The sequence below is a fragment of the Carya illinoinensis genome, chromosome 3 (assembly GCF_018687715.1).
Source record: "Carya illinoinensis cultivar Pawnee chromosome 3, C.illinoinensisPawnee_v1, whole genome shotgun sequence".
Taxonomy (NCBI): Eukaryota; Viridiplantae; Streptophyta; class Magnoliopsida; order Fagales; family Juglandaceae; genus Carya; species Carya illinoinensis.
In genome coordinates, this window is record NC_056754.1 from 52,404,756 (window position 1) to 52,476,560 (window position 71,805).

Here is a 71,805-nt window from a genome sequence, read left to right on the forward strand (position 1 = left end):
GCCTTCACAAGTTGGGTTATTTCCTAACATTTATTCGATGTGTTCCCTGAAATATAGTGATAAAGCCGTCCTGAGCCCTTTGAAACCAGACTATAAGAAATGGAAAAATATAATTGTAAGTATAATTATATATTAATTTAGATATTAATATAATGTGATTGGTTAAAAAGTAAATTTTATTAAAAATAATGTTAATTTAAATTTTAAGTATGAATAAATCAATATTGGTATGCAGATTAGTACGCGACTTTATTTGTATATAGCAAAACTCTTTTTTCTAATCTGTGTACCAATATTAAAAATTAAATTAGCACTATTTTTAATAAAATTTACTTTTTAATCAATCATAATAAATTAATACATATATTAGTGCACAAGTATACTTATAATTTTTTTTTCAAAAAGTGGATTCCTAGCATTTGAATTCTTGAAAAGTTTCTGCACGACCTTTTTTCTGTTTGGTTACTGGTATATATTAATTCTCGTTTTGATAATGAAGTGCATGAACGTACGTATAACGTGCACGTGGAGCATGCTCGATGTAATTGATGTTAATCTTACGCGCGAATCCCAACAACAATTCATCATTCAATATCTCTCATTATCTTATGAATACTTTTCTCACTGCTCACGTTATAGTACTCCATCTTGTCCGCTGGACCAACCCATGCATGCAGGAAAATTGTGATCTTTCGACCATACCAGGATTTTGTTGGGTTTCAAATAATTAAGCTAGCTAATCAGGTTGCGATTTTTTCAAAGGGTATCATTAGACTATAGAAAATTCTATACAAAATTTACCATCTGTTAGTGATAGATACGACATATCTTATACAGTAATAGAATCAACAATTTTTTTTAAGAGGGGTCGATTTTTCTACCGTATGACATATTTATATAAAAGAAAGAGAAAATAAAAATCATAAAAATATAATTATATATAAAATTATCTCAGTATTTGTTATATATACATAGAAATAAAATAATAAAAAACACAACTTAATATATATTTTAAATTTTTGACGATAATATTTTATAAAATAATATTCATCCATTATTATTTTTGTAAGGAAATATTTAGCATTTATTTTCGTAAAAATTATCAAGTGATTTTTTACAATATTATCTTTCATTCTAGTATATAAGTTAGTTTATCAAGTGTCATATAAAATTTAAATATTTTCATGTTACATTAAGCATATAATGTTATAATTGAAATCTTAAATAAATTTCTTCTTATTTAACGAAGCCTATATGATAAAACTTCTCAACTATTTTCATGAAAATTATCAATTTTAAATGATTTTTCTTGTATTTTCATATTAAAAAGTCTAATATTATTTAATAAAAAATTTTGAGATCTATATTAATAAGTTTATTATTTTTTATAAACTTAGTTTTAATTTAATTTTAATGAGAATACATCTCTTAAAATAGATATTATATAGAAATTATATAAAATTTTGAGACTATAAAAAAAAAAAAAAAAAAAAGTAGAGGAGCATTTATAAGTATATTGAAATTTTAAGGATTATAAAATTACAGCTACAGAAACAAGCTATTGTAGCAATAAATACTAAAACCGACAGAAACAAATTACTGCAGCGAGAGTTACCAAATAAAGTGATTTATCGCTAATTCCCACAGGCATTTTCAATCCATGGATCCAAAAGTCCTGCCTTTATTTCTTTTTGGTCGGTTCAAATAACTCGGAATAAGTTTGAATATTCTTCACGTCCACCGGAAACTCATCGATCTCATCCTTCCACGGGTTCCTCTCGTCACCACCAACAGTCCTCAAAGCTCGCCAAACGGCACTGCTGCACTTGAATCCAGACCCGAATGCAATCTGCCACAAGCGGTCTCCCTTCTTTATCCTCCCCTTAGCCTCGCCATAAGACAGCGCATACCAAACAGAGCAGCTGCAAGTGTTCCCAAACCTGAACAAGTTCATCCTCGAAGCTTCGATGTCGGCCTCCTTGAACCCTAGGTTTTTCTCAAACTCGTCCAGAACAGGTTTTGTGCCGACATGTGGGAACACGTGCTCTATTGCTTTCTTGAAGTTTGGGATGTAGGGTTTAACATCGGCGATGTTGAAGTATCTGATAAAATAGTTTGTGAGGTATCTGATTTTCTCAGATAAGGGAAGGACGAGGGAACCAAGTGCACGGATGTTGGCTTCGACAACCTCAATGGCCACCGCTAAGAGATCTCTGCTTATGGTGACACCCCATATTCCTTCGGAGTCTTCTTCGTCGAAAATGCTCTTGTAGGAACGGTCGGAACTAGCAGTTTGGGTGTGGACAGAGTGGATAAGCTCGTACTTTGCTTTGTCATGATCGGACGACCGGTTAGAAAGAAGAATGGCGGCCCCACCGACACGGAATGGGAAATTTATGAAGAGTTTGGACTTCTCGTTGCCTTTGTAGATTGTTTGCTTAGCGTTCTCTGGACTAACCAAAAGGGCATACGTATTAGGGTGCACCTGTGAGACAAGAACACATGCATCCAATAATTACGTATACACAGCTTAATTTAGCAAGTTGAAAACTACTCAATCCAATCAATATTATTTGTACAAAAATGTTATATGCAGTGAATTTTGTATATTTTTTTACGCACATTATTGGTTGTGTATTAAAAAAAGCTTGATCTAACTAATTGGAGTGTATAGAGAATATACAAAAATGTCTTTATGCATTACTCTTCCTTGTAATTCTTGAGGCCACTATATATACTTTTTGAAATTAGTTTTCTGTTTTCTTGAATCTTAGCACAGCTTGTCATATATATTGGAGCAATTGACAGTGTATAATATATATACATACAAATTATATTTTAGATTTCTGATTATCGTTTATTTGTAAAATCACTACCATTAATGCTTGATTCTAAAAACAACAAAAACACGATCAACCTAAGTTTTTCAAAAAATATTTGTCTGTCTATGAAATTACTAACAAAACAGTAGTACTAGAGGAAAAGCAACATGCAAAAATGTGCCAAAAGAAAAACGGGAGGGAGGTGGAAGATCGGGACAGTACTACTGAGAGATTTAACCAAAGTAGTTACTAAACCTGGAGTAGCTTTTGGGCGAGGCCTACTGCTCTAAGTCCAGAACTGCATCCCATGGTCGTAAAATTGTAGACCAGAACATTCTGTCCAAGCTTATACCTATGAACTACCATGTCAGCAAGCGACGGTACAACGTTAAGATTACTAGTTGTGGCTATTACTATCCCTATTTCCTTAACATTCACTCCCGTCTTTTCCAGTAACAAATCCACTGCGCCAAACATCACTGTCTCAACCTCTCTCATCGTCTCTTCTCTGGACAGATCCGGAGGATCCCTCAGCAGATTCGATGGCATGTATGTCTTCTCACCCAATCCTGATCTCCCCAGCAGTTTCCTCATGAACTCTATACTGGCCTCGTGTGAGTTCCCATATATCTTAAACCTTTCTATGAACTTTTCTTTGCTGCACATCTGAGTGGGTGGAGGCTTGTAACAAGCAAAATCTAGTAAGAAAACTTTGGGTGAACGTTTGGTGATGAAAAATATAATATTTGACAAGATATAAATCAGGGAGGCTAAGAACAGAAGTGGTGCAAGCTGGAAACTTCCCAGATTATGATCTAAATTAATCATAGTGAAACCAAACATGGTGTACGTGTGTGCCCTGGCAAAAGGTTTAATTTCTTTGCAGAAACAAAAAACTTGGAGATTCTATATATGGAGATCTATAAACATGGAAGTTCAAGAGCACAAGCTCAAAATGAACTACCAGAGACTTGGAGTGACTGCCATTGGAGTATATAGTACTGCAGTAATGCTACTAGCTATGCCCATTTTAAAGGCCATTTTGCATTCCTACGCCAGCCACCTTGGAATACTATGTGGGATCGATCGGTTGGTCGATCCGGATCGATCTAAGCTTGAAATTTCCCACTTCGTGACTCGGACTAATCCTCATTTGCATGCTTAATTTGACAAAATCGTTTTTTACTAAAGAAAAACAGATATTTATGATCAATATCTTAATTATTTTTTACCAAAATGAGTTCGTTTTAGTTAAAAATAGTCTTTTTAATTGTAAAATATTGATCATAAAAATTTATTTTTTTTGAAGTGCGGACACAAGACATCACGATCCTTAAACGATAATTAATGGTGTATATATCGATCGTTTTATCGTTGAAATATATCAGTCGGTAGGTTCACTTTGAATCAATGTGCGGTAGCTAGCTAGGTGCATGCTTGCTAGCCTTTTGAAATAAGGTGCTTCTTGGGAATTAATTAAGAGTAATGTTACATACAGTCATTTTTATATACTTCCTGCGCACTCCACTGATATGATTGGTTGAATTAATTTTTTTTAATACACAACTAATCATATCACTGGAGTACACAAAGAAGTCCGTAAAAATAACTGCACATAAAATTTTCCATTAATTAATGCTCAGCTTGCACCTCTCATTCCTCGTGGGTAATTAAATAATTATAAAAATAAATAAATAATATTATATATAATTGTAGAGGATAACATTTGTCTTGAAAAAAAATATTATTTATTATTAAAAAATTATTATTTTTTTGATATAAATATCATATTTTTTTCAAAAGAGTTTAAGAGCGTTACGTAATTGCAAATGTCACAACTTGGAAAATCAAACATGAGTACGTATAGTAATCGTACTTCGAATGAATTGACCTTCCACCTACTTCCAATCAAATAATTTCCATCCAACAGTTCCGTTATTGGATATATACGAGAATGGTCAGCATGTGCGCATTTCGGTGTTTCACCCACTGTGGAAGATTAGAAAAACAGAGTTTTGTTCAACCAATTAAGCATGATCGAGACAGCCCGGCATATACCTTACTATTCCATTACCATTTGTTTATTACTATTTGAAATTTTTATTTTTTTATATTTTTCTTTTAAGTATTTTTTCAACATCTTTAATTATTAAGAAAGAATTTAAAAAATATATAATTTTACTAATAATTATTTTTTTAATTATTAAATAAATTAAATATTTTTAAAAAATTAAAAAATAATAAAAGAGTTGTAGAAGGGTGATAATGTTATCATTATTCCGGCATGTATAGCAGTCAAATCAAAAGGCGGCAGGTTTTGTGGCCCCTTAGGCCCTTTTTACCAAAGTTTTGGGTCAGGCCCGAGTTGGACTTGCACCCCCAATGGGCCTAATAGATGTGGCTCATGAAAGAATGGGCTGGAGTGGCCTTTCCAATCTTACTATGTAATGCTTGAGCACTCTTTTAGGTTATTATATACAAATTTGATGGGCTCAAATGTGAGAGAAATAGATATATAAAACAGATCCTATAATATTTATTACATATTTAATACTGTCCAAAATATTTATACAAGCAATATTAAAAGTTGTAGTATTCATCACTTTATGTGTCTATATCTACCGCCAGTTGAAACCTTCAGATTCATGCAAACGACTCGGGGTCCCGTCCAACTATTAACCAAAGGCTAAAGGCAATAAAGGTTAAAAATAAAAAATAAACTAAGTACGAAATCACTACTTGTTTCAAAAGATAAAATTAATTAAAAAATATAAAATAATACTTCCCATCACGTGTGACTAAGACTCGCTTTTAATGGGTGGCCCAATACGTAGAATATTTAATTAAATAGAAAAGAGTGTGCAGTTAAGATTCAAATTCAAGATATCTGTTCTGATATTATGTGAAATCATCACTTGTCCTAAAAGTTTAAATTAATGAAAAAATACAAATTTTATTATTTTATTTTATATTTTAAAACCGAGTATTATTTGTACCTGTGAATAATATTATGGCCAGTGAACATGACCTAAACAAATCAATGAAAATGAGATAAGGCCTAATCTTCAAAATCCAAAACAAGACAATATTCCAACAATTATTTAAAAAAAAAAAAAAAAGCAAAAAAAAGGAAAGAAAAAGAATTAGCTGTTCAAATGAGTTAACGTTTTGCACAAGTTGCGTCTTTATTAGAAGAGAAATACTAAAGCTGCCCAATGTGTGTCCCGAATGTGTGTGTCTAGATTGTTTTTTTTTTCTTTTTTTTTTTACTTAGTCATTAAACAAGTGTTTTTAAAAATTGTTGTAATTTTTTAAAAAATATTTATGATGATCAGAAAAATGCATAAATTAAAAAAAAAAAAAAAAAAAACTGAAATGCACCATTCGGGATACATTTTCAAGAGGCTGCTTCGGTGGCTGTAGACTTAGGTTGAGTTTAGATATTGAAAAGTGTTGAGATATATTGTGAATAGTAATAAAAAAAATAGATAAAAAATAATAATAAAATATTAAATAATAATAAATAATAATAAAAAGTATATAAAAAAGTAATAATAAAATAATAAATAATAATAGAAGATGTTAAGAAATATTGAAAGTATTTCAACAACGAGTTTTGCTACATACAAGTAAAGTCGCGTACTAATTTACGTATCAATATTTATTACTTTATACTTAAAATTTTAATTAGTATTGTTCTTAAAAAAATTTACTTTTTAATTAATTATAATATATTGATACATATATTAATATATATTTATTCTTACAATTAGATTTTTTCATCAACAACAAAACACACCTTTACTCTTTTCCTTGTCTAATGATATATATTTCCAGGTTCAAGTACTTTGTGGGTGAAAGAGAAAAAGTGAAAGAAAAACCGTCGTCAACGTCGACGAATTAGAAAAAGAAAAAAAGCAAGACAACGAGAGCAATAAAACGCAAATATATATAGAATCCCAACCCCACCTTCTCGATTGTGTGCTTTTTTGTACTGTGGATGTAGGAGGCCGCTCTATCACCACTTGTAACGATTGTGATATCCCCTCTCATTTCTTTTTGGTGGGTTCAAATAACTCGGAATAAGTCTGAATATGCCGCACGTCAACCGGAAAATCCTTGATCTCATCCTTCCATGGGTTCCTCTTGTCATCACCATTAACAGTCTTCAATGCTCGCCAAACTGCACTGCTACACTTGAATCCAGATCCAAATGCAATCTGCCACAAATTATCACCTTTCTTGATCCTTCCCTTTGCCTCCCCATAAGATAATGCATACCAAACTGAGGCACTGCAAGTGTTCCCAAACCTGTACAAGTTCATCCTAGAAGCTTCAACATCTGACTCGTTGAATCCTAGGTTTTTCTCAAACTCGTCCAGAACAGGTTTTGTACCGACATGAGGGAAAACATGCTCTATAGCTTTCTTGAAGTTTGGCACGTAGGGTTTGACATCGGCCAAGTGGAAGTGTCTTATGAAATAGTTTGCGAGGTATCGGGTTATTTCAGATATGGGAAGAACTAAGGGACCAAGTGCGTGGATGTTGGTTTCAACGGCCTCGACGGCGACGGCTAAGAGGTCTTTGGTGATGGTTACGCCTCCGATTCCGACAGGGTCTTCTTCTTCGTAAATGCTCTGGTATGAACGGTCAAGACTGGCGGTGTGGGTATGGACGGTGTGGATGAGCTGATATTTGGCCTTGTCATGATCGGAAGGCCGGTTTGAGAGGAGGACGGCGGCCCCACCAACACGAAGTGGGAAATTCATGAAGAGCTTTGAGCGTTCGTTGCCTTTGTAGATCATTTGCATGGTGTTTTCTGGGCTTACCAAAAGGGCATAGGTATTAGGATGCACCTGTAGAGAATCCATAAAAAACATAGTTTTAGCAAGTGCTAATAATCAGACTGGTTTGATTAGGAGAATAAAGATCAATAACAAGTTGTGATCTAATTAAAAATTTAAATAATTCAATGCGACAACAATATTAGTCACTGGATATAATAATATTTTTCATGTTTTGTATCTTTGTGAGTAAACTTGCAATTATTCCAAGCAGAATGATAATAATAATAATAATATATGCCAATAATTAATTAGCTTGAAGACTACTTATAATTAGACCTTTTACACGCAAGCAAATTCAATCCAAGAAGAAAGTTAAAGAGCTAGCTAGCTTGCTTGAAAGAGACGAATTTTCTTCTAAATTCTACTGTACGTTGGATATACTATTCATGCAGAAGATCCAATAATTAAGACATGAGAGATTTTAACGAACCTGGAGTAGCTTTTGGGTAAAGCCAATAGCTCTAAGTCCAGCACTGCAACCCATACTCGTAAGATTGTAGATCAGAACATTTTCTCTCAGCTTATACCTGTTCACAATCATGTCAGCTAGAGATGGCACCACGTTAAGAATGGTACAAGTCACTATTACTATCCCGATATCCTGAGTATTCACTCCCGTCTTTTCCAGTAACGAATCCACTGCTCCAAACATCACGGATTCAACCTCGTTCCTTTTTTCTACAAGGCTCACATCTGGAGGATCTCTCATCAAATATGACGGCATGTATGTCTTCTCACCCAATCCAGACCTCCCCAGAAGCTTTCTCATGAACTCAATGCTGGTCTCGTTGGAATTTCCATAGATCTTGAAACGATCTATGAACTTTTCTTTGCTGCACATTTGGGTGTCTGGTGGCTTGTAACATGCAAAATCTACCAGGAAAACTTTGCGCGAACGCTTGGTGATGAAAATGTATGAGAATATGCATATTAAGAACAGAAATAGTAGTGGTGCAGGAGAATTGAGATTGAGTAGTTTGTTGATGTGCTCATGAGGATTCTCTAACATCATGGTACTTCTGGAACCAAGCATGTTTTTTGTTTGTTGGACAAGTTGGACGTGAATGAGGGTTAAGGGTTTTCTGCAAAACCTAAATCTCTGAGACTAATTTTATATGGAAGAGATATTAGCAGATGCTCGCTCATGAAAGTTGATGATCAAGAACATGAGCAGCTTGCCGAGCTCTATATATCTCATAAAGGATAAGTAATAGCTAAAAGAATTTCTGTGCGTTGTTTATATAGTACTGCATGTAGCTTGCATTAACGTGTTCTATTTTTAAAGGCTCTTTATCCGGCCGGCTTCTCCAACTCCGCCAACCAATGAAGACCAGGCAGATGCCACCTCATTTAGTTAGATAGGACTCCTTACTTACCGCCTTAATAGGTTTGCGGACCCACCACTCCACGCCACGCCATGCCAAACCTCCAAATTCAGCCAGGTAGTCATTCGTTGTAAGTGTACAAATATCTTTTTAAAAAAATATAATTTAAAATTAAAAAATTAATTTTTTTATATAAATTTTAATTAATTAATTTATTTTTAAATAAATTATATAGTATTTACATAATCATAATTATAAATATTATTTCTTATCTAGCAAATCAAATAATTAAGGATATTGTTACAGTAATTAAGTGCATTCTTTTCTTTGACTTCGGGTAATATATTATAAAAAAAATTGTTTATTTATAGTCAATTATTTTATATAAAAATAATTATTTTTTATTAAAATGAATATTTTTAATTATAAATAGCTATTTTCATTTTAAATAATCTGCTACAAATGCTCGTTTATTTTTATAATATATACATAACATTTCACATTCAGTAAATCTAAAGAATCTTTCCACATAAAAAAGCGGGAAAATATATTAATCAGAGTGTAATTGAGACATTGTCATTTTTGTGAATGTTTGAGCAAATATTGAATTTGGTCTTCCGAATAGCTGTAATGCTGTAAAGCGCATATGTAACGTGGTTTGGTCCGAATGGAGCCATTGGAGCTCGTTAATCAAATTGCATGACGTCAGTGGCTTTTAGTGCTTGACGACGATATTGATGTGGGCCTCGATGGCTGGTGAATTAATTCATAAAAGAATCTCCACCAACCTCAACCGGCCCGGTTTCAGTCATTTCTCCCTTAGAAAGAAGTCAACATATTATATTTAATTAACATTAAGATAAATATTATTATAAAATCTTCACACCACACTATATACATGCATGATATAGATTATTTTAAATTTTAAATTTTAAAATTTAAATCTTATAAATCTAAAATGTGTAAGGTAGCTATATATAGGCTTTTTATAAAAGAATGGACGGTGCAATATTTTTATTATTTGAGACTTGTATAAATTATTATTATTTAATTAATTAATAGTTTTGAAAAAAAAAAACCTAGATATATATATATATATATTCAAAATTGGCATGCAAATTGTTTTGTCTTGATCATGGGAACCTCTCCCAGAAGTTCATGTCGTCTAGTATAATATATATATTGGTGTTTTTGTTAGTTTTCTTTTTTTTTTCCAAAGAGAATATTAGTTAAATCAAGTCATGTTAATTAATTTACTGTCTCTAAATTGGTTTAATAAAGAGAATATTGTGGTAGTACAAGAGCAATATATATGTGATTAATTTGTTATCATTTGGCCAGGAAAAATGGTTATCATTTAATACTAATTATTTACAAGTATGAAATCACCATCTTTATTAAATGTACTCTTCCTCACATGTGAGTCAAACTTTTTCTCAATGAGTGAGTCTAAAATGTTGAATATTCAATATTTAAATAGATAAAGTGTAGAGTCAAGATTCAAATTCAAGATTTCTATTCTGATACCATATAAAACTATTACAATTTATCACAACAACTTAAACCGATAAAAATAGATAGATTTAATTAGTACTTGTATTATATTATTAACGTAAACCAATAATATATATGATTTTTAATTAAGATCACATGAAACTCATTTATTCGTATTTATTTATTTTGATATTGGAGGATTTGAGATGGATCGAACCCAACCCAAGACTTCTCTTTGAGGCTGGGTTTCATGTCATTTAAGTAATAGGTTTTGGCCGTTTATTCATATTTATATTCTCGGGATACGAATGATTAATTTCACGTGCATACGTTATAAGTTGAATACAACTTATAATATATATGTCAAAAACAGGGGATGCCTAGAAGGAAAATTCTTCATTTTTAGCGGTTGCTACAAAGCTTCGCAGAACTATATATACTACTTTCCGTCAGGCCTCGGATCATTCTTGAAAAGAACCACCAACTTATTATAATACGTAGCATCACTCTGGTTATTTCATGTCCCTTTACCTTAAATTAGGTGATGTGAATTTCAGATTTGTATCGTTTGTAAGTCGTGTACGTTAATTAATTAGTGCAAACCTTACGTCGGCTTGACTAATTAGTATGAATATTGCTAGATGTATTTATAATTTTATGTATAAGATTCATTTTATCGACTTTTTTTTTTATAAATTTAAATTTTAAATTTCAAATTTTATAATCTTCAGTATATGATCCACAGATGTATTTTTTATATAAGAAAAAATAGCATTTTTAATTACAGAAATAATTTTGCTTAGAAAGCACAGTTTATAACATGATATATTTATGCATGTATATATATTTATATTATATATATAGTTGGGTTTATCAGATCGAATAATATTTAACGTACATGCGCTCTTGAGTGTCGTCATTATAAAAAAAGTGAACTTTTGTGATTAAAATTTAATGATCAAAAGAATTATTTCTTACAAAAACTGTAAAAAATAATTATTTTGATCACTAAATCTTAATCACAAAAATCTACTTCTCTTGTACTGCGTGTTCCACACCGTTTAGAAAATGATGATGGATATATAATATTGCTCCTTGCGTGTGAATCCATTACTTGCGGGTCCATTTCTAACACTCATAAAAGTCAAGCTCAAAGCTCCTGGCCGTATATATTGGTTGGCAGGCACAGGCACAGACCACTGAAAAAAAAAAAAAAAAAAAAGGCTTTGAAAAGTCGTGCGTATGACTAGATGAGAACGATCTATGGAAGAGATCAGTCAAATGCGTGGTTGGTGGAAGAGACAATCAATTTTCTATTGAAGAAAATGTGGATAAAAGGATCAAGATAAGTACCGCTGGGTTGGATCTTTGGGTTGTTGGGGTTTGAAAATTGAAATAGAATAATAGTCAAATGAAGTGATCGTCAACGGTTGGGGTTGGTGATCCACCTTCATATTAATTTTAAAGCCATGCACTAATTAATTTACTTCGCTGTATTGCTTTTCTAATTACTATATTTATATCTATATATGCAACAGTTGTTGATGATGAGATCGACCAATCTCTAAGACTTTAGTGTTTAAAATATTCTTATTATTATAACCTTATAATTTTATATACGTTACAAGATTAACGTTACTTATACGTAACTAATTAGCTATATATATATATATATATATTTTACGACGAAAATTATTATTTTCATCAAATTGAATTCATTTGTAAATAATTATTTTTATTGCGTAATCGTTTTTTGTTTGAATAAAGAAATTGCACGTAGAGAATCAAAAGTGGTTGTGTTTTGAGTACCTTATATATATTTGGAACTTAATTAATCATGATTAATGCAGATATATTAGGGTTTGCATGAGCTAAGTCCGATCAGCTCACCTGTATGCAGATGGATAGTCGTCCTGTCGTCGGGTACTTGATCAAGCAAATAGTGCTTTAAATTGTATATAAATATAGTTTTTTTTACGTATTTTATTAATATGATAAGTTAAAATAATTATTTTATATTAAAAAAATATTAATATAATTAATCATATTAATAAAATATATATAAATAACTGTATATAAAATTAAATGTACGTATTTTTACTCTTTAATTAATGTTTATATCCACATCAACCACTTGTTTAACTTTTTGTCAACGAATCTTGACGAACTCGGGGTGGGTTGAAAATTCATCTGATTCCCACGTTTATGTTGGGTAGGAAGCCAGAAAATCTGGCTTGGCGGCCAAGTTAAAAAAAAGTATACATGCTAACGAATGGAGAGTGATCGAAGAGATAGGAAAAAAAAAATAGGAATTAATGCGTCACCTAACTTTCTTGCTAAAATGATTAATTAATGGATCATATATTAATTTACTTTGTCAAATTATAGCAGATTCGAAAGTGATGTTTTTGTTTTATCTTAAACAATATTATCATATTAATTAGTCGTGTTAACTAATTTATCATGTTTGAAGTGATTTTTTTATTTAAATAATTAATTAATAAAGTTACTTAAAGCATATCGGATGAACTAACGTGACTAAAAATAATAAAATAAATAATAAAGATCATATTATGGGGGTATTGTTATTTTATGACCTTATATTATTTACGTGATATAATTTAATTTAGAAAATAAATTTTAAAATTCAAATCTTACAAATCAAATTTTATTATTTAAATAATATATTCTATAAACCGATTTAAGAATAGAACAACTTTGTACTATTGCATCTTATACAAAATTTTGAATACTGTTTCGTTTAAGGCATTGGAACAAAATATTTCGATAACAAAATCATTTCGAATAAGTTTTCAGGATAGTCTATATAATATAAATTAATTATATATATAAATTATATTTCAAAATAATATCAATACAAGTCTTAAAAAGTTAAAACACATATTTATCAAACTCAATAATACTTCTAAGTTAAGAAAATAGTTTTCAGATGTGAGAATTTGAGTGAAAATTATAAAAAAATTAAATTTTTACATTAATTATAAAAATTCACTAATTTTAACGGGTATAGCTGGTACACTAAAAATCTATTGGTATTGACTAAAATGTATCAATACAGTTGATATTTAATCTGATATAAAATAGATATATTTTTTTACCGGTCACTATTTCAGAAATATCAGCCTACGAAATTCAAAACATTGATATGATGTGCTTTAGATTACATAATGTCCTTGTGGACAAGCTTTTGTTGGATTCCATGTGTACAATAGGTTGAGTGTTGGGCTATGGCTTTTGGGCTTAGGGATTCCCTCAGAAGGCCGTGTACTTTGGGGAAGCGTGGACAATCATCACAATCCTTTGTTAGATTCCATGTGTACAATATGGTGCGTGTTGGGCTGTGGATTTCGGGCTTTTAATTTCCAAAGCTGGGCTAAGGGCTTTCCCAAACCCACGTATACAAAATGGTGAGCATTGGGCTATTGGCCTCCGGTTCGGATTGCCTCCTCCTTCCCGCTGCCCCTTGAAGCTTTGAAGGCATGATTTTGCTGTTCGCGTTCATGGCAAACCATAATGGATAGGACAAAACAATATTTGACATGTTTTTAAACCAGAAGTTGGAAGTAGACACACAACTTAGGTTGTTCTCTGATGAATTTTATCATATGATAACCAGAAAAATATAAGAACAATGCAAATTTTAACTCAATATCAATATTTTTTACTAATAAGGTTCGCTTTAAGTTATTCTTATTAAAAAATCCAAGACTTGTAAAAAGAAATATTGATGAAAAGTTGTTGAATTCAAGTTTTGAATGGATACCATCAAGGATTAAGGAGAGTTGAGTTGTATTAGTCATAGGATAGACGTGGATTTTCACTTATTGAGTTCATCTTCATAAAATCAACGTGATTATCAACTTAAAACATGTATTATTTTGTCGATAAATTGTCAAGTGGCATGAGAATTCTTCTACTAATCTGTTTAGTTATGTTGTGATATTGGTAAAAAATTATTGCCTAGATCACTAACACAAGAGGTGGGGTAAATTGAGTTGTATTAAAAAAATAATAATTATAAATTAAATATACAATATACAATATAAACAAAATACGAAATAGCAATAAATATAAAGAGTAAGGGTAAGAGATAAGCAAACTCAGTATGTTAACGAGGTTCGGCTCCATTACCTACGTCCTTGTCTCAAGCTACCCCTTGATGATTCCCAAATTCATTATTCACCCTCTTTCAGGTGGAGATAGAAATCTATTACACCTTTGAACAATACCGCTATAAAAGATCCGTATAGAACACTCTCTACACTTGCAATCACCTTACACGTGGTAATTCAGCTATTCCCTGTGTAGAACGCTTTCTACACGCACAAGGATTATACACACCCTTTTACTGATACAAGAGCTGATAGTGGGTAGGTTATCAGAAAACACTTTTCAATGAGTGAAATAAGAACAATACAGCACAAACTATATCTCTTTCAAAATGAACAAGAATTAAGGCTCAATGCTTAGAGAATAGAGAATGAAAGATTTGAATGAATGTTATATATTCTAGATGTTGTGAATGTGAAACTTTCAAATGATCTATTTATAGGCATATAAGACTTCATATTCAAATTTAAAAAGATTCACATGTCAAAAACAATATCATTCATTTTTTTTAAAAAAAATCAAATAAAAGGTTCTTCTTTTTCAATTGTCAAAGACAACATCATTCATTTTTCAAATACTTCAAACCTAATATTTTATTTTTGACATATAACAAAATGAACACACTTTACTTTTCAAAAAATTCAAACCTAATCTTTTACTTTTTACATATGACAAAAGAAGCACACTTTACTTTTCAAAAAATTCAAACCTAATCTTTTTACTTTTTTCATATGATAAAATGAGCACACTTTACTTTTCAAAATTTTCGAACAAAAACATCTACCTTTTGTATAAGTAAAAAAAAATATTAATCACTTTTGAAAATATTCAAATAAAATATGCACATGTGAAAGATGACAATCAATCGTTTTTAATATTTTCAAAATTCAAACCTTTAATCAAAGCATTCACATGTGAAAGAAGACAATCAATCATCTTTTAAAATTTTTAAATTTAATTTTCAAAATATTCATGCACATGTGAAAAATGTATTTTAATGCTTTATGATAAAATGTTAATTTTGAGCCTTAATCCTAATTTTGAATTGTTAAGAGATTTACAATATTACTCTATGACTTTAATGTGAACTTGTTTCCTTCTTACTTATGCTTATTTTCTTGATGTACTTGACTCCATTATGTAGACAACTTAAATTTAAAACTCTTTTATTCTTTAAATTCATTTGTTCTTTGAGTTCAACAAAAATAATTATTAGAATCTTTTAAAAAAAAGTAAGTTTGTTATTTATAGATGACGAAGTATTTTGTTTGGATAGTAATTCTATACATAAGCCTATAATTTCTCCAACTCCACACATTTGTTGAGGTGGATTTATCCTTTTTTTTTTTTTAATACAGTACTCTCAGAATTGGCCTCCCAAAAAATCAATCATGCGTTTTACTCTCAGAATTTGCCCCACCTCCCCCCGACAAAAAAAAAAAAAAAAAAATCAGTTTCCCATTCCTCCTGAAAATCAATGCTTTCGAAGTTTTGAGAGAAACGTTCTCCCTCCACCACTCGTCTACTGTTCTTGTGATATTTGTTTCAAAACTCCCCTACAAAAACAACTAAATGCCGAAATCTCTCTCTTTCTATATGAAATGCTTTGAAGTATTGGTTTATTGGTTGTTCTATCTGGGTCTTAAGAACCGCAACAACATTCAAATTCTAGGATCATGAATACTTTTGTGAAAAAATTATCTAAATATTAAGTTCAGACAATAAGATGTTCACACTTGTAGAAATTATATAAACTAAAATGATCTTTACAGCAATAACGTCCACCCCTTTTTTATTTTTTTTCCAAAATTGTAGATTCGGCTTCTTCCACAACTTTTTAGATATTTCTTCTAGGTTGGGAGTTTATAATGTGGATTTCTTATGTTTAGCATTTCAGCATTGAGCTTCTCAAATTTCTCAAAACTAGCGATTTTTGCAACTTTTAAGGTTTATGCGGGTTTTGGATCTCTGTGAAGATGAAGAAGAAGAGAAATAACAAGTTTAGAGTTTCTATGAAGATGACGAAGATGAGAAATGGCGAGATTGGTGTTTTCTACGAAGACGAAGGAGAAGATAAATTTTCAAATTTGTGTTTTTAGGATTTTCTATTGCTGCATGTTTTTATGCGAAGACAAAGAGGAATATAAATGGTGAAAGAGAAGAGGATCGAATGAGAAGAGAAATGGCAAATGTGGGGGTGTTTTTTGTTTCTGCACGTTGAGGTTTTCTACAAATATGAAGGAGAAGATGACTGAAGGATAATAGAATCAAAGGAGAATAGAGGTTGATTTCTTTTGTTTTTGAGCTGTGCAAAACTGTGACATGGCGGTCAAACCCGGTTTGCCATGTCACGGTGTGTGTTGTTGGAGAGGGAATTGGACTAAGAGTTGATTAATTATAGTTTGGAATAGAATCTTCCTATCTCACTTGAAAATATATATTATCCAAACGTGAATATTACTATATTAGTACCATCCATTTAATATTCACATTTGCTACTAAATTGATACTATTAATTTCAATTTAAATAGAAGGAATCTTATTTGTTTGGCATTATTCTTAAGCTATCTATTGTCAAAGATTTTTCAATAATTCTACATATAACCGTGAAGTGAATAAGCGTCGCGTAATCGTTTTGAAAAAGAGTGAGATCAATTATTAAAAAATTAATTTTTTTTTTCATGTGAACCTCCTGTTTTATTTACTTTTTTCAGAAAGATTATGCAACGGTTGTATAATTTACTGTTACAAATATCTTTTCTCAATATATTTTTATTATATATAATTATTTTTACATTTTTTTGTGCATTCTACTGGTATAATTGGTCAATATAATTATTATATATTAAAAAAATAATACAATCAATCACATTAATAAAATGTGTAAATAAATATGTAAAAGTAATTATATATAAATTTTTTATTAGAATTTTCATTTGTAATCAAATTAAAAAGGGAGACTCAATGCATATTGTACTGACAATTAACGTGAACTCTCCGACAATATGACCCTCAAACTGTTCCTACAATAATGTTTTCTTGATCTTCATTTGTTTTGGCCATATCTCTGTCTCTTTCGTCGAAGTTAGCCATTCGAATATTTTAGAGAATCAGAAATATATTAACCTATTCATTAGTATCTAAATAAACTCACTTTAAAAAAAAATTAAAAATTAAAAAAAGGAAAAGTTTTCGCTTACTCGAGGATTGAGGTTTAAAGTCCGTCCAAGTCAGCTCAGAACGAGGATGGAGTCGATGGACCAATCATATCTTACCACCTACAAGCATGACGTAGGCATGGCATTCTTGTTTTTACTACAATGACCTCAATGTACAAACGATTTACCCTAAACAGAGGGTTCTCGTGGTAAATTCAGAATGAACCCGGAACACTTCAATGTTCAAAGGGCAGGATCCCGTACTTGTCAATGCGGAAACCCGTTCCCTGCGCCTTCCTCTGTAGATGCAAATCCCTCCCATCCACGATTCTTACGTACACCCTTCTCCACGGCTTCGTAGGATCACATTCCAGTCCTCTGCCTTCTCCGTCTCATGTCTTCAAGACCCGTTGCTTCTCTTTCTCTTCGCCTTATTCCCATGATTGGTTCGTTTCCACGGTTCGGTGCACCCGCCTCTCACTCTAGTGCATTCGGGAGATAACAGGTCTCAGTTGCAATGGAGATCTCTCGTTGGGTCTTGCTATTATCGTTCTTTCTCTGCCTTTTCGCATCTGGGTCTTTCTGTATCGAGAACTTCCACCAAGCGTAAGTGATTTTAACTATTTTCTAGTTATTTGGATTTGAATCTGAGGTTAATTGGATATTTTTATTGCTTTACTGGAATGGTCAAAGTTGGACATTTTGATGCTTGATTCCTATATAAATTTTCCGTATTTGCAATGGGATCTTTGTAGCTTTCGTGATCTTGGTGATACGTTGTGTGTGAGGGTTGGCACTTTGTAATTTGTATGTACTTTTGCTGCTTTTGGAACGGAATTCGCTTTAATCTTTCCTTGACGGAAGAAGAATAAAACATTTTGAGTACTTTAATTTAACAGTGTCCACATTCTTTCTACATGCGTTCTATCGTCGTTTGAGCTTTACGGTAATCTTTTGTAAAATGAATCACATTGGTGTTTTGGTTAGGTTGTGATCATAAAGAGGTTGAATTGGTGTCAGTGTGAGGTAGAACAATGTAGTGCTTGGACTATGAGACAGTTGGGCCGTACTACGACCTTTTAGTTTAATTTAAGTTGCTTTAGAAGATGAATGATGGCCCACTAGGTTGGCAGTTTCCAGAGAAAGTAGTTTTTATAGTTTTTATCTTTACTGATAAAAAAACCAAGTATTTATAAGTTTCAAGATATACTCTTCCAATTCAAGCAGTAATTGTCAGCATACCTCATAACGTTATGGATGTGGCTATCTGCATGTCTTTTGTTGATATAAGTACAAGAAGAAACTTACACTTCACCTTGTAACCTCTATGGGCTAAGGGGAAATCTATATATTTATTTATATAGATTAATTATATCCCATCATTCTTTAGTGTTGTCTATTGCATCAGACGATTGTTTTACTTGTTTCGTCCATGGTATCATGCCCTTTTATGCTTATTACACTCTTTTCTCGCATGCTTTGGAGATTACTGGCTGCTTATCATTGTTCATTTGATTTTTTCCTTTTTTTGCACAATGTTTAGAGGTTGATGCACATCTTTGTTTTGGTACATACAGGTTTCCTATTGTTGAACCTGATCCTGGACATACAAAACTTCGCCTTTCAAGGGAAGGCTTGGAGGCCATTGAGAGGATAACCACTCCTATTGCAGCTGTCGCTGTAAGCCTGAGATTCATGCTCCTGAGCATCTATTCAACCTTTATTTTCCAATGTCATAATAGTAAAGGAAGCAGCTCGCCTCGGGTTTATTTTGTTCCCATTTCATCCCATTCGGGGTCTAGAGTTTGCCATACCATCTAAATTTGATTCTACTGTCTTTATTAAGTCATATTATATAATGATATCAATTTTTATCATCCCACTTTAGAAACTTGGCACTCACTCGCTACAGATTTGCACAACTCACTCACGCCCTGCATCCTCAACATCTAACTCTCTAACCTCCATATCCCCAGTGACCACTAAGAACACCACTGCTACCGAAAAGTAGCACATGAAGCAGTCATAATTCTCAGCTCAGTGCTGATGATCTGAGAAATTAAGACTCCATAGAGCTACCGTACGCATGTCTCCCCTTACTATTATGTATAATGAAAGCTTCGGTCCATTCCGTCACCACCGATGACTATCTTACGTTCTGCGAGAGGGTGGTTTTGGTCTATACTAGATTAGCACCCCCAAAGGAAAGCTGTGGGCATTTCTGTTTGATTCATATATTGGGAATCCTTTTGGTCCTCAAAGAAAGCACATGGGCGTGAGGTCATCAACAGTCTCTATGATGGAACAGGTCTTGTTACACAATATGGGAGCAATTTGGAGTTGTGTTCGCGTTCTTTTTGTGGAAATTTTGCAACGTAGTACTTAATGTGGTTGTATACACTGTGGTCATGGCAACAACATCTTACTTGATGCAGCAGTACACCATGATCAGGTTGTTTTGGTGGAAATCACCATGCCCTTTACAAACCCCTCTGCCCTCCATCTGTTCACCAGAATTTCCAACATAACTTTCTCACTTCACACCTTTAAACTCATTTGCTTGGCCATGATAGTGCCCTTAGAGCTCAACAAGTTCTATGGCTCTATCTTTCCTTGCTTCAGTATCTGCACGTACATCAAATTCAAGGACAAACATATTGACCTAAAAATGTGATTGTTCAAAGCTTGTTTATTTCATGCACGTGGAAGAGTGATTGGTTTCGGCAGTGGCGGTGGTGTTAACAGTTGCTATGGATGTGGAGGTTGGGGAGGTAGGCATTGAAGAGGCAGGAGGTGAGTGGGTACAGTGATTCAATGATTTGAGGGGATGATGGAGAACGATTTTATTAAAGGAAATGGGAGCAAACTCAATTCAAGGTTTCCAAGGTTAAGAGACCTATTCGAAATCTGCATGTTTTAATTTTTCTAAATGATAGAAACCATAACACCCTTGGCTTGACCATTTATAGTGTTTACTTCATGCTATGAGGACCAATTTTTCTGGCTTTGCTTGATACCTATGGTAGGTTTCCACACAGCTAATTGATCATTTTTATGTCTATCGGTTCTGGTCCAGCTTCACCTTACCTATAATGGGTCAATTAATAACACAGGCCATGGCTTGAAAACTGAAACTAGCTACTCGTAAGTTTGGAAAATGCCTGAATGTATGGGGTTTTCTGTTAGGTGATAGCATTTTTCCAAAATTTTTAAATGCTGGAATACAAACTCATATATGACTATCATTATCCATTCTATAATGTGAAGCGTTCATTAAATATATCTTCTTGATCAGGTAATTGGGCCATATCGCTCCGGAAAATCTTTTTTGCTTAATCAGCTTCTCTCCCTCTCTTGTTTTGAAGGTACAACTTCATTGTATGTTTTTTCCATAAGACCATGGATTCATTGGTTTCAACGATTTGGTATCTTTTAAATTTGTTTTTGACTCTCAGGTTTTGGTGTTGGACACATGCGAGACACAAAAACAAAAGGTAAAGCAATTGGGACATTGACATTGTGGATATGCCTAACTGTTTGTGCAGATAGCTTTTAAACTGTCTCTTTGTTTTCTATTTCCAGGTATATGGGTTTGGGGAACCCCAATAGAGTTGGATATTGATGGAGTTAGTACTTCTGTCTTGTACCTTGATACAGAGGGATTTGAGAGTGTTGGGAAGTCTAATGTATATGATGACCGGTAATCTCCAGCACATATGTAATTTTGGTTTGCATCGATGATTGTAATTCTTGTACATTCCATGTTTCTAATACCTGGGTTTGCAGGATTTTTGCGCTGGCGAACGTTATGAGTTCTGTGCTTATCTATAACCTTCCTGAGACAGTTAGTTGCTCTGACTTTTACCTTTGTATTGCTTTCTTAGTTTCTATTGCTTGGGAAATTAAATGTTGAAGTGGCTTAGTGAACCGGGTTTTTTGTGTACTTGAATACGAAAAGGAAAGAGGTAGGCAGATATGTGAATACTAGATGTAAGCTTCAAATTCTGGCTACATGGCAATGTGGAACGAAAAATTGGTGGATTTCAGTTGCTTTCTAGGTTTAGTAGGGCTGGTTAATTTGTGAAATTTAAGGTTTCTTTTAAGAACTAAAATCCAGGGATGGAGGATGAGAAGAGTTGGATGACCATATCCTGGAATTTGAATGTTTACGTAGAGCAGAAATATGGTTCTAATGTGAATACAATAAACTATGTGTTTGATATGGGTAGCCTGAAGAATGGAAGAAGTATCATAGAAAAAGGTCTTCTGATTTGGCATATAGCGATGACTGTAAACAAGAATCCACGTAAAGAATTTTCCAGATGTATTATGTCATTGATAAGACAGTCCTTTTTAGGTTCTTAAGATGCCAATTAATATAAAAATGACTACATATGTGATGCTACATTGTATATCAGGTTCCTAGCTACTACTGTTGTTCAAACCCACTGTTTGCTGTTGATGCCTCACTATTGGTTTATCATGTTTTTCTAATTTGCTTGTCTCAACTGCAAGCACAGATTCGTGAAGCTGACATCTCTCGTCTGTCATTTGCCGTTGAGCTTGCTGAAGAATTTTACGGGAGGTATACATGTCTCCAAGTCCTTTACTCCACATTTTATGTCATTATAGGATGTATGTTGTCAAAAGTATTGCTGAAAATTAGTTTTGAACGCCCTACTTTTAGATACTAGACTAACTTGTTTATTTGGTTTGAATTACAACAATACTCACATGGGGAATAGAGTGAAGGTAATCTCTTAGCCCATCTATTGCTTTTATTGTTATTTTTCTTGTGTTGAATTTTACTACTAATACTTTGTTATGCATTTGAATGGCTGGATACTTTCATAGGGGCAAGATGTTGCCTTTGAACCTGCCAAACTTTTGTGGCTTATCCAGCGTGATTTTCTACGTAAGTAAAAAAATGCTTTCCTAGAATATGTTTCATTGAAGAAGTAATTAAGGAAGCCCCATGGTATCAAGATTTTTATTTGTGCTCGTTACCCTTTTCCTTAGCTTTCAAGAGTGTGCTGTAGGTTGGATTGTGACAAGTTTTTATCTTGGGAGATAACCTAAGCATGATGCGTCTCATTTGTTCTATTTAGGCAGAAAATAAGAACTTTGTTGGTGTTTTACAGAAGGGAAGTCTGTGCAAGAAATGGTGGATGAAGCTCTTCGACGTGTCCCAAATAATGATGGTAAGTGTGTACCCTGATTGCATTAATCACTGAATAAGTTCTGTTACAGTACCCTCACTGCAGTTTTATAACAAAGTTTTGGTTGTGGTGCACTTGTCATAATGGCAGGGAACAAAAACATTGATATGGTAATATCTCTTCCTGATTGCTGCTTGCCAATTTTAGTATAGTATGTCCACTCTGGAGTTCTGAGTTTACTCTTTCTGTGACTTTTATCAGGTTAATCAAATTAGGGACTCATTGGCCATTATGGGTGATAACAGCACAGCCTTTAGCTTACCACAAGTATGTCTTTCCCCCCATTTCTTTATAATCTCTTTCAGCCACCTTTGGTTCCTCATTTTGATTGTTATTGATAAACCTAAGTACTAATAGACAGCTGGGTTACAAGGCATGTTGGCTTCCTAAGCTTATTAGGTGAAAAGGACACTTAAAAATGTGGGAGGTACCCTTGTTGGACATAAATATGACATGGAAAACAGGAAAAGTGATTTTCGGGCTTTGGATATGAGAAGTATTCAACTTTTGGTCAAACTCGTGCCCGTTAAATGTGTCTGGATAAGGAAAAGAGTTTATCCATGATCTGTTTGATGTTTCGTTGGTTGTTTTTGTCATATTTTCATGTTGTATGTGGTCAATTTTTTACACAAGATGAATCGGGTGAGTATCATTTTTTCCTTTTATGCTAGAGTATAAAACTGACTTCTCTGGTGCTCTGTGAATAATGATGCAAATGTTTTTTCCCCCCCTAAACGTGTATCAGGGCTACTAACTTTTAGAAGCTTTACAGTTTCCAATATGTTAAAACTCCATATTCTGGTTAATTTATTCTAAGAACCAATCTCAAATAGCTGGCTTGTGACCTTTATTGTCATGGATGTTGGGAAAGCACCAAACTTTGACCATTCACGGTCATATTGAGAGAGAGAGAGGGAGGTGTGCATCAGGTTTCTCTTCTTTCTAGCAAAGTTATCAGGTGTGCATCAGGTTTCTAATGAAATTTCTGATTTGCTAATAAAGTGTGCATCAGGTTTCTGTTTTTCTAATGAAATTTCTTATGTCCTTTTAGGTCATATGGCCTTGTTTGTTGGCTTTGCTGTAAATCCAGGCTATTCGTTAGCAAATACAAACACCTGCTGTTAAATTCTTTGCATCTGACGATATGAATCCTATCTGTGGGAAGTGAAATGAAGGGGATAAAAAAACTTGTTTTCTCTCTGTACTGCAAGCATGCACACACCATTCCCTCCGGCGCTTCTCACCGGAGTTGATTCTCTTTTCTCTTTTCATCCCTCTTTCCCTCTCCTTTTTTCTTTTTTCACTTAGTTGTTTACGTTCAGCATGGCATGGGTTAGAGAGTTAGTAATCGAGTCAAAATTATTAGTGTTTGCAAAGAAGGGAGAGAACTTCCACATCTCGGAGTAGGGATGGAAGGTAAACCATGATGTGGTGGTGGGTTGAAATACTCTTCTCTGGTTCGTAAAAGTGCTGGAGTGCCTGTGTGGGGGGAAACAGGAGGTGTATTCAGTGGTAAGGGAAGGCTATCGTAGTTTCGTTGGCCAACGATGTGAGAATAGACGTGGAAGATTTCTATCGATAGCCGAGTATGATCAGGGGGGTCGAAGGAGCTTGCTCTGTTTTCCTGAAGGAAAAAATGGCTGGGGTTGGAGAACTTTGAAGGATATTGCTGTGGAATTGGCTCAGCCTAGGAGTGCTAAGTTCGGAATTGCTGGAGGAGCTAGGGGGAGCATTGAGGGGAGGGAACCGAGACCTCTTAATCGAACCTATTCGGAGGTTCTGAAGTCGACCGGAGAACACCAAGCGCTGAGGAGACAGGGAGGAGAAGCTGGGATGGTGCACCGGACACCACAGTTCGTACGGGGTGCAGAAGGTGGCTGGGCTCGAGGTGGTCAGTTGGCATGGGAGAGCAGCAGACGTTTACTGGAACTGCAGGGCCAAGTGAGGAAATTACAGAAGGAAATGGAGGATTTACGAATATATGTGGGGCTGAGAAAGGAAACTGAAAGGTGGGAGGAAATAAAAGGGAAACATGTTGGGTATTCTTCAACTCATTCGGATGGGCCACGAAATGGTGGGCTTATGCAAGCCCAAGCTATAAGTTTAAATGCCCAGAAGGTTGGGCAGAAACTTCAGGCCGGGTGTGGGCCATCGAACCAGTTGCCGGCCCAGCCCAAGCCTGATGGCTCTAATCCTTTGAGTTCTCGGGCGGGAACCTCGGACCCGGTACATAGCTGTGGGCCTGGGCTAGCTTCAGCCCACCTACTGCCCAAGACCCAATCCGGCCCTCTACCCAGCCCGATTGTAAGACCCGATGGTAACTCTGGCTGCGAAGGAAGCGTAGGCTTCGTACCGGAGACAGGAGCTTGCCCGATAATGACGGATAGGATCCCGGCGACTATACAGACTCTGGAGACTGTGCTAGAGGCCTCCGGCTAGCGTACCGATGGGCCGACGGGGCAGATCCTGGAGCTTATACCGAGTCTCGAAGGGCCTGGAGTGGTGCAGGGAAACCAGACTGAGCCGACAACTCTGGTGAGCGTACAGACTCCGGCGATGGTGGCAGAGACCTCCGGCGAAAAGCCTGCTGGGATTAAGGGAACTAACCCGGAGCCTGTTTCGTTGCAAGGTAGTCAGACTGTGCCGTTAATTTCAGTAGACACCGGGGGGGGGGGGGGTTTCGGAAGGCCTGGTACAACCAGGGATCAATTCTGAGGTTAAGGGGAGTGGGTTAGAAGTCTCAATATTTTCGGAGGATGAAGAGCTTGCCTTTCCTGATGTGTGTGGGCAGCTGGGGCTGGACGACATCAGTTTGGAAAGCGAAGACAGTGGAAATCAGATCTGTAGCTTGGAGGAGCCTGTCCCGTCGAGTCTATGCCTTCCGATTCAACCAAATGTTTTAGATTGGGTCTTCCATAAGGTGAAAGAGATACAAAAATTGGTGGGTATTGAGTGCGATGGCTATGAGGAACAATTCTTTGCGCTCTTCACAGCGATTGAAGCAGGTCATAATCAAAAAAGTAAAGGTGAAGCGAAGAAGCATCGAGAACTTAAAAGATTGATGTGGTCGATGAACATGGAGGGTAGTGTCAGTAGAGGCAAGACAAAGGGGAAGGGGCTGGCTGTTTCTTAATGAAGCCAAAGATCATATCATGGAATGTCCGTGGGCTAAACGATATTAATAAAAGGCTCCGGATTAGAAACTTACTGCGGGAGTGGAAGGCAGACATCGTTTGCCTACAAGAAACAAAACTAAAAATGTTTGATAGAAGATTGGTGCGAAGTTTATGGAGTGGGGTATACATTGACTGGGCTTTCTTGGCTTCGAATGGAGCATCGGGAGGGGTGATCTTGATGTGGGATAGGCGGGTGGTGGAAAGAATGGAAGATTTTGTGGGGCGATATACGGTGGCTTGCTCCTTTAAATGCGTCTCCGATAACTTTTTGTGGGCTTTTGCAGGTGTTATGGCCCGAATCTAGATACAGATAGAAGGTTGTTGTGGGAAGAACTGGCTGGGATTCATAGTTGGTGGGACATCCCCCTGTGCATAGGGGGAGATTTCAATGTGGTAAGATTCCCAAGTGAAGTTTCTGGTTGTAGAAGATTGCGAAGGGCTATGGAAGAGTTCTCGGAGTGTATTTTTGAGTTGAGTTTGGTGGATTTGCCATTAGCAGGGGGTGCAGCAACTTGGTCCAACAATCAATCATGGTCTCGATTGGACCGTTTCCTAATTTCACCAGAATGGGAAAGCCATTTTCCGGACGCATGGCAAAGGCGAATGCCTCGTATTGGCTCGGATCATTGGCCTATTATGCTTGATTGTGGAGGTATGCGGAAAGTGCAGCGGCCGTTCAAATTCGAGAATACGTGGTTAAAGGCGGACGGCTTCGTGGATAAGGTCAAACAGTGGTGGTCTTCTTACCAGTTCCAAGGTACACCTAGCTTCATCTTTGCGGGTAAATTGAAAGCTCTTAAACGAGATCTAAAAGTTTGGAATGTGGAGACCTTTGGCAATGTTGGGGAATGTAAAAAAATAAAGATGGTGGAGCTTCAGGAGATTGAGAGGAGGCAAGAGCTACAACCACTTTCCCAGCAAGAACAGGTCCGGAAGTCCGAGCTGTGAGCGGAGATTGAGAGACTGTTATTACTAGAAGAAATGTCTTGGCGTCAAAAGTCCAGGGCATTATGGTTGCGGGAAGGGGACCGAAGCACGAGCTTTTTCCATAGGGTCGCAAATGCACATCGGAGAAATAATAATATTGAGATGCTGAAGGTAGATGGGGTGGAGTGCAGAGACGAGCAGGTAATTCACAATCATGTTATTGATTTCTATGAGAACTTACTAACGGAGCAGGTGGGATGGAGGCCGCCACTGAATGGGCTGTCTTTTGACTCCATCGGACCGGGTGACATGGAGCGGTTGGAAAGGGAGTTTGATGAATTAGAGGTACATAGTGTAGTACGGAAAATGGCTAAGGAAAAGGCGCCTGGACCAGACGGATTCTCTATGGGCTTTTTTCAGGATTGTTGGGAAGTGATAAAGGAGGACCTCATGCAGGTGTTCTAGGAATTTTTCAGGGCTGGAAAATTTGAAAAAAGCCTCAATAGCACCTTCCTTGCATTGATTCCCAAAAAGACCGGGGCAACGGAGTTAAAGGACTTTCGGCCTATTAGTTTGGTAAATGGGGTGTACAAGATCATATCCAAAGTCCTAGCGAACAGATTAAGTGAGGTGATGGGGAAGATTATTACACAACCACAAAATGCTTTTGTCAAGGGAAGACAGATACTAAATGCGGTGTTAATTGCTAATGAATGCCTCGATAGTAGATTAAAAGCCGGGAACACAGGGATCATGTGTAAACTTGACATGGAAAAAGCTTATGATCATGTTAACTGGGATTTCCTTCTTCATATGCTTAGGAGATGTGGTTTCGGGGAAAGATGGAGAAAGTGGATTCGTTGGTGTATTTCTTCGGCTAAGTTCTCGGTGTTAGCAAATGGAGCTTCAGTGGGCTTTTTTCAGAGTACACGTGGACTGAGGCAAGGGGACCCATTATCGCGATTGTTGTTTGTTATTGTTATGGAGGCTTTAAGCAGAATGCTCTCGGCATTGGTTGATAATGGCCACCTAGCTGGTTTTTCGGTTGGAGCCCCAAATAGGGGTAACATAGTTATCTCTCATTTACTGTTCGCAGATGACACCCTAATTACATGCGAAGCTGAGCAAGACCAGATGCGAGTGTTGAAGGCCTTACTTTTCTGTTTTGAGGCAACATCCGGCTTGAAGGTAAATCTGGAAAAATCTGAATTGGTGCCAATTGGGGCAGTTCCTAATGTCCAACAGTTAGCGAGAACACTGGGGTGCAAGATCACCTCATTCCCTTTAACCTACTTGGGACTCCCGTTGGGAAGTGCCTCGAGGGCCCTTTCGGTGTGGGATACAGTGATCGAGAAATTCGAGCGGCGTTTGGCAGAGTGGAAGAGAATATATTTGTCGAAAGGTGGAAGAGTTACGTTGATTAAAAGTACACTCTCTAATTTACCCACTTACTTTTTATCTCTCTTTCCCATACCAGCAAGTGTGGCGGCCCGCATTGAGAAGCTCCAGCAAGATTTCCTGTGGGGGGGTCTGGGAGATGAGTTTAAGTTTCACCTAGTTAAGTGGGAGCAGGTTTGCCATCCTATTTCGGGGGGAGGTTTGGGAATCAGAAAACTAAAGGATTTTAATCATGCTTTGCTAGGCAAATGGTTATGGAGATTTTCCAAGGAACCGGAATCTTTGTGGAAATTGTTGATTGAGAAGAAATATGGGGGACTATGGGGGGATTGGTGTACTAGTGAGGTGAGAGGGGCACATGGAGTTGGTTTATGGAAACACATAAGAAGAGGGTGGGGGCGTTTTCTCGCTTCACTAAATTCCATTTGGGTAAGGGCTCTAGAATAAAATTCTGGAGCGATGTCTGGTGTGGAGACAGGGCTTTGAAAGTTTTGTTCCCGTTGCTCTTCCAGTTAGCAAGTGCTAAGGATGTCTCGGTAGCGGAAGTCATGGAGGCAGCGGAGGGTCAACTATTTTGGAATGTCAATTTTAGCAGGAGGGCACAAGATTGGGAAATGAGCTGTTTTGCAGACTTTTACAGCCTTATCTACTCTGTTAGGCCAAACAGACAACAGGAGGATGCCCTGTGGTGGTCCCCTGCATGTAAAGGTATTTTTACTGTGCGATCTTTTTATAAGGCCCTCAACCAAGAGCCTATTATTCAGTTTCCCTGGAGAAAGATATGGCGCCACAAGGCCCCTCCAAAAGTGTCATTCTTTGTATGGACAGCCTCTTTAGGTAAGATACTGACCACAGACAATTTGAGGAAAAGGAGGATTATTATTGCGGACTGGTGTTGCATGTGTAAAGGAGCTGGTGAGTCAGTGGAGCACCTTCTCTTGCATTGCGATACAGCAAGGAGTCTCTGGAACGAAGTATTTGGACGACTAGATATGGCTTGGGTCATGCCAAAAACAGTGGAGGCAGCCTTGGCTTGTTGGGCAAGCTTGAGAGGTCGGCAACCTATTAAAGCTATATGGAAGATGATCCCTCTTTGCATTATGTGGTGTTTGTGGCAGGAGCGCAACGAGAGGACTTTTGAAGACCAGGCGAGATCGATGGAGGAGCTTAGAGCTTTATTTTTTAGAACATTATGTAGTTGGGCTATTGTTGTTGACTTCAATGGCATGGCCCTTCACGAGTTCCTTGTCTCTATTGTGCCTACCTAGTTAGGGCATCTTGTCTATTTGTAATACTGGCTTTTGCTACTTGATTAATAAAATTTGTTTATTCATCAAAAAAAAAAAAAAAAAAAAAAAAATTCTTTGCATCTGACGATCTTGTTGACCCCTTGTGTGAACTTTTGAACAGCCCCATCTCCAGCGAACAAAGCTTTGTGACATGAAAGATGGTGAACTCGATCCTATATATGTCAGGAAGCGAGACCAATTGAAACAACTTGTTGCTAGCATTATTCGTCCAAAGATTGTTCAGGGTAAAACCTTAAATGGAAAGGAGTTTGTATATTTCCTGGAGCAGGTACCTCCCTGTAGTCTCAAAATTATAGTTTAAATTTATCTATAATGAGAATGAAGTCCTCATGTCAGTGTCACTGTTGGGAGGTGATGTGAAACTCAATTGGTGATTGTTTGATATGGAGAATTGCAAATCGAACATTCTAAAAATTCATGCAAGTTCTGTCTCTTCCTCTTTGATAGTACAGATTTGTAAACTGCTTTCATTCGTCTAATTTAAAGTGGCCTTTGCCTCTTGAGATTGTATTGGTTAATGTCCCTATATATGGAGTACTCCCTATTCTTTCTTAAAAAAATACAATCACTGTGAGGGCCTTCTGAAGAAGTTCAAAGGGAAGGGGTTCAAATCACTCAGAACAATTCACTAGTGCTTAGTGGTTGCTAGGTTTTTCCCGTGTATACTTTCTATGTACTTGGGGTATGCCATTTCGTATCAATAAAGTTTGTTTCTTACTTGTAATAAAAAAGTGTAGATGGGTCATAACTGGTCCACATGCCTTAGTTGTATCTAGTGATGGCTGTGGATTGATGCTCTTGACAAGTGGCTACTTTTACTTTTTACTTGCATTTAAAATGAACCAACTGGCATTTCCTCCCCCAATAAATAAAGGGCGAAGAGTGAAGTGAAATCATGGGTTTAATCCGCAACAGTGCCTAAGTCGCATATACTTATTAAAGAAACTTGAAGATACTAGTCATAAAATTGAACAAGGTTTCTGAAGTTTATAATAATGATATAATTTATTTATATACATTCCATTTAACTAGAGATTTTTTAATTATTTAATTCTAGATACTTGAAGCCTTGAATAAAGGGGAGATCCCATCAACAGGCTCTCTGGTGGAGGTTTTCAATAAAGGTATTCTTGACCGATGCTTGAAGCTATACAGTGAAAATATGGAAAAATTGGGCTTACCTCTCTCTGAGAAAGCTCTGCAAGATGCCCATGAAAGGTCCAGAGTTGACGCAATGCAAGTTTTTGATCAGCAGCATTTTGGACGACATCATGCAAAGAAATCAGTCATGCAACTGAATGAAGAAATAGAGAAGGTATGGGTCAAGCAGTTTTAGTAAAATGATGGTTCTATATATCAATTCATTTACGTTCTTCGATGCACTGTGAAATAGATGAAAAGTTCCATGGCTAGTGGTTTCTTATGAAACTTGATTGAGCAAGCACACAAAGTGACTTATGTATTTGGTAGCCCAAAGAAAAAGTTAATTTTATGTGCAGTGGTAATTAGTCAATACATTGTTGCCCTTTTATTTCTGTTTCACGATCATGCTGTTTGTAATAAATTATCTTGAGGTGTTCTAGCCACTGGTGGCCCAGCAGCACTGGAAATCTGGTGGCACTTTCTCTACTGCATTTTAAAGTTTAAAGGCAATAACCCTTTTGCATTTATAATAGGCACGCCCATTTTCATGAATAAGCTATGAAGTTTGCAATGTTTTGAAATGTCATGAGCTTATATTCCTTTTTAAGTTTTGTATAGGTGTATAAGAATGTTATACTGGCAAATGAATACCAATCATCAAAGCTCTGTGAGGCACTTTATACCGGATGTGAGGACAAGATGGACCAGCTTCAAGTTCTCAGGCTTCCATCCATGGCAAAATTCAATGCAGGTTTCCTTCAATGCAACCGAAGTTTTGAGTTTGAGTGTGTTGGACCGTCAAAAGCAAATTACGAGCGACGGATGAAGAAGGTTAGGGTTTTTTCTTTTGCTCAAAAATATTTTTTTGGTAAGTAATCAAAGTGTATTAATGAAAGAATAGGCAAAAGCCATATGAAGTACAAAAGTATGCCCTAGCTACGTAGGGAGTATAGATACAAGGCTGTCATGGAAATCTTGTCCATTAAAGAAAGCTATTAGTTCCTCCCTCGATCTCTCTTTGTCCTCAAAGGTCCAATCATTGCGCTCCTACCACACGCACCACATGATGCTTATGGGAATCATCTTCCATACAGCCTTGATCCTTTGATTGCCTCGTAGATCTGTCCAGCTAGCCAAAACCGCCTCTACTGTCTCGGGCATAACCCATCCCAAATCCAATCTACTAAAAACCTCGTTCTATAACCATCTAGCCACGTCACAATGCAGTAGAAGATGGTCCACCGATTCACCCCCATTCCTACACATACAACACCAATCTGTGATAATCACCCTCTGTTTTCTCAAGTTGTCCGTTGTGAGGATCTTGCCCTGAGAAGCGGTCCACACAAAAAAAGCTGCTTTGAGGGGCGCCTTGTGTTTCCAAATCATTTTCCAAGGGAACTGAACAGGGAGCTCATGTGAAAGGGATTTATAGTACGAACGAACTGAGAATACTCCTTTACCTGTAGGTATCCACCACAATATGTCGGTATGCTGGTTATTCGGTTTGAAAGAGTACAACATGCTGAAAAAGGCTGCATAGCTGTCCATTTCCCAATCATTTGCCGCCCGACTAAACGTGATGTTCCACTGCATAGCTGTCCACATCAATCTTGATGTTCCCAATCAAGATTGATGCTTAGGCTATAGAGAGGGAAGCGCATGCTAGACTCTAATTCTGTTGTATATCCTCACCGGTGGTGTTTATTAATGAAATAATATTCAATTTAGAGAAATAATATAAATGAAGATAGGAATAAAAGATAGTAGACTCATTTTTTTGGTGATAGAAATGGAGGACTTGTTTTAATTGCTTTATTGATAAAATTAAACTATTTTATTTACAAGTGTCCAAAATTGAAACATGCCACTCTTTCAATCTACTGAACCGTATGCATGAATGTACCATATAAATCTGCAGATGTTGGGGAAGTCACGATCTCTTTTTATTAAGGAATATAATCACAGGCTCTTCAATTGGTTGGTGGCATTCTCCCTTGTCATGGTAGTGGTGGGCCGGTTTATCATAAAGTTTATTTTGATTGAAATTGGGGCATGGATACTCTTTATCTTCTTGGAGACATACACGAGGATGTTTTGGTCGGCAGAGTCTCTTTACTACAATCCAGCCTGGCATTTCATAGTTGCCACTTGGGAAACACTTGTTTACAGCCCTATCCTAGACTTGGACAGGTAATCGGATGGTTATTCTTTTGCACATCCATCCAATTATTGAACATCTCTTGTCACCTCATTGTTGCGTTTGGGTGCCTGCCAGATTGTGTTTAATAAAATTTTCAGTTCTTAACAAAGCAAAATTTAGTGCCATTCTTGCTGCATGGTGTTGCACCTCTAACTGAAGGCGCTAGATTTACTTTAGAGCCACATGTGTACCTTCATCGTAAAATCCAAGGGTTTTCTACATACAAATGTGTTCTCTATCAGCTTTCTAGCTAAAGATATATGTCTTCTCCTTTTCCAAATATGTTCTTATCCTGCATTTGAGTTGCGTTGAGTAGCTACTTGTAAAAAGAAAAAATTGTTGCATGTTGAGTGGTATTTCTTCTTTGATTTATATCTTGTATTGTATTTATCAAATTATTTTCCATTGTTTGAGACAGATGGGCTCTTCCCATGGGTTTCATGTTGGCGATTGCTATAGTATATTGGCGTTGTTACGGGGGAAGAAAACACGGAACTCGTTGGCTATTACCCCTGTACAACAATCACAAAAGTGGCCCAAATCGGCCAAGATCAGATTAGAAGTGTAGCAACTGCATGTGTGCTTGAAGCTTCTGGTATGCTCCTGTTCAATCACACGATTTATACATGAAGCCCGCCAATTCATTCTTGGGTCCTCGGTAGAGATTTTATTGCAAAACTGTGAAGAGGCGAAAGATGGTTGGCTGTTCTGCTAAGTGTGCACTGTAGCATCTCCAAATGGTTTCTGTTCTATTGATTATTTCAAAGGTCTACTATTCCACATTTGCCATTAAATTACCTAGTAAATTGGAATGTGATCATATGTTTAGAAGGGGAAGAAGAAAGAAGAAAAAAGGATCATATGAAGAAAAAAAGGAGACAATTTGTTTCAAAGGAGTAACAGTAACTAATTGCTTCGAAATTCTTTCTCGCTACTAGGTTACTGACATAAAATTAGAATTTTTTCTTATTCTTTTGTGAAATAACTGTTAAAAATAACATCTATTCATTTATTAATTGCATGCGTTCGATGAATTGCATGATGAATGTGTGCGATCTGTTTATTATACATGTGCACAAGTTTCATTGGATCCAACTTTAATTAGAGGCATTTCGTGCCGGTGGTACCTATAAGTTGTATTTATCAGAAGCCAATAGTGAGCTGCCGCGTAACGGGTTTATCAAGAGTTGGCTTTGGACACATAATATGGGATCAAACTCTCATTCTCAAATTGAATCACTCCTTTCGATTTCCAAACTCTGCTCTCTCTTGAATTCGCTCTCTCTACTTCTCTCCTTCACGGTCTCCCCCTCCCTCTTCCGCAAGCTGAAATCCCTCTAAAGCTATACAAGTCCTTGCTTTCTTGAAGATCTGTCGTAGCTCTATCGGCGTCTCTCTCTCTCTCTCTCTCTCTCTCTCTCTCTCTCTCTCTCCGCCATCGAAGAAACCAAAAATCGAAACCCTAGATCGACTCCTCCATAAAACCATAACCAACCAAAAATCGAAACCCTAGATCGACTCCTCCATAAAACCATAACCTTCCCTCACTCAACTCCTTCATAAAACCCTAACCATACCTCATCGGACTCACTAACCGGAACTCTAACCCTTTCCCATTCGACTCACTCCTCCTAAGGGAAAAGTTCAAAAAATAGAACAAATGTGGCATGCCCCATACAGAATGAAGGTAATGTTCTAATGCTACACTGATCTTGAAATCCATTTATTTTCTGTGGATATATGTTCTCCTTCACGAAATGTTATGATGTAAAATCCATGAAATTGAAAGTTGGAATATCATGAAGGTAGTCGATTGGATTGGCAATTTGTAAATAGTTTTGTTTTTTTTTTCTTGTTCATTCATTGCATGCCTAGATTCGATATTATCTTCTCATATTTTTGGGATTCCTTGATGTTGTCCATTGTGGTTGATTATACCGAGCAGTGTTATCTATTAAGTCAATATCCTAAATTTAAATATCAATTTTTTTTTAATTACAAAGTTTCTTAAATGTTCATGATCATCAATCTCAATTTGAAAACCAAATTTATAAGAGAAAAGATATGTTTCCAGTTTCAACTCCTCTAGTTTACGTAGTTCATGTCCTCTTCAATTGTCAAAATGTTGCTGTAGTTCTTTACCATGAAAATGTCTAATGTAGCATAATAGAATAAAAGAAATTGGGGCATGAAAATGTCATATTAGGGCATAACATTACATAAAAAATTATTGCTGTTGACGCTAAATAGAGCTTGTTACATTCACATTACAAATTTTAAGGTCACGTGGTCTTAGCTAGTGCTAAAACTGTTTACATTGTTAACATTAATATTAATTAATTTTGCAAATGCAGTTTGACGACGACAGTGGTGCTAGTTTGGAGAGACCATTTTGCCATTGTGGGATTCCAACAAAGTTAAGGATTTCTACCAAAGATACTAGTTTTGGCATACGGTTTTTCAATTGTCCAAATTATAAGTTCAACAAACAATGCGAATTTTTTCAATTGGTTGATTTTGAAATGGAACAAAACTATTGTTGCAAAATTACATTGGAGTTAGCTCAAAGAATGAACGACAGGATCAATCAAGAACGTGTAACAGCTGAAGCGGCAAAATTTAAAGCTATAGAAAAGAAGTACAATGGAACATTAAAAGTTATATTCGTTTCATGGTTTTGTATTGTTATGCTTTGTGCTGTAATTTTTTTTTATGTGAACGATAATCATGTATCCTATGGTTAGGCCAACTTTATTGTGCCTTTGTGCTATTCTATTGTTATCAATCATGTAAAAATCATATTTATATATGGTTAGTGGTCCTTTTGGGCAATTATATGACTACAGGTTACTTATATTGGCGAAGTTAATATGCACACCTTATGGATCATTACAACAAGTTACAGGTGAATTTTTATTTTTGAGAGAAATATGGATCAGGTGGTGGTTAAAGCCTTAAATAATTCAGATTTTTCGGGACTCACTCCTAAACCAAGTTTTGGATTTAGATTTGGATGGATTTTGATCCCAAACCCAATTACCTTTTGGAGTTTCAGTCCTATATACTATGAAGTAAGTGGGAATAGGTGTATTTAGGTGCATTTGTAACTCGAGTGTTGTTTTCTAAAGTTGAGAAATTCTTAAACAATTATTAGGCGCTCCATTTGCTTATGAATTTACATTCATTTCATAAATATTTACTGTTAATTTAAATGGTATGATAACAAACATTTTTTTTTTATTCATTCAAAACTGAAACAGGGGGAACCCACAACTATAGATAACAACCATGCATGATCCGAAATATTCAATACGAATTTACAACCATGCACACCTTGGCAAGTTCTAATTTCAGCCAATAAGAATTTGCAAGTTCTAATCAAAATACAAATACACAACGCACAACCAAATACATAGGTCCAAAAATCAAGTCCAAAATACAAATAGCTTCCATGGAAACAATGCCTTCATCTCCATACACATTTCCTGTGACATTAAAAAAAACAAGTAAGTTGCATACTTAAAAAAAAAAACAATAAGAGTAGTAATAATGTTTTTGTTTAATAAGTTGCATACTTAAAAAAAAAAAAAACAATAAGAGTAGTAATAATGTTTTTGTTTAATAAGTTGCATACTCTAATTTAAACATCAACCTGATGTTTCTTATTCAAGATCCACCCTTTGTGATATGTTGTCATTTATATTTCTAATATCCCTACATAAAAGACAAAAAAAATCATAAACACTCTGTTAGTAGATTGAAAGACAAACAAAAATGGTAAGAAAAGTACCATACCCCAACGATGGGTAGTTGTTCCTCGTATGACCCTCAACCTTGCAATGCCATAATACAATTTCTTCACTGATTGAGTCTCTCTCGGGTTCTTTGCTCTCAAAGATTTTGGTCTTCCTTTCGTTGGCACCCGTTGAGGATCTTGTAAAGTTTGGGAGAAATTTCATATTACTTGTGATCTTACCATAGGAGAATCTATACGTGACATGGCTCCATCTTCTATATTTTGTTATTCAATATCTTCCATAAAAAACAATTCCTTGTGTACCTTATCCAAGGCAAGAGATAAATGGTTCATTTTAAACCTTGATTGTAAGCCAAGTTCGGCAATATCGTAAAACTGCATTATCAAATGGTTTTTTTGCAATATCAGATCTTCTTGTGTTGAAATAGGCCCCTCGAAATTTGGCATTTCAAGGATAGCTTTGCTCTTAGCATTGATGGTCCATCGCTCTAGAACATAGTGATGTGGCAACATATCTAAGTTTGATTTCTGCATGAAGACACATAGGATATGCCTACAAAGAATACCTAGAAACTCAAACTTATGACATGTACATATTACCTTTGCTTCTCTACTGTCCAAAGTCACATAATAAATCCGAGTGTCTTTACCGTTAAGTGCCACCTCATACATCTTACTTTCATCATCTTGCTGAACTTTTGTCATTTTGTACTGTTGGTAATTGACTAGCTCTTCTTGAAAGATATTGGAAGACTTCTTTGTATACACTTTGGTTGCTTCTTCTTCAATTTTCTAATATGTTTTCAAAACCAGGTTAGTTGATTTCATTCTCACATCATTCTCTTTCTCCTTAAAGTACCTTGCATTTAAGGCTTTCTCGTATTGATGCATGAAGTCACTTACCATCGTGCTCAATCGCATATAATCCTTGAAAAATTTATTCATACTCTCGCTCCTTTGTGTGGTTGACATACCGGCACACAATGTGGTTCGCAAGTAAGCCGGAACCCACTTCTCTCGTTGGTTATAAAGATTTTGCATTCAATCATTACATGCTAGACCATACTTCACCAATATTGAAATCCATTTCTCCTCAAACTCATCAGGTGTTATATTATCATGGATACAATGATGGAACTCTTTTTGAAAGTCTGGAAACTTGTTATAGACATGTGTCAAATATTCTGAAACTTTTGTAAAATATGCCATAAGCACAACCAGTGAGTTGTATTTGGGAATACCACTGCAATAGCCTTGGTCATGGCTTTATTGTCATCAGTAATAATGGTTGAAGGGGCATGTCCAAGCATAGCTTCTTGCCATGTTCTCAGTAACCATATATAGGATTCAGTTGTCTCATTGACTAACAACAACCAAACATTATGATTTCGTGATGATGATTAACTCCTGAGAATGACACAAATGGCATCTTATAAACATTTGTGAGGTATGTCGCATCAAACATGACAACATCTTCGAAATATTGATATGCAGACATTGATCTTGCATCTGCCCAAAAACAACTTCCTATACTCTCATTCTCATCAACCTGCATAGAGTACACAAACGGAGGTTCTTACACTGTTGTTCAAGAAAGTATGCATACAACCTTTGTGCATCTCCCTCTTTAAACAATTATCTTCTTTTATTTTCCAAATAATTTTCGACGTCCTTTCCAATACAACCAATTTTAAAATCACCATTTGCTTCTTTACTCAATACTGACATTATATTTCTTGTCGATACACCAGACTCATTCAAATTGAGAATGGGGTTTTTTTGCACACGTGTAACTCCTCTATGTCCACAGAGTAAACTAGTACTTCTTGGTGTGAGTAGCTCATGGTTATATTCAAGTACGAACTTATATACTATCTACCTTTCACCATTCTTTTTTATATGCATGGTAGTCTTACACCCAATCTTTGTTTTAGCAGGTTCGGAATTTTTTTTTTTTTTTGTTTTTTTTTTGTTTGAGACTTTCACGCCTAAATCCTTCTCTTGTACAAACATAGTGTACTCCAGTTAATTTTTTGTCCCCTCTTGATAATTGCGTATGGTTAGTCTTCATTGTAAAACCTTTTCGTCTTACATACGCTTTATAAGGGCGTCCTCAACTTCATCAAACTCCTTCCCAATGAATGGTTCAAAAAGTCCACTATTAGAAGTGGAAATGAAATTGACTCCATCTCCATCTCCATCTTCTAAATTCACGCCATCTGTCATTTCCAATCCATCTCCCATATTCACATCATATTGCTATTCCACAGTTTCATCCTCAATAGGAAAGTTTCTAATCGTTAGTATCTCAATATCATCACTATCTGAACTCCATCCAAAATTCTTCATCCCAACATAAAACAATGTAATCAATAAAAAAAACCAGTCACTAAAAAAACCCACAAGTTGTAAATCAATATTCAAACAGCTATAACTCTATATTAATTTAATCAATTATGGTTCAAACATGATGTGATGCCCCAAATTTCGTTTGGCATCAGATAGACATTTGAAGCGTCGAGACATGCAACACAAGGTTACCTGCCCCCATTCATGACATATAAGATGCAATGTTCTTAACATGTATCTAATATTATGCAATATTCGCAGCGGATACATTTTTTTTCTTTAGCAATACTATGTACCAAATTGAAAATATCCCAAATGTTTAAAACATACTTCATATATAAAGACCCATTGAACAACTAATATCACAACACTAGTGCAAAATGGTTATGATTCAAAAAGTACTGGAGATGCAACTCTATTGTACAAGTAACAATTTACATTAACTACTATATTAACATTGACGTCGCACTGTCGCTCAGTCAACTGTGTCTAATTGGTCAGCTCCTGATTCTCCTTTAGGTCCTGTAACAAGATCTACCATTCGAGGGGAATGGTAGTTGGGAGTACTAAAGTGAGATTTGATTACAAATCTCAGTAAGTTAATAAAAAACTTCCACATAGGCTAATGATGCATGGATGACAGTAAAAGTATGAATGCATAATTAATTTCATAAGTAATTAAAGCATAACTTGATGTTCAACATAACATAACTGACATAATTTAAATTGAAACGTGAATTGAACTTGACTTGACATGAACTTGATCTGAAACTTGACTTAACATGAACTTGCTCTGAAACTTGACTTAACTTGAATGTGATCTGAAACTTATTCTTTAACTGCTTAAATACATACTCCACAGTTGTTGTGGCCCCATGTATTCTACGTGTCACAATTGCTGTGTCTCACGTAGTGTATGCGTCACAATTGCTGTGACCCCATTCTTCGTGTGCCTGAAACTTATTTTTTAATTGCTTAAATACATATTCCACAGTTGTTGTGGCTCCATGTATTCTACGTGTCGCAATTGCTGTGTCTCACGTAGTGTATGCGTCACAATTGCTGTGACCTCATACATAAGTAATTAAAGCATAACTTGACGTATCATTGCATAATTGACATAACTTAAATTGAAACGTGAACTAAACTTATTCTTTAACTGCTTAAATACATACTCCACAGTTGTTGTAGCTCCATGTATTCTACGTGTCACAATTGTTGTGTCTCACGTAGTGTATGCATTTTACCCTCTACATGTAGGAAAATGACCGTTTTACCCATAACTTAAGGATTTTGCATGCTAACTCCCAAAGTCACCAAAATTTACATGAGGCATATAAATGTTATCCTAAACTCAAATATCAATTTAGAAAAATTTAAAACTAATCACAATTGTTAAAACTCCATAGGGCTGAAATTCCCATATGCTATTTCCATTGATTTTTGTTTCTAACTTGTTTTGATTAACCTTTTGATCTATGACTTATAAAGATGTGATCTTCAAACCAAACCATCACATGATTTAAAAGGATGTCCTAAAACATATATAAGCTTCTAATTCAAGATCACATGGTTAAACATTAACCAAAACATAAATTGAGCCAAGAACATCCACACTTGGGCCTATCCGAACATCTTTTTGCATAATATTTCATATTTTTGAAACTAACATCAAATATTTTCAAAATAATATTCTAATATGTATATAAGAGGCTTAAGATCTTCTAATAAAATTATCAAAGCCATTGAAATAGGTTTAAACTACCAAAGATTTAAACTTTCTCAAAATAGAAACTGTTTTTTCTCTTCCAGTTTCTAAGTGTCTAGATCTAAGAAAATATTTCATCAAAACCTTTAATCATATAACAAATCCTCAACCAATAATCATATACATATATTAACAATACTCCATAAAAATTTTGGACCAAGATCTATCTATTAGCTTGGTCAAAAACTCCAAAATACAACATATTCTCCAGTTTATCTCCTAGAATGACTTTTCTAGAGTTTAAACAATATTTGACTGACCAAATGATCTACAAATGGAACAAATAAGATATCAACATAAACTAGACTAAAAAAGAAACAACTTGTATGAAGGAGATTTTATGATAAAACACTTACAAAAACTTTGAAATGGACGTGCAAAAGAATACCTAAAAACTGTCTGAGAGAGTGTTTGGTGTTCTTTTAATGAAAGGTGTAAAGAAAGATGATTTCATGGGGAGTGGACTGGAGACATTTATGCACAAGATATGGAAGAGGGTGAGGCTGAAGTGAGGGTTGAGTGTAGGTTTTTCTTACCTAATAATATCTACAAAAATCAGCTCAAGATATTTTTACCCAATAATATTAACAAAAATCAGTTTAAGATATTTTTATCCAATAATATCCACAAAAATCAGCTCAAGATATTTTTACCTAATAATATCCACGAAAATTAGTTTAAGATATTCTTATCCAATAATATCCACAAAAATAAGTTCAAGATATTTTTATCCAATCATATTCACAAAAATCAGTTCAAGATATTTTTATCTAATAATATCCACAAAATCAGCTTAAGATATTTTTATCCAATAATATCCACAGTTTTGAACAGATGTTTTGTCCAAAAATATGAAAAAGAGTTATTGCGCCATAAGACCTTAAATAACCCACCGAGTCTAATGGCACAAACCATAATACATTTTGATACTTCTAACTATTTTCAATAATTAAAAACATACTTCTGATACCATAGTGAGTAATAACACTAATTATGTAGTTAGACTAAAACCTATATGATTAATAAATTCGTGAAAACTTATGGGGTCTTTACAAGATTCCTAAAATCAATAAAAATTTCACAATTGAATATCTAGCGGGCTGTTACACATGATATAGTTCAAACAAGGTCATACGAAGAATGAGCATAATATGGTTCAAACAAAAGTCATACAAAGTATCATCTGAAACTTGGAATGCACTCCAGATTGACAAGGATGAATAAATTTTTTTTTCTAATTTTTATGCTGCTATAGCATTTATAGAATGAATTTTTTCTAATTTTTATTCAACATTCATTGAAAACAACATTCATTGAAAATAGAATACACACAAACATATTTTCATTCTTGATTACAGCTAGAACACAGATTTTCAAATGAGGTTGTGTCGACAGATTTTATCATGATTTTCACTGTGGCTTTGTCGTTTCGTCGTTGGGCAAACTGTTGGAAATCGAAGCCAAATATTCTGGAACAAACTATGAAACAATAATCCTGAAACATTACGAATTAGGGATTAGAAAATCCAAAAACCAGAAACCCTATACCATTATAGAAAATAACTCACCCGTGGGAATCGACGTGAACCAGTGTTATGTTATCATGGTTATGGTTTTTGTTTGTGAATGGGAGTGAGAGAGAGGTTAGGGTAGGGGTGGCAAATCGTGTCAACGGGTCGTGTTCGTGTCGTGTCGAGGCATGTACATTATAGTTAATGGGTCAACACGAACACGACCCGTTAAGGATTTCGTGTCAAAATCTCCAACACGAACACGACACGTTAAGATAACGGGTTAACACGACATGACCCGTTAGTGAATATAAATTAAATTGACATGATACGATACGACATGACACGACCCGTTAACAAAAATAAATTAAATTAACACGACACGACACGACACGACACGACACGACACGATCCAATCCATTTCAACCCGTTTACATTAATGAGGTGATTGATAAACTAACAATAATTATCCAGTACCAAATTATCAATTACCAAATACAATACACAAATATGATCCACATTCCACACACATTGTAATAATATTAAAATTACATCCCAAATATAATAAACAAAACACACATTATAAACATATTAAATGTATCATTTCTCAAACATGATGAAAACACGGATATAAACAAATCAATAATTTGAAGCATCCTCTTTGCCCTTGTTGATCTCCAACTCCATTACATCTTCAGTTAACTCGTCCAATTTAACTTCTTGTGATTCTATTAAAAAAAAAAGCATCAGTAAAGTTTTATATTATTGTATTGAAAAATTAAAATCATTTATTCAATAAAATTAAAACACACATTACCTTGCTCATCGCCATATAACCAATCTCTTGTGCAGACTAATGCTTCAACAATATCTGACTTTAGTGCACTCCTAAACTGATCAATGATACGTCCACCAACACTAAAAGTAGATTCAGAAGCAACTGTAGAAACTGGAACAGTCAAAATGTCACGAGCCATACAAGCAAGATCAGGATAACGAAATTCATTTCCTTTCCAAAAGGAAAGAATGTCAATCTTTGCATTTCTATCTACCCTAGGTTCATCCAAGTAAAGATCCAATTGACTTTTGTGCAAATGGGCACTAAGATCATCATGTCTAAATGAATCAAATTCCTGTACACAAAAAATAAATAAAAATATTTCTTAATGATATGTGATATAAAACAACAATATAATATAAATTATTAAACAAAAAATATTATTTGATATTACCTGAAATACTTGTTTATTAACTGAAGACTCACTTTCCGCTCCACTAACATTACTTTCAGAAGTCATGGTAGAACATGTGGGAACACTAGAAGAAGCATATTCCATGAAAAGAGATGCCATCTTGGTTCGAACATTCATAAACTCAATAGAACAATCTCCATAAAGCTTTGTATAAGAAAAATCAACAAAATGAAGCTTGTATCGAGGATCCAATATAACTGCTATAACCAACAACACATTAAACTCAGACCAATATTTCTCAAACTTAGTAAGCATTTGGCAAGACATTCTCTTCAAATAGTCATCTTCACCCTCAGAGTGCCGCTTTAATCTAAAATAAATCAAAAACACAGCTGGAAAGTAGAGATTGGCTGTAGGGTATTTCGTCCCAGAAAAGTCACAAGTGGCTTCATAAAAAACACTCAATAAACCTTTAATCTTCTCCACTTTTTCCCACTTAGAATTTGATGGACAATGCTTAAAATTGGAATTAGTCAACTCCAAATGGCTAAAGGCACGACGATAGAAAATAACACTCTCAAGCATAAGATAAGTAGAATTCCATCTAGTGGGGACATCCTGTCTCAACCCTTTCTTGCTATCCAAAGACATTTGATTTGTTGAATCTAAAAATTTTACTTTCCTTGTTTGTGATCCTTTAACATACTTGATACTTTCACGAACTTTTTGAATAGCATGATCAATCTCTTTCAACCCATCTTGTACTACCAAATTAAGAATATGTGCACAACAACGAAGATGAAAGAACTCACAATCACAAACAAGAGCTTTCTTAATGTTCAACTGAGTTCTTAACAATTCTACTGAAACATCATTAGAAGATGCATTGTCCAAAGTTAATACAAAAATCTTGTGTTGAATTCCCCACTCACATAGCAAGTTATAAATTTTTTCAGACAAAGAGATGCCATCATGTGGTGGTGGCATAAAAGAAAAGTTTCAAAACCCTTTTCTGTAAAACCCATTTCTTATCCAAAAAATGTGCTGTAATGCATATATAACCATCAGTGGTTATAGAAGTCCACAAGTCAGATGTCAAACTAATTCTACCAGGAGAATCATTTAAGAAACATCTAATTTTTTTTTTTTTTTTTCTCGATGATACATCTTAACCAAATCAGCCTTGGCAGTATTCCTAGAAATAATTGGCACATCTGGTCGCAAATATTGTAATAAATATCTTACCCCCAAATATTCAACAAATCGAAAAGGCAGTTCATGCTTCACAATAGCTGCTATCAACAATTCTCTATATTCATTAGTATCAAATTTAAGATTACTTATTGAGACAGATCCGGATCCACTATTTTGTGATAACAAACACTGACCAATATCTCGTGAACTTCTCCTGGGGCATGTGTCAATGTGACGCTTCATATTTCCGATTCCATATTTGCTCGTAGCCATATAAGTGACTCCACACAACTTGCACCTAGCTCGTGGCTTGCCATCCTTTTGCTCAGAATTAGGAACCATTTCAAAAAAACTCCACACGTTTGACCGTCTCCTTCATTTTCCTTTAGCCTCCTCATTTTGAAAACTTTCTGAGTCCAACGGGTCTAAATCAACAAAATCTTCATTTTGTTCTTCTACCTCACTCATCTGACAACAGCAAACAACAAGCCCAATTAAGAATAGAGATGATAATGATAACCCATAACCATAACAAATATCCCTCAAAAACATGCAATGTCAGCAACCAAATCCTAACGCTAGGCAAAATATAATACATTATATGGCTTGCATTATATGGCTTGCATATCATTCATTAATGCACCTTATGGGATACGTAAATGCTCTTAACATAAATGCTCTTAAGGGATTCGTAAATGCTCTTAATAAAAACATGTGAGAGAGGTGCGTAGCTGGATTTGGTTCCAATGATATATGTACGTACGTAATAGGTTAGATTTGTAAACAGACATCATGATTATCATCATAATCATGTTTAAGGGATACGTAAATGTTCTGTTAAACAACCAGAAAAACAGAGGAATATGAGAGATGTTGTAGCTAAGCTTAGTTTAATCAGAACGTATTCACTTACAGTGGGCGACGGCTGATGGGTGTCGGGCCGTGTTCGATGAGGCGTTGGTCTGGCCGAGACAGGGGTTAGCTGTTAGCTGATGGGTGACGCCGAGACAGGGGTTAGCAGTAGCAGGGGACTCGCCGACTCGGGAGGTAGCAGCAGGGGACTCGGGAGGCTACAGCAGGGGACTCGGTAGGCTACATCAGGGGACTCGGGAGGCAGCAGCAACGGACTCGGGAGGCAGCAGCAGCGGACTCGGGAGGCAGCAGCTGCGGACTCGGTAGGCTACAGCAGGGGACTCGGGAGGCAGCAGCTACGCACTCGGTAGGCTATAGCAGGGGACTCGGGAGGCAGCAGTAGGGGACTCGGGAGGCAGCAGCAGGAAGCTCTGACAGCATGCGAAGACACCGTGGAGCTGGCTGGAGCGGCGGCCTGGAGGATGGAAAATTGACTCAGAGAAGGAAAATTGAAAATCAAAACTCAAACTGGAAGGGGGGGGCGGCGGATGGGTATTAGATTTAGGGTTAACTTTTTATTTTTTTATTTTCAATTTTAGCCTTTAGGTATGGTCCATGGAGGGTATAAAAGTAAATTTCTTTTTCTTAACGAGTCATAACGGGTTGACCCGTTAGTGACCTGTTAAGTAATCGTGTCTTAACGGGTCAACCCGTTTTGACCCGAACCTGTTAAAGCTAAACCCTAACCCGCTTTTATCGTGTCGTGTTCGTGTTGGGTTAACGGGTCGTGTCACATATTGCCACCCCTAGGTTAGGGGATGATTTTCGTCTCTGTAGCCCGAAGGAGAGATGGGGTATGGGAGAGAGAGTTGCAAAACAGGAGAGATGGGGGGCAAAACAGAAGGATCCCCTGCAACGCGGCTTCGTTCTTGTAGGTTGCAACTCTTACGTGTCACTTTATTATTGAGTTTTGATAAATAGACATTATAGGAAGCACCGGTTTAAAGATTTTCTCAACTTCAATCTATTTTGGCGGGCACGAACTCTTAGTTGCCATAAGCTTTTAGCATCTGAAAGTGTCATCTGTCTGATCTATCCTAAATATTTTTGTTCAAATCAAGGGATCGAGAGGGATAAAGTTGATAAACAACATACAAATCTCATAGTATTTCATGTTGAGGCCTACATTCGGATAATGTTATCTTTTGTGGAGTTTACATACTCTCTCTCTCTCTCTCTCTCTCTCTCTCTCTCTCTCTCTCTCTCTCTCTCAATTATAGAAAATATTTAAGACGGACAATTATATAGTTTTAGTTGTGTTTTGGATGTGTTTCGCACGCATAGCCAGGTCTCCTCAGACAACTTGGGGGGGGGGGGTTGGCTCTCTCACCTGCACAAACACAAATTCAAAGAAGGCTTGGGGGTGGTCTGGAGGCCCTTTGATGCCTAAGTCAATTTTCTTTAATGGTGTTGCCAATAGAATTTTAGTGTAAGTCCGAATTTACCTTGTAGCCAGCTTTTATATGAGATGTGGGGAGAGCAACTCGCATGTGTTGTCAGAGGGTAGTCCCATCACTTTCATACTTTGGCCACCCGAAGCATTTAATCGGAGAAAAGTATAGAAGTGCCAAGTTGTATCAAGGATAAATCCATGATCGTATTCCACATAGACAAAAGAGTATTAAAACAATCTTGAAATGCTATGTAAAGTCTTATGATTTATGCATAAAGAAAGGGAAGGGGGTGTTGTGTGAATTCTTTTTGAACTTTTTATGATTATGTAAAAACAAAGTATATGTAAGGATTTATGTAATCTAATTACAAAAGCAAGCTATAAGTATATCCACATTTGAGTCCAAAAGTAAGTGATGAAATATCAAGTCCATTCCTACTACTTAACATGTGAAGAATCTTGAAAATAAGATAAACAAAGTATGAAATTAAGTGCAACAAAAATGAAGTCAAAAAATACTTAAGTTTTCTATCTAAGAAGCAATTTATCAAACACTTGAGTTGCAGATGGGTCTCTTTTTGATTCAGTTCATAGTTAATTTTCTCAACTATCAATTCAATTAATGAATTGATAATCGGAAGATGGAGAGTTGATGTTCAAATTTGCACTATTTCTCTAAAATATTCACTGCATTTCCAGCTGAACACATAATAAAATTTACCCAAAAGGAGTCTTGATAAGTTTTCAAACCTTTGTTGTGCCTTACGTCTACAACAAAGCAAGAATAAGAGCTGCTATCTAATTTTAAATCGATTTAAGACTAGCAACAAAGTAAAAACAACGTTTAAATCAACAACAATTTCATTAACCTAAAACCCAAACAAATCAAGCCTCATCTTGCAATCCAAGCAACCAAAATTAGCTATGCATTATCTTTTTAGAAGTAAAAATGAAAACAAGTAAAACCATTGTTCATAGAGGGAATGCCCAGCACCGAAACCAAGCTACTGCAAAAACATCCTCTCCTTATCGCCCCAGGCACCCCAAAAACAATTCAAGTGTAATTTTTTGTATGTATCTCCTTGCCCAGTCTCGCGCGCTTTGCCTCTCCACTCCCTCAAGTGCGTGCATGCTCTGCATTTCATGTCGCCCATGTCCCTTGGAATCTACTCACCCCATAACTGACATCCTCCCCTAGCTTGGTTCACGTCCCATTCTTTCTCCATAGCCTCTAACTTAGTTGTTGAGGCTTTTCCTCTTTCTTTTCAAAAATGCCTTGCTTCTTTATTCCCTAAAAAAATGTTGGCTGAAGGAAATGAAACAAGTCTCTCCATGCCGTATGAGGCTTTTCCTCTTACTTTTCAAAAATGCCATACAACCAATATGCATAATATAAGTGTTTATTATTTTAAGGGAAAATATAAAACTTTTGTGTGCAAAATATTGGCATCAATTAATTTGGAATCCAGTATTAGAATTTGGTGCATAGTTAAATGCTCAACTCTTATTTGATGAAATAAGTCACTCACTTAAACAACTTAATTATACATTTCTAACACTTTATCAGCACGGATGGCGGTTGCTTCTCATGTATGCCTTTCAACAACCGCAACTCATGAGTGCCTGAGGTGTTGGACATGTCAATGTGTGTCAACTATTATCAATTCTGTCGGTACTTCATCATTTTTCCATGCCAATTTTTCCTCAATCTCCATTTTTACCAACTTGTGGGTGTCTTGGCCGGGTCAAATGGATCTCTTGGAAGCGGGATGGGCCTCTTATTTCCCATTGGGCTCGGCCCACTGGTCTGGGGGGTTTTAATCCCTTCCAAGTTGATTCAAAACTAAATGAGTTTTTTGATAGGATCAAGCCCGCCAAACGTGCATGGCATTATGTGGACACGCACACATATGCCACGCACGTTTATAATCACATTTTAATTAAGATTATCAAAGAACTTGTTATGCCTTTAATTTGTTTAGAAGTGAAGCTAAAAATTCTACAACTTATGTGTTAAAAGGATTTCGTAGAAGAATCACGGAATATGTTGAACCCAATGTTTCAAGTTTTGTGTAATTATATATCTACACATAGATTTTGATGATAACAAATGAATTCAAAGAATAAATGAGTTTCAAACTCAAGTTGTCTATACAATAGAGTCAAGCACATCAAGAAAACAAGTATGAGCAAGAAGGGAACAAGTTCACATTAAAGTTATAGAGTACTGTAAATCTCTTAAAAATTTAAAATTAGGATTAAGGTTCAAAATTAATATTTTTATCATAAAACATTAAAATAGATTTTTCACATGTGCATGAATATTTTGAAAATTAAATTTAAAAATTTTTAAAGATGATTGATTGTCATCTTTCACATGTGCATTACATGATTAAAGGTTTGAACTTTGAAAATATTAAAGATGATTGATTGTCATCTTTCACATGTGCATGTTTTATTTGAATATTTTTAAAAGTGATTGATTTTTTTTTACTTATGCAAAAGGTAAATGATTTTGTTTGAAAAATTTGAAAAGTAAAGTGTGCTCCTTTTATCATATACAAAAAGTAAAAAGATTAGGTTTGAAATATTTGAAAAGTAAACTGTGCTCCTTTTATCATATGTAAAAAGTAAAAAGATTAGGTTTGAATTTTTTGAAAAGTAAAGTGTGCTATTTTTGTCATATGTCAAAAGTAAACGATTAGGTTTGAAATTTTTGAAAAGTGAATGATGTTGTCTTTGACATGTGAATCTTTTTAAATTTGTATATGAAGTCTCATATGCCTATAAATAGATCACTTGAGAGCTTCACATTTACAACATCAAGAGCATACAACATTCATTCAAAGCTTTTATTCTCTCTTCTGTAAGCATTGAGTCTTAATTCTTGTTCATTTTGAGAGAGATATAATTTGCGCTGTATTGTTCTTATTTCACTCATTGAGGAGTGTTTTCTGATAATCTACCCATTATCAGTTCTTGTATCAGTAAAAATGTGTGTATAACATTTGTGTATGTAGAAAGTGTTATATATAGGGAATAGTTGAATAATCGCATGTGAGGTGATTGCAAGTGTAGAGGGTGTTCTACACGGATTCTTTGTAGCGGTGTTATTCAAAGGTATAATAGGTTTCTATTTACACCTGAAGGAGGTTGAATAGTGAATTTGGAGATTCTCAAGGGGTAGCTTGAGGCGAGGACGTAGGCAGTGGGGCCGAACCTGTTAATATACTGAGTTTGTTTCTCTCTTACCCTTATTCTTTATATTTATTGTTGTTTCATATTTTGTTTATATTTTATATTGTATATTTGATTCATAATTGTTATTTTCTTAAATACAACTCAATTTACCTCCATCTTGTGTTAGTCATCTGGGCAACAATTGGTATCAGAGCAAAGGCTCTGTTATAAGATTAACTATCTTTTAAGTTAAGATCTTATGGCTAATATTGCAGTTTCATTTGGTGAAGGTCAATTTAACAGTCAGCCTCCACTCTTTTGTAGAGACAATTACTCATTCTAGAAAGTTAGAATGAGAATATTCCTTCATGCTCAAAGTCGAGAAATCTGAAAATGCATTGTAAATGGACCTTATATTCCAAAAAAAATGGTTGATTGAGTAAAAGTCAAAAAGGAAGAAGAAGAGTTTAATCGTGAAGACGATAGACTTTATACTTTGAATTTAACTGTTATGAATTTATTATTTAATACTCTTAATGGAAATGAATTTAATAGAATAATAACTTGCGCTACGGCAAAAGAAATTTGGGATAACTTAAAAGTTACTTATGAAGGAACTTCGCAAGTCAATGAATCAAAAATATATATTTTTACTCATGAATATGAAATATTTAAGATGAATGATGATGAATCTATTTCTAGTATGCACACTCGTTTTACTAATATCATAAACAGTTTGATAGCTCTTGGCAAAGTTTATTCCAAGGTGGAGATAGTAAGAAAAATTCTCAACTCTCTACCAAAACGCTGGGGATCAAAAGTGACAGCGATTCTTGAAGGTAGAGACCTTAAGAAGTTCGAAGTGAATGAATTCATCGAGTCACTTATCACTCATGAGTACACATTGAAAAGAGGAGAAGAAGAAGGAAAGTCAAAGAAGAACTTGACACTTAAAGCTATTCCTCATGAAAGTGAAAGTGATGAAGATGAGGAAAATGACGACAAAGATGAAGAAGTTGCGATGATAATTAACAAGAAGAATTCAGAGGTTCTTAAAGAAAAATAAAACTCCTCCGAGGAAATCGTTTAAAAAGTTTTCCAAGAAAGATTAAGATAAAAATGACACTTTAATTTGTTATAAATTTAATAAGCCTGGTCATATCAAGCTAAATTGTTCGCTGCTAAAGAAAGATCGAAACAAGAGCAAGAAAGCAATGAAAGTTACATGAGATGATGATTCAAGTAGCTCAAATAGTGAAGCAAGCAATGGAGAATCGACAAATCTTTGTCTTGTGGCTAAAGATGACATTGAGGTAACAAATCTTGATAATATTGAAGATCCTTCATATGAAAAATTGTAAAATATTTTAGAAGAGGTATATGAGGAACTTGAAAAATTAGGTATCAAGTATACTGTTTTGAAAAAGAAAAATTCTTTTTTAACAAACGAAATTGATATTTTAAGAAAAGAAAGCATCGTTTTGAAAGATGAAAATCTTGTGTTGAAGAAGAAGAAAACTGATTTAGAAAATATTGTTGAAAACTTTACGAATGGAAAAAAAAATTTTTGAAAAATTTCTTGGTAGTCAAATATGTGTTTTTAACAAGGCATGCTTGGGATATATGCCAAAACAAAAAAACAAATATTATAAAAGCTTTTTTGATAATCCTTCTATATCAAAGTCCAATATTCAAAATTTTTTTTATAAAAATAATTTTATCAAAAAATGATACTATTATAATTACTCAAGTTCTTCATATATGCCAAATGCTATTTGCAATTTTTGTAATAGAAATAGTCATAATTATCATGCTTGTCCTATTAGAAGAAAACATACAATGACTATTAGGGCCATATGGATATCTAAAAATCTTGTTTCTTCTAATACTAATAAATAAATGACCCAAAGAATTTGGGTACCAAGAAAAATTATTTTAATTGTTTTTATAGGTATGCATGAAGTCCTCCACAAATAAAAACAAATAGTTTTTAGATAGTAGATGTTCAAGACACATGACGGGAGACAAGACTAAACTCTTTGATCTTGGATCTAAAGAAGAAGGACACGTGACATTTAGAAACAACTCGAAATGGAAGATCGTGGGAATAAGTAAAATTGGTAATGAATCTTTTCTCATAATTGAAGATGTTCTACTTGTTGAAAGCCTAAAACATAATCTTTTGAGCATAAGTCAATTATGTGATAAAGGATTTACAGTTACTTTCAAAATGGATAAGTGCATTATTTTGAATGATCATAATTGTAATATTTGTTTTATTACTTTTAGAAATAATAATGTTTATACAATCGATTTTGAAGAAATTACCTCACAAGATGATATTTGTTTTTCAGCTCAAAATGAAACTAGTTAGCTATGGCATAGAAGACTAGGTCATGCCAACATAGAACTTATTTCCAAACTTTCAAAAAATGATCTTGTGAGAGGTTTACCAAAAACAAATTTTCTTAAAGACAAAATTTATGATGCATGCCAATTTGGTAAACAAACAAAAACTTCTTTTAAAACCAAGAAACATATTTTCACTATTAGACCATTGCAACTGATACACATGGATCTTTTTGAACCAAATAGAATTGCAAGTCTAGGAGGAAAATATTATGCATTTTTTATTGTTGATGATTTCTCTAGATATACTTGAGTCATCTTTCTTGCTCATAAAGATGAGACACATAATGTCTTTACCAAGTTATGCAAGATAATTCAAAATGAAAAGGGTTATACTATTTCAAGTATCCGAAGTGATAAGGGAAAATAGTTTGTTAATAAAAATATTGAAATATTTTGTGATGAAAATGGTTTTGTGCATAATTTTTCTGCTCCTCGAACTCCTCAACAAAATGGGATAATAGAGAGAAAAAATAGATCTATTCAAGAGATGACAAGAACAATGCTCAATGAGAACAACTTGCCTAATTATTTTTGGGCCGAAACGGTAAGTACTGCATGTTATATTATAAATAGAGTTATGCTAAGGTTTAAGTTAAATAAAACCCCCTATGAGTTTTGGAGTGAGAAAAAGTCTAACATTAGTTACTTTCATGTATTTGGATGCAAATGTTTTATTTTGAATGACATGGATAATGTAGGCAAGTTTGATGCAAAATCTGATGAATGTATCTTTTTTGAGTATTCTACTGATAGTAAAATTTATAGAGTATTCAATAAAAAGACTTTGATTGTACAAGAATCTATGCATGTAGTATTTGATGAATCTAATTCTCTACTCTCCAAGAAATCTATTGATGAAGAAACAGGAGGTATACATCATACGGAAAGTCTCAATCTCAACAAAGAGAACACAATAGAGGAAGTCCAACATAGAGACATCAGGAAAGATCATCAAAATTTAATACAAGATGTAACCAAACAGTGAAAATTTGTGAAAGATCATCCAGTAGAACAAATTTTGAGAGAACCTTCACGAGGTATAAGTACTCGATCATCTCTTAGAAATATTTGTAATCATACTGCTTTTCTATCTCAGATTGAACCCAAAAATATTGATGAAACAAATGAATTTTGGATTCTAGCTATATAAGAAGAGTTGAATCAATTTGAAAGAAATGATATTTGGACACTTGTTTCTAGATCCAAAAATCATACTATTATTAGAACAAAATGGGTATTTAGAAACAAGAAAGATGAGTCCAGAGTCATTATTAGAAATAAGGCTCAACTTGTAGCCCAAGGTTTTAATCAAGAAGAAGGAATCGATTATGATGAGACATATGCACCCGTCGCAAGATTAGAAACTATTCGAATGCTACTTGCATATGTTTGTTATAAAGATTTCAAACTTTTTCAAATGGATGTTAAAAGTGATTTCTTAAATGGTTTTATAAATAAAGAGGTATATGTTGAGCAACTTTTAGGTTTTGAAAATCATATTTTCAAACTCACAAAAGTACTATATGGACTCAAACAAGCTCCTAGAGCTTGGTTCGAGAGACTTAGTGGTTTCTTGATTGAAAAAGGGTTTTCAAGAGGAAAAATTGACACAATTATTTTTATTAAATATGAAAATGATGATATTCTTTTGATTCATATTTATGTTGATGATATAATATTCGATGCTACTAATGAAAATATGTGTCAAGTTTTTGCTAAGACTATGCAGGAAGAATTTGAAATGAGCATGATGGGAGAACTTACATTCTTTCTCGGATTGCAAATTAAGCAAGAAAAAAGTGGAACATTCATCAATCAATCAAAATATATTAAGGAATTACTGAAAAAGTTTAGGATGGAAGGTGTTAAGGAAATTGGAACAACAATGAGCCCATTAACTAAACTTGATAAAGATGAAACCGGTAAGTCAGTTGACTCGAAGGTATATCGAGATATGATTGGTAGCTTGTTATATTTGACAGCCAGTAGACCATATATTATGTTTAGTGTGTGCTTGTGTGCACGCTTTCAATCATCTCTAAAAGAATCACATTTAATTGCAGTTAAGCGCATTTTTAGATATCTTAGTGGTACAATTAACTTAGGGTTATAGTACCCTAAACACACATCTTTCGATCTAATCAGCTACACATATGCTGATTATGGTGGTTGTAAAATAGATAAAAAAAGTACTAGTGGATCATGTCATTTCTTAGGTCATGCACTAGTTTCCTGATTTAGTAAAAAATAAAATTCTGTTGCACTATCTACTGCTGAGGTAGAATATGTTGCTGCGGGTAGTTGTTGTGCTCAAGTTCTTTACATGAAGCAACAACTTGAAGATTTTAAACTCATGTATAATTACATTCCAATCAAATGTGATAATACAAGTGCTATAAATATTTCAAAAAACCCGATACAACATTCTAGAACTAAGTATATTGAAATAAGATATCATTTTCTTCAAGATCATGTGCAGAAAGACGATATAGTACTAGAGTTCACAAACACACACGATCAGTTAGCAGATATTTTTACAAAACCTTTACCAGAAGATAGATTATGTATGATTAGAAGAGAAATAGGTATGATGTATGCTATGAATATCTCTTAAAAGATAGACTAGAGTTAATAAAAATAGAGAGAAATTTTTTAAATACTTTTACATAAACTTGAGATTCTTAGCCTCATGTTTGAAACGCTCATTCTCTTCATACAATATCATGTCATTCTTATCCATGAGAACTGGCAAGTGGAATGAAGAATTTAATAGAGATTTCAACTGTTTATTTTTCTACCAAATGATTCCTTCCCTTGTATGAGACACTTGAACAATTCGTTGAAATACAACAATTTATTCTTTGAGTTTTTCAACTTCATGATTTTTGACTTGTAGCCGCTAGGAAAAAACAACAATAGAGGAAGAGTAGCGAGTCCCAGACTCATCAAGTCGTAAATAGTATCAGAATCTGACTTATTAGCCAAATTATTATTTTCTTACTGTAACATAACACCAATGGCAACTGCAGAAAGGACAGGAGGTTGAGGTGCAGAATACCTTATGGATAGATCTAGAGAAATGTTAGAAGAATGAGTCATTGAGAAAAGAATTGAAGGCTTAAAGCGAAAATGTTAAAGGAATGCAGATGAGTTATAGAGATGAGAAGAAAATTTGATGCGGATTGGATGAACTTTAAGACTGATTTTATAGATATAGCATAAAGAACAAGACAAGCTATTATCCAAGTCAAGGAACAATGTGATTTTTTTTACTGATCGGTGAAAATAACATTTAGAAACTCGAAGCCCTCAATCTCATTTGTCAACAACATCAGGTGATTTTTTCAAATCTCCAGCCACACTTGTCGGGTCATGGACGGATCTATTTTTTCAACTATCTATAATTTTTTCTAACGCACTGGTTTCTTCAGTCCATTTACTGGTTGCGAATCTTTTTTAATGATGCCAAAAGGGGGAGAAGTGTTAGACTAGAACATTAACATTATTTGAATTGCTAAATTTGTTATATATGCTTGGAATTATATTTATATTTTTCCTTGAAAAACTAACGCTTATTTTCAAAGGGAGTTTAAGTATTAATACAGGTTTCAGGTTCTATCAAGTATTTGTCATCATCAAAAAGGGGGAGATTGTTGAACCCAAGGTTTCAAGTTTTATGTAATTATATATCTACATATAGATTTTGATGATAACAAATCAATTCAAAGAATAAAGGATCTCAAGTTCAAGTTGTCTACACAATGGAGTCAAGCATATCAAGGAAACAAGTATGAACAAGAAGAGAACAAGTTCACATTAAAGTCATAGAGTAATGTTGTAAATCTCTTAAAAATTTAAAATTAGGATTAAGGTTCAAAATTAATATTCTATTATAAAGTATTAAAATACATTTTCCATATGTGCATGAATATTTTGAAAATTAAATTTGAAAATTTTGAAAATGATTGATTGTCATCTTTCACATGTGCATTACATGATTAAATGTTTAAACTTTGAAAATATTAAAGATGATTAATTGTCATCTTTCACATGTGCATGTTTTATTTGAATATTTTCAAATGTGATTGATACTTTTTTTTGACTTATGCAAAAAGTAGATGATTTTGTTTGAAAATTTTGAAAAGTAAAGTGTGCTACTTTTGTCATATAAAAAAAGTAAAAAAATTAGATTTGAAATATTAATTGAAAAGTAAAGTGTGCTCCTTTTGTCATATGCAAAAAGTAAAAAGATTAGGTTTGAATTTTTTGAAAAGTAAAGTGTGCTCCTTTTGTCATATGCCAAAAATAAAATATTAGGTTTGAAGTTTTTGAAAAGTGAATGATGTTGTCTTTGACATGTGAATCTTTTTAAATTTGTATATGAAGTATCATATGCCTATAAATAGATTACTTGAGAGTTTCACATTTACAACATTAAGAGCATACAACATTCATTCAAAGCTTTCATTCTCTCTTCTCTAAGTATTGAGTCTTAATTATTGTTCATTTTGAGAGAGATATAGTTTGCACTGTATTGTTCTTATTTCACTCATTGATGAGTGTTTTCTGATAACCTACCCACTATAAGTTCTTGTATTAGTAAAAGAGTGTGTAGAACATTTGTGCGTGTAGAAAGTGTTCTACACAGAGAATAGTTGAATCACCACGTGTAAGGTGATTGCAAGTGTAGATGGTGTTCTACACGGATCCTTTATAGCGGTGTTGTTCAAATGTGTACTAGGTTTCTATCTCCACCTGAAGAAGGTTGTATACTGAATTTGGAGATTCTCAATGGGTAACTTGAAGCGAGGACGTAGGCAGTGGGGCCAAACCTCGTTAACATACTGAGTTTGCTTCTCTCTTACTCTTACTCTTTATATTTATTGTTGTTTCATATTTTATTTATATTTTATATTGTATATTTGATTCATATTTGTTATTTTTTTAAATACAACTCAATTTACCCCGCCTCTTGTGTTAGTCATCTGGGCAACAGAATATATGCACTATATAAAGCAATGCTAAGTATTAACCCAAGTAAGAAATTAGGGTTATGTTTAGAAGTAAAAGAACTAATATGTAATTTTTTATTTATTTTTTGATATAATGTATTAATAAAGTATATAAAAAACCTTTTAGCATAGTTTTGAATGAAAAAAATTATCAATATATAGACATTTATTGCTCGAGGATTTCTACCACCACAAAGAAACTTGACAAAAAGTATTTGAAGAATGAAGTGACTTTAATCGGTAAGACTAAATTTAAAAAAAAAAAAATGCTATTTTTTACTTGCGACATTTCCGTAAATTATCATGATTTCCCCCTTCTGTGTCATCCTCCCCATTTCCCACCCCAATCCTAGCTCTCTAATTAACTCCCACCATCACACCGCCATGATCGGACCCACTAGAACAAAATGTGAGCTGTCCGATATATATATGTAATTTTTTTGCTCAGAGATGTACCGCATAATTGGTTGGAGATCATCAGGATATAATATTATGAAAGAGGTGATTAATTATAAGCATATTGCAAGAACTAGAAAAACTTGATGAGGAATTAAGAGGCCGATCGAAGGATTCTCATGTACTTGCTCATGAGATGACGGAGTAGTGATTGAAAAATACTTTGTACGTATGGGAAGTTCAGGGACAATATTAATTAATATTTGTTGTCTTTACCAATATTGTGATTAGACAGTGGAATTTATTAGTGGATCATGATCATCTTCATCCATCAGTCTGAAAAAACAGGTTAGTTTTGATCATTCTTTTGGTGCTATGTACATGGATTGCCCGGCTAGTTGTGTTGATCATGGCCGATATATATGTGACGCTGGTTTAATTTGTTCGAATTTTTGCGAGATCACTAGGACATGGATTCATGTTTGAGTGGTACTAGGCTGGAATATATCATGTCTCATGTCTTGTAAGAGTGGGAAAATCATGACCAAATCTGATGATTAATTTAAAGGGATTGAACGAACGCCAAATTAATGGTTAATTTGGGGTTAAGGGGCTGTCGATGGATGGGGGTAAGGGGGGGTTTTAGGTTAGGGTTTAAAATTAAGCATGCAAGTGTATGGCACATGCATGCATGGGTCGCATATACAAATGAGTTTGATTTCTTTTCTTTTCTTTTCTTCTTCTTTTTTTTTTTTTTTTAAAAATCTAGTATACGTGATTTAATTTGTCAAATATTAGAGTCACGCGCGCGTAAGTGTATGTAATTTGTGAGATATTTTTGTAGAGTATTTGTGAGTAAATTAAGTACTTCTCATATTGATTACATGATCAATAGTGGTGAAATGTTACATTTGGATAACACTTTTAAATTCTGTCATTTATTAGAAGAATATTATATATTAGTCCTATATTACATATTTTCCTTCTAAGTTTTGAATTCGGAGCTAGAATAGAGAAATTAGTAAGATAAGAAGAAAATGTTTGGCGGGAATTTAAAAGAAAATAACAAATTAAGAAAAAGTTTACATGACATATTTTTTAATAATAAATATTGGGCCAAAATCTTAATTTTTTTTTTCAAAAATAAAAATCCTTAGGTACGGAAGTCTGAATACACACACACACACACACATATATATATATATATAATTCCATGTAATTTTTATTTTTAATAGGTATTTTGACGGCAAAGGAGGTCATTTTAGATTTTTTAGGAGGTGAAAAAATGTTTTTTTTTAAGAGGCCGGGTCTAATGGGGAGAGGTATTACACACACATACACATACAATGAGCTGTAATTATTTTCATAGATAGATAGTTAATCATTATTTTGGAATATATATGTACATATACGGTCATGTATACAGATTTTATTCCTTAAAATATATGGTCTATATATATACATACGTTCATTTTAATTTAAGTATACCCTTATGATCATACACGAACGTACTTATATATACAACCGAATTAGTATTTTTTTTTTCAGTCTTTCTTATTGGCATAAAACGATATTTTTATTACCAAATTTACATGCAATATTTAGTCAACAAAATAATTATATAATTATTATTTTTCAAATAAATTTGTTTCCTTTTGCCCCCCTAGCTAATTCATATTTGGTATGCTAACTAGACTTTTCCTTTGAAATTACCTGTCCTATGTTCTGAACGTTGATCTTACATTTTCAGACATCAGCCCTGACAGACAATTCCTACGCGCATATATACACACGCGTACTCGCTACAAGGAGCAGATACCTGATCAGTGTTCGATCCAAGTGGCTGAACACATAGTGTAATCCGAAATGGGTAAATAATACATGAGTGTTTCTGCAGCTAAAACACGATGATCACTTCTCGTATTGTTTTTAAGGTTCGAATCAGAGGTCCAAAATAAGGGAGAAGTACAGGTGGAGAGACGTGATTGGATGAAACAAAAGCCAGTATTATTGTGCCAAAGCATGGGATAGTTGTCAGTGCATGAAATTAACGAAGAAAGAATCTGAGTGTAGGTGTCATTTATTAATGGAGTCCTCAGAAATAAACTCTAATTAAGAGTGAAGCCCAAATGCATATATAACGGGTCCTTCTCATTATCTTCAGTCTCTATCTGTCCTTATAATCTCTTCATCTCTGCAGGCAAGGGTATGTGTAGTGTGTGAGGCTTGCTTTCTTCTAGCTCTATAACTCTCTAGGACTTTGAAAATAATAATGGTAGCCAGCCTTCATGAGTTCTTTATAAATCGATCATTTGATTTGATTTTCAAGCTACCTTGCCCATTGTTTGTAATTTTGTTCTAAGATTTTACTCATTTTGATGGGGTTTACATGAATATGAGTGTTTCACTTTTGTCTTTTTTTGTTATGTTTAGGGCTCGTCGATCTTCATCTCAAAATGAGTGACGCACTAGATCAAGCTCTAAGCAAGCTGCTAGGTGAGATCGATTTCGATATATGCACGGCCTGCAAAAGCTATATATCATTTCCATGAATATATCATATGTGTGCATTTGCTTTTGTACCTATACTCCTCATTCTGTTTGATTGATATATTCTTTATAAATGAGTGTTTGGTTCATATTGGATTATGTTTTTTTTTTTAACTTGATGTTTTATTCTTGGATCGATGATTCATGAGTTCCATCCTCATGATCACTGAAGGCATGAGGAAAAGCTTGAATCGATGATGTGAAAATGAGTGATTCATTCCAAAAAGAAAATCAAATTAAAAAAAAAAAAAAAAGTGAAAATCTAGTGCCTTGGGTTTGCAGTGCCCCGTTTAGTTATACAAATGAGATGAGATGTTTTAAATAGTAATGAATAAAATATTGTTATAATATAATTTTTGAATATTAATTTTGTATTGAGATTTGAAAAAGTTAGATTGTTTATTATATTTTGTATTGGGATTTGAAAAAGTTGTAATGATGAATTGAGATGAATTGAGATGAGATTTTTGGTTTTGGTTAACCAAACAAGGTACTTTTCTATCAATTTTGAAACAAGTTAATTAGGGTTAATGTGATAAGAAAATCAAGATGAAAAGGAGACCTCAAAATGGCCTAAAAAAGGATCATGCATGAGGTTTTTGTTGGTGATTTAATGAATTCATGACGTTGTGTTCGATCTTCACCTAGAGAGATGGTCTCTACAATCTTCTTGTCGAAAAATCCTTAGAGGATCAATACATCAGGGATGATTTTACTTACTTATTGAAACTATATTGTATGAGACAAGTTATGGAATCTCAAACTCAAAAAAGATAAATTCATCTCAACTAGTTGGGATCACATTAACCATATGCAAGTCATGATTAATAATTTAACACTTGATATTTGTTCGGCATAATAATTACCGTAGTTTGCGGCACTTTCAACACGTGGCAAATACGGATATGTAAACCTTCCGATTAGAAATGGTATTTTTCCCCCCAATTTACGTCGTTTGTGCATGAATAATTATCCTTCTAACCTAAAAATGGTATATTGACATCATTCCCAACCAAAAAGGGTATGTATATTCTCGCCTGATGATCTGCGTTGATTTTTTAACGAGTGTCTATCTTCTATTGGTCATGGTACATAATTTTGCGGATTTGCATAATGTAAAAAGAAAAACTTGATGGTATTTCTATGCTTTTGAGATATATACTAGTATTATGAAACATCCAAACGATTATACCTAATTACATATATGAAGTCATTAGATACTATCCATGAATTCTCTTTCTAATTTCTAAACCACCATAGATCATGAAATAGTGTGTACTTTGAGAAACGCATGCTATACTTCCAACTACATGATATGATAAGCTACCATCACTAACTTGATTTGATTTTTGTTAATTCAAGCCTGGTTTTGATTATCATGTATAGGTAGAGTGGGATCTAAAAGGCTTGAGAGAAAAAGATGGAGATCATTGCATATGATTAGAGGAGGGCGAATTGAAAATGTTTCAGGAAATAGGGTTAAAATATATATGATATTCGAAAATTAATCCTTTAAATTTCTAGAGCTTTACATGTGCTCCATTAGGGTTTAAGGTTTTCAGAAAGAAATTTAGTATATAGTCATCAATTTAGCCGTGCTGCCTAATATAACCTACTTAATTACGCACTAATTAGTTATTAATATGAACGATACCGCCTTCTGGAACCTAGCTTTTTAGAGTTAAATTACCTAAAATACAATTATTAAATTAGCCTTGCAAATTGCTTCATTAATGTGCCACAAGATATAAGGTAATTCAACAGTAGGCCTCACTGATATTTCACTATATATGTATTAATTAGATGATCTATATATTTAATTCATTATAATTTCCCGATTTAAACAGGCTACTATAAATTAACAGGCTATTGATGATCATCTCTTGATACGGGATCACGATCATGCATGTACTGGTATTATTCATGTTGGATGTGCAAATATTAATAGCAGTCATGTGCCACCAAATTAATCCTTGTAGTTTCATGTTAATGTAATTCCTCATGCAATACATCATGAATATTAATGTTACACTCTAGATGTGGTTTGGATAATGAGATTAGATGAGATAATTTTAGATGAAAGTTAAATAAAATATTGTTAGAATATTATTATTGTTTTGAGATTTAAAAAAAATTGAATTGTTTATTATATTTTGTATGTGAATTTGAGAAAATTATAATAATGAGATGAAATGAAATGAAACACTTTCATCTTTTAAATGGGGCTATAGAGTGCCTGGCCGGGTATCATGTGCACACAAATTGGTATTAATTAATTTCTTGCTGCAAATAATATTCATGTCTTTCAACCACTTATAATGATCTCCATCAATATATATATATATCCTCTAATATTTCTATATGATCAAATAATAATATTTGAGGTAAATGAGAAAATAACTAAAAATTTACTAATTAATCAGTAAATGTTAAATTAATAGAGAATAATCGAAGGAGATCAATGATTAAAAAATAATTAATAACAACTTTCTTCTTTATTATTTAGTTTTATATATCGAAATACAATTATTTCATTTATAATTCAATTAATTAAGCTCATGATGTCCCAACATTTAAGCGCACATACGTAAGTGTTAAGGCCTTGATCATATATTATTGAATTCTCGTATTATGCATATATTATATATAATTACTTGATCTAGCTTGTAAAATTAATAATATTCGTGGAAAACAGAAGAATATCCACTGTCTAGTTGTTCATCAAACGGAGGTGTCTGCACCTCCTGCGGCCTCGAGATTCTTATTAACGAGGAAGCTCCCATATTGGCCGGAGATGACGACGCAAATGATCAAGATGATGTTGTCCAGGAGCGAAGAGACAGTGACTTGGTTAGCCCCTTGGAAAATGTGGTCAAAATGATCACTTCTGCTGATGATCATGAGGTAAGTAATTTAATTAAAAAAAAATTACTTAGTTTATCTCCCTAGCTAGCTTGTTCTTGAATATCATACGCATTTTTGTGTCGAAAACTTGCAAATGACAAGACCTCGATCTTATAGATCATACATAAGTGATATTATATAATTTTTCAGAATCGTAAGATCAGCGACGTCTCCAATGTTGCTGATCAAGAATCAGTGTTGATTGGAGCAATTGTAGCTAAGGTGCTTGGTGGTGTGAGATACGTTGGCCAGGTTACAGGTTATGAGGCTGAAACTGGACGGTTCAAGGTTTGATCATATATATATATATATATATATATATGCTCTTTATTCATGATGAGCTCGTACTTCTTTTTCTTTAATTTAATTACTTAAATTGCCACTGTTAATACTAACAGAAGATTTTCTTGTTGCAGATCATATATGAAAATAATTACGAGGAGAGTGTGGAGAAGGAAGAATTGCTTCAAATGTTTGCCTCCCAGGATCTAGTTCGCACCTATTATAATCGTGTAGCAACTGGGTGAGTAATGTTAGATATAATATATCATGCAATGTCCAAGTCCTGTACAATCATTTTATATGATCTCGTATTTACTGTTGCATAATCAATAACTGCAAATATTATTTTTCAATTTAAAATTAGTGATTGATCATATAGTACGTAGTACATGCATGATCATGTTTAATTTATTGATTCATCATGATATATATCCATATATATATAGTGAAGATCAATCTTATAATGATTTCATGACAACACTGCGAAAGCAAGTCCTAGATCATGGTCACGATCTTCCACCTAGAAATTGCATGTTTTAATCCTGCATGCTGCATGGTTTTAGAATTTTTCGCGTTTGGATTTTCCAGCAGACTAGATCAGTAGTACGTACGTACTAGCTAGCTATAGGTATCATGATCTAATTCATTTTGACTAGCTTAATGGAACCTGCATTATTTATTTTTGTCATATATTAACAACTTTAATTAATTCAAACAATATTTAGTGGCAAACCTATATTAACAACTTTAATTAATTCAAACAATATTTAGTGGTAAACCGAGAAAAACTCGAAGGAGAAAGAAGGCTGCAAAGGCTAGGCAGGACAAAACCGACTATATCCCAGCCAAAAGGGTCCCAAGAGCAGAAAAGGAAAGCACGTACATTCCCCTGGCATTCCGGGAGACGAGGAAGGATGCCTACTATTGGTACTACTTCTAGTTATAAGGTCAGTAGCTTTGAATATATATATTATTGCATACTTACACTATATAATTAATTTGTGACAAAAGTTTATATATATAGTAAAATTCTATATACACTATACTATCATTCTACTTTCATTTCACTGAGTAAGATATGACACACTTATCACCATTGAATTATTATTTATTGCATATTTTTTTATCATCCAATAGTAATAAATGTGTCACATCTTACTTAATAGAATAAGAGAATGGTGTATAGCATTACTCATATATATATTAAGACGAAAGATAAGATACATTGACCATATTATATTAATTGGGTTTGATTGAATGATTAATTGTTTTTTTATCTCATATATATCTAGGTTTAAGGATGGAGTAAATCAAGGAGCTGGCAAACGAGGGATATTGAATACATACTGGAAAGTTTAACTTCAGATCCATGGCTAATACATCTCTTATTATTTATCTACCTTAATTTATTCAGTACTCCTTATCTCGATCGTTCGTTTGGAGTATCAAAACTAATTAAAAGTACTGTTGTAGACGTACTGCCTACTAGTGCCTGCACTATGTTGTCATGTCGTTTATGTTTCTCATGATCTTTCAGACAAATTACCAAATAAAACTGATCTGATCTAGTACTCTCTGGGTAGCTAGACTATAAGATGTTTGATCTTCTAGTACTTGTTATAAATTTGGACTGCAACGGTCGTTGTCAGACAATATATATGTCAATCGAGTCTTATTATCTTTGATCTTATATTTAATGAAAAATCAGAACCTAATAAATTAATGCTTATGATCTTAGGATGGCATGAAGTACTCCGTCGATCCCCCCCCTTTTTCCTCTTGCTAATTGGGATTATATATATAATATGCATGTTACAAGAAAAATAGATTTTTGTGACCAATTTATAGCAACGAAAAGACTATTCACAATCAAATTAATCGGTTACAAATAGTTTTTTCATTACAATAAATTGGTTATAAAAACCTGTTTTTCTTGTAGCGCATGTATACATGTTAACACACACACACATCTTAGTAAGATCAGTATATCATTTTTGGCCTATCACATGAGTGATCAAGCTGTTTTTTAAGTACTCATCATTACGAACTATCTGATCATGATGCTTTGACTCAATTAATTAAGTTTATATACCATTAATACAAATGCTAGCTAGCTCTTAATAATTAGATCGTGTGCCAGATATCATTATGTAATCAATATATATACTGTTCGTACCGAAACTTAATTAGAAGTTAAAAACTAATTAGGACTCGATCGAGCAAGTGATGATCTTATGAGCGGGGAGTTTAGGCGGGATGCAGGAAGCTGGCGACATTTCAATTTGTGTCCCATAAATCTAAGTAATGCATGTATATATAACGAGCTAGGAAGCATATTTTGGAGTACAATAAAAAATATTAAGGACTCATTTGGATAATGAGATGGAATGAAATTGTTTATGATCAATAATAGTGGAATTGTTGAGTTGAGATGAAATGAGATAGTTTTTAAAAATTTTGTATGTTTAGATTAGGAAGTGAGATGAGATGGTTTTTACTTTTTTGAGATTTGATAGATGTGAGTCACATCAATTATTACATATTGTTTGTAATGATTTTGTTTTATTTATAAATAATAATAGTAATTTTTAAATTACCTACTCAAATTTAATTTTTTTATAATATGTTTCGTAATAATATTATTATAAAATATCAAATCAAAATATTTTTTGTCAAGAAAATAATTAAATAATTAAAAAGATGTGAAACAAGCTAGAAACTCCCTTCAAAATGAAACAAGCCGGCGGTTTCATTTCATTTTTCTGAGAAGCAAAAGCATATGACCGTTGTTTTGTCTTTACTCAAAGAGTAATGCTACTTATCATCCTAATTCTTGTCATCTTCTCATTATTTTATGATGTAGTATTAGATGATTGGAGATTATTTATTATATTTAATTTGGAAACCTATCATCTAATGTCATATTATAAGATGGTGAAATGATAATGAGAATTAGAATAATGAATAGATTTTTTCTTACTCAAAAACACGTGAAACAAGCTAGAAACTCACTTCAAAATTTCAAAATGTGGGTTTGGATATGAAATCATCTCCCTAAGCATGCTTTAATTAATTTAACGTAGATAAAATATTTGGTCAAACGTTGATGCTTTAGATTTGAAGTATATTTTTTTCCTTTGAAACTAGCTAGTCGATCGTATGATATGCAGTAGTACTACTATTGTCAAAATGTTCTTTCTCTCTGTCTCTGTCTCTATCTCTCTCTCTCTAACGATCGAGTATTAGGAGATATTTGGTAATGTTTAATTTTCATCTCATTTCCTTTTTAAACATCATTAAAATAAAAACACATTCAAACTAATCATGACATTTTTTTTCAAACTAATCATCACAAACTTTTCCAAAATTTTAAACAAAATATTAAAAAAAAAATTCAACTTTTTCAAATTCTAAAAAATATAAAATTAAAAAATTATATTCTAAAAATATTTTAACTTTACAATATTTTATTCAACTTTTTTCTCTCACTTTTCAAAACTCCATAAAATATTATAACTCAAATCATTTTACTACTATTCACAAACTGTTTCATTACTATTCACAGATTTCTCATTTCATAATCTAATTTCCCAAGCATGCATCCCCTTATGTCAAATGTCAATATATATAATCTAATAAATAATCAATTTTGCAGAAATATTGTTGTCTAAATCTGCAAGTGCATGCATGGGGTTTTGGAAATAGAATGAGAAGTTGCGTAAAAACAACATGAATTTTGATTTTTTTTTTTTTCCTTATTTTTTTTGTTGGGTAGCTAGCTAGGCTAGAAATTAAAATGTATATCATGTGGAAATGATTAATTTAGAGCTTCTTGAATTATTGAAATGAGAAACATTGATTTGAACGATAGGTGATATGATCATCATGATCATGTGATATTTATGTAATATAGTGGCCGGCTTTGATTGATCATCTTCTGGCCAAAATTATTAACACCAGCTAGCTAGATCATCATCATCATCAATAAGTTAGAATTAATTTGATCAAATATTGATTCATGTAAGTGAATTAAGCCCTAATTTAAAGATATTAATCATGATCATTCAAACGTATCGAAATTTACCTAACTTGCTTCGATACACGTATGGCATGATTACATGCACGACGCATGTCGTCCTCGCTTGCCAGAGCATTATTCCTCCCTGACTTCTTGATGATCTTCATCAGCGTCCTCACTCCACCTCTTTGTGAATTGTCACCCGGCTATGTTATGTCGTCATAACAATGCTAAGCCCACACCGTGAAAGCCTAAAATGCATAAGAACGAGATATATGTTTTTGCAACAATCATAATATGCAAAAGGGCTGTGTTGTTGATTTTACGCAAAAAGATTAAATCCACGCTGCAAAGAACTAAAATACGGAAAGAGTAATGTTACATACAGTCATTTTTGCGTACTCTCTGCGCACTCCACTGATATGATTGGCTGGATTAATTTTTTTTTAATACACAACCAATCATATCACTGGAGTGCACAAAGAAGTCCGCAAAAATGACTGCACATAAAATTTTTCATACGGAAAACGATATATTGTTTTTGCGGCAATCATAATATGTTTCAAAGGAATTTAATTGTCGCCGCAAAAACAAATTCAACTGTGCACTTACCCGAATCCCACCATTAGCAGTGAAAAGCTCTGATGATGTAGAATTGACCGCAAAAGATAGTTTTAGTGTCAATTTCTCTATGGTTAGAAATGATTTGGTCACAAAACCATATAATCTTGTAGTGCCCCTAGCTAACGCTTGACCTGCAAAACCCTAGCTAGCTAACTCCCCCGGCCCGCCCAACCAAGCTTCTAGTTTATAATAATTAACTCCCCCCTACTCAAACAAAATGAACACGTACGCATCCTCGAACCTAATTAACCTGATCATAGAAATTATTCCCGTTCTCTCTTCCGTCATCATGATCTCTTCTATCCTCAAGCTAGCGCAAGCTCCCACTGGAGTACGTACGACCATGCGCCCTGGCCGCTATGTGCAATGGTGCCTTGCACTGTACGGCAGCAGCGCCAACGACCATGCATTTGCACCTTCACGGATTTACAACATTAGTTGGATGCATGTATACCACTTGAACGGGAACGTACGTGGATAATTAAATACTGTACATGATTTGAGTACATTAATCTTTTTATAAAACAGAAAAATTTATGTAAAAGTCTATGAATGATGGTTTTATATACATATAATATCCCAATTATCAAGAGGTATAAGAAAAGGGGAGGTGTTCATTACATGATATGCAAAGATTATATGCAATTTATATCCTAATGCATATTACATGATATGCCTTTATTTATTACGTTAATCTGATCATTCATATATATATAACAGATACAAGACAAAAATGAGTTTTTATGGAGCTAGCTAGCTTGATATATAATTCTAAGACATACTATACATTAAAGATGAGTTTTTTTTTTTGGCAAGAACTAGAACCCATTTCTTACATATCATGTATTAATTCACCTGATATTATAGAATCTCCTCACTTGTCAGTAGGCTTCATTTGGCATGCACTCAACTTCCACACTTCGAACCCCAAGTTCCATGCATGCGTTCTCTTTTCCTCAACCTCTCTTGCTGCTCATGATCTCTCACACCTGGACCAGAAATCATGGCAGATTTTTTCTTTAATAATAAAACCCACTATCCCTGCCCCCAAGTAATTTTATTTAGCATCCATGAAGAACCAAGATGGGACAGGCCGCTCGCCAAGGAAAAAAAAAAGGCAAGGTAGGGGGAGGGTTTAAAACTAAAAGCATGAAAATCTATCCATTGAATGACAAAATGGAAATTTTTTTAAGTTGTCATCATCTCACAAAATTGAACAACAACAATGTGTTCTTATTTTCTAAGCATACTGACATTGACATCAACAGATACAGTCTCAGTTTTATCCCATAAAAATACTCTCATTCAAGTGCCGCTTTTAGGGATTTGGCGAATGTTTCTAATTCTTTCAGCCCTTCCGCAGGGGATTTCGCCTCAGCCAGCACCTTCACCATTGCACTCCCAACAATAACACCATCGGCTCCCCATCCTGCTATCTGTTCCAGAATTTACACTGAGTAATATTTGCATACATGATAGGAAGCATAACAGTAAATACAAGCATTAATTAAGGTACATGTTAGAAAACAAACCTGTTTCACATGCTCAGGTTTTGATATGCCAAAGCCCACTGCCACAGGTTTGGTTGTCTCCTGTCATATAAAATTATCATGCCATTCATGTAAAGAATTTAATCATATCATCAACCCAAGGCTTTTAGTTAAGGGCCACTTATCATGCTAATAGCAGATAGTTATCCAGGGCCATTCCTGAAAAGCAGTTTAGACATGCACATCATACTAGGGATCAAGGGTATTTGATTATACCCAAGCATCTCAACAGATCCTTTTTCTGGGTAAGTAAAGGAATGTAATAAGATGGCAGAAATCATACTTGGATGATATTTATATTCCGAAGCACACTGATTATACATTATTCAACTCTTTAGACTCAAATGTGATGTATTGAATGTTGATACTAGAGGGCCTGTACATCCCCATGATTATTCGGGACGTTGTTCTCGGACACCCCGGTGCCAATTAAAAAAAGAAAGAAAGAATGTTGATAATAGATTAATGAGCATCTAGTTTAGTTCTAGTTATAAAACTAGTTGCATATAAATCCAATTTTAACATTCCATACATGATACATTGTAGTAGACAAGCCCGATCACTAATGAGAAAATAATGTGGAAAACTAGAATCCTCGTTCGGATAGCTATCTAAACTCATCTCATCTTATTTCCTTTCCAAACATCATTTAAACACAAACATTTTCTAATTTCAAATATTAAATATTTTCATCTAATCATTACAACTTTCCCAAACTTCCAAACAAAACACACAAAAAAAATTCAACTGTTTCAAATCCCAAAACAAAAATTATATTATAACAATATTATAACTTAATGTTTTTATAATCGAGATATTTTCTAACTTCATCTCTGAACAAAATTTACAGGATATTCCTCTTGCAGGTGGCTCTTTCACTTGGTCAAGCAACCGAGATCTTCTATCTTGGTCAACGCTTGATAGATTCCTAATCTCTCCGGATTGGGAGGCACATTATCCGGACCTCATTCAGAAGAGACTTCCCAGGTTGTGTTTGGATCACTTTCCCATCTTTTTGAATAGTGATGGCATTCGAAGAGGACCAAGGTACTTCAAGTTTGAGAACACGTGGTTGAAGTCAGATGGATTTATGGATAGAATACGACATTGGTGGTCTTCTTACCAATTTCATGGCAATCCTAGTTATATTCTGGCTTGTAAACTAAAGTCTCTGAAAATAGACTTGAAGGTGTGGAATGAGCAACTGTTTGGTAATGGAAAGTCAAAAAAAGGTTCTCTTGGAAGAGCTTAAGGGTTTGGAGGGCATGGAAGAGGAGAAGGTACTATTTGAAACCGAGCAAGCTTGAAAACCAAGTTATGGCAGACATTGAATAGATTTCTCTCCTGGAAGAAATTTCTTGGCATAAAAAATCGCAAGCTTTATGGTTAAAGGAATGGGATAGATGCATCAAGTTTTTCCACTAGGTGGCCAACTCACATAGGCGAAACAATGCCATAGAAACTTCGATGATAGATGGGGTGGCCCCATCCAACCAAATTGAGATCTTAGATCATATTGTCAATTATTATGATAATTTGCTTTCAGAACAATATTCGTGGAGGCCAAGACTCGATGGGCTAGTTTTTGAGGTTCTTGATTCGTAGGCAACGGAACAACTTGAAAGGCCATTTGATGAGGAAGAAGTC

The 71,805-nt window shown here is 34.4% G+C and overlaps 6 protein-coding genes and 1 long non-coding RNA gene across 11 annotated transcripts in view; 2 read left to right on the plus strand and 5 right to left on the minus strand.

The window, feature by feature from the left end:
- Positions 1–1,494: 1,494 nt before the first annotated feature.
- LOC122305262 (3-ketoacyl-CoA synthase 20-like) lies at positions 1,495–4,002 on the minus strand. 2 transcript variants are annotated; one of them, XM_043117652.1, is made up of 3 exons: positions 3,787–4,002; positions 3,078–3,520; positions 1,495–2,485 (listed from the first exon to the last, which is right to left on the minus strand). In XM_043117652.1, the coding sequence occupies exons 2-3, from the start codon at positions 3,486–3,488 to the stop codon at positions 1,682–1,684; spliced, it is 1,215 nt and encodes a 404-aa protein (XP_042973586.1). In that variant the 5' UTR covers positions 3,489–3,520; positions 3,787–4,002; the 3' UTR covers positions 1,495–1,681. The 2 variants fall into 2 exon arrangements, with proteins under 2 accessions (XP_042973586.1, XP_042973585.1); XM_043117651.1 differs by having other exon boundaries at positions 3,078–3,995.
- A 2,554-nt stretch (positions 4,003–6,556) lies between these two features.
- Positions 6,557–8,919, minus strand: LOC122305264 (3-ketoacyl-CoA synthase 2-like). Its single transcript, XM_043117653.1, has 2 exons — positions 8,100–8,919; positions 6,557–7,678 (listed from the first exon to the last, which is right to left on the minus strand). Exons 1-2 carry the CDS (start codon positions 8,700–8,702, stop codon positions 6,872–6,874), a joined length of 1,410 nt encoding a protein of 469 aa, XP_042973587.1. The 5' UTR covers positions 8,703–8,919; the 3' UTR covers positions 6,557–6,871.
- A 9,093-nt stretch (positions 8,920–18,012) lies between these two features.
- LOC122305265 (guanylate-binding protein 4) lies at positions 18,013–34,195 on the plus strand. 4 transcript variants are annotated; one of them, XM_043117654.1, is made up of 17 exons: positions 18,018–18,383; positions 19,355–19,457; positions 21,073–21,142; positions 21,233–21,271; positions 21,360–21,477; positions 21,564–21,621; positions 22,298–22,362; positions 22,523–22,529; positions 22,632–22,692; positions 22,919–22,978; positions 23,087–23,106; positions 23,198–23,263; positions 29,908–30,075; positions 30,865–31,122; positions 31,569–31,781; positions 32,872–33,143; positions 33,572–34,195. In XM_043117654.1, exons 1-17 carry the CDS (start codon positions 18,295–18,297, stop codon positions 33,711–33,713), a joined length of 1,809 nt encoding a protein of 602 aa, XP_042973588.1. In that variant the 5' UTR covers positions 18,018–18,294; the 3' UTR covers positions 33,714–34,195. The 4 variants fall into 4 exon arrangements, with proteins under 4 accessions (XP_042973591.1, XP_042973589.1, XP_042973588.1 ...); XM_043117657.1 differs by lacking the exon at positions 32,872–33,143 and having other exon boundaries at positions 18,013–18,383; XM_043117655.1 differs by lacking the exon at positions 29,908–30,075 and having other exon boundaries at positions 18,016–18,383.
- An 8,843-nt stretch (positions 34,196–43,038) lies between these two features.
- On the minus strand, positions 43,039–43,386 carry LOC122305528. The gene is made up of 2 exons (XR_006241154.1): positions 43,356–43,386; positions 43,039–43,266 (listed from the first exon to the last, which is right to left on the minus strand). It is a non-coding gene; the product is annotated as an uncharacterized LOC122305528 (long non-coding RNA).
- Positions 43,387–43,415: 29 nt separating this feature from the next.
- LOC122304950 (zinc finger BED domain-containing protein RICESLEEPER 2-like) lies at positions 43,416–45,267 on the minus strand. The gene is made up of 4 exons (XM_043117211.1): positions 44,977–45,267; positions 43,771–44,640; positions 43,591–43,671; positions 43,416–43,487 (listed from the first exon to the last, which is right to left on the minus strand). The coding sequence occupies exons 1-4, from the start codon at positions 45,265–45,267 to the stop codon at positions 43,416–43,418; spliced, it is 1,314 nt and encodes a 437-aa protein (XP_042973145.1).
- A 15,401-nt stretch (positions 45,268–60,668) lies between these two features.
- Positions 60,669–65,403, plus strand: LOC122302882. The gene is made up of 6 exons (XM_043114334.1): positions 60,669–60,726; positions 63,476–63,684; positions 63,835–63,972; positions 64,101–64,207; positions 64,738–64,913; positions 65,259–65,403. Exons 1-5 carry the CDS (start codon positions 60,687–60,689, stop codon positions 64,904–64,906), a joined length of 663 nt encoding a protein of 220 aa, XP_042970268.1. The 5' UTR covers positions 60,669–60,686; the 3' UTR covers positions 64,907–64,913; positions 65,259–65,403.
- A 4,339-nt stretch (positions 65,404–69,742) lies between these two features.
- Positions 69,743–71,805, minus strand: part of LOC122305266 (tryptophan synthase alpha chain-like) — an 8,397-nt gene continuing 6,334 nt past the window's right edge. The window contains exons 8-9 of the mRNA XM_043117659.1: positions 70,141–70,200; positions 69,743–70,044 (exon numbers count right to left, since the gene is read on the minus strand). Of these exons, the coding sequence (XP_042973593.1) occupies positions 69,910–70,044; positions 70,141–70,200 (195 nt within the window). The 3' untranslated portion in view covers positions 69,743–69,909. The remainder of the gene's footprint in view (positions 70,045–70,140; positions 70,201–71,805) is intronic.

Excerpts from the sequence above, each read along its gene's own strand:
- LOC122305262 (XM_043117651.1), bottom strand. The coding sequence starts at position 3,665 with ATGTTTGGTTTCACTATGATTAATTTAGATCATAATCTGGGAAGTTTC. Across the intron at positions 2,486-3,077 it reads TCGCCCAAAAGCTACTCCAG|GTGCACCCTAATACGTATGC; the intron begins GTTTAGTAACTA and ends CTTGTCTCACAG.
- LOC122305264 (XM_043117653.1), bottom strand. The coding sequence starts at position 8,702 with ATGCTTGGTTCCAGAAGTACCATGATGTTAGAGAATCCTCATGAGCAC. Across the intron at positions 7,679-8,099 it reads TTACCCAAAAGCTACTCCAG|GTGCATCCTAATACCTATGC; the intron begins GTTCGTTAAAAT and ends GATTCTCTACAG.
- LOC122305265 (XM_043117654.1), top strand. The coding sequence starts at position 18,295 with ATGGAGATCTCTCGTTGGGTCTTGCTATTATCGTTCTTTCTCTGCCTT. Across the intron at positions 18,384-19,354 it reads ATCGAGAACTTCCACCAAGC|GTTTCCTATTGTTGAACCTG; the intron begins GTAAGTGATTTT and ends TGGTACATACAG. Across the intron at positions 31,123-31,568 it reads TGAATGAAGAAATAGAGAAG|GTGTATAAGAATGTTATACT; the intron begins GTATGGGTCAAG and ends AGTTTTGTATAG.
- LOC122304950 (XM_043117211.1), bottom strand. The coding sequence starts at position 45,267 with ATGGTTCCTAATTCTGAGCAAAAGGATGGCAAGCCACGAGCTAGGTGC. Across the intron at positions 44,641-44,976 it reads GATTTGTTGAATATTTGGGG|ATTTTTGTATTAACTTTGGA; the intron begins GTAAGATATTTA and ends ATTCAACACAAG. Across the intron at positions 43,672-43,770 it reads TTAATAAACAAGTATTTCAG|GAATTTGATTCATTTAGACA; the intron begins GTAATATCAAAT and ends TTTTGTGTACAG.
- LOC122302882 (XM_043114334.1), top strand. The coding sequence starts at position 60,687 with ATGAGTGACGCACTAGATCAAGCTCTAAGCAAGCTGCTAG. Across the intron at positions 63,685-63,834 it reads CTTCTGCTGATGATCATGAG|AATCGTAAGATCAGCGACGT; the intron begins GTAAGTAATTTA and ends ATAATTTTTCAG. Across the intron at positions 64,208-64,737 it reads TATAATCGTGTAGCAACTGG|TGGTAAACCGAGAAAAACTC; the intron begins GTGAGTAATGTT and ends AACAATATTTAG.